This window comes from Pinus tabuliformis, chromosome 1_2, assembly GCF_031772625.1.
Source record: "Pinus tabuliformis cultivar Carrire ecotype Pingquan chromosome 1_2, CPIR1, whole genome shotgun sequence".
In the NCBI taxonomy this organism is placed as follows: Eukaryota; Viridiplantae; Streptophyta; class Pinopsida; order Pinales; family Pinaceae; genus Pinus; species Pinus tabuliformis.
In genome coordinates this window covers 10293524-10365612 of record NC_142298.1, presented here as the reverse complement: position 1 = coordinate 10365612, position 72089 = coordinate 10293524, and positions in this window count along the sequence as shown.

Below are 72089 nucleotides of genomic sequence, written 5' to 3'. Positions count from 1 at the left end.
TATGATTTCAACAGGGCAGTTAGGCGGTGAAGGTTGTGTGACAACTTTCACAGATAAAGCTTGGAAGGTCACTAAAGGAGCCCTGGTAATAGCAAAAGGCGAAAAGGTTGGTACATTGTATTTATGCAATGGTATTTCTAACTCTGTTAATGCTTTAACTTCCAGAGGAGCAGATGCAGCATTATGGCATCATAGGCTCGGACACATGAGTGAAAAGGGGATGAAGATTCTTCACTCAAGGAACTTGTTGCCGGGTTTGAAGAACGTTGATTTGGACTTCTGTGAGAACTGCATTTATGGAAAACAGAAGAGAGTCAAATTTCTCAGAGTTGGGAAAGAAAAGAAGAACGAAAAATTAGAGCTTGTGCATACAGATGTATGGGGACCTGCTCAGGTATCATCTCTCGGTGGCTCTCGTTATTATGTTACTTTTATTGATGATGCAACTAGAAAAACTTGGATTTATTGTATTAAGAATAAATCTGATGTATTTGATACTTTCAAGAAATGGAAAGCTTTGGTTGAGATTGAGACAGGAAAGAAATTGAAGTGTCTTAGATCAGACAATGGAGGTGAATATTGCAGCAAAGAGTTTGATAGGTACTGTTCAGAGCATGGAATTCGCAGAGAGAAGACAGTTCCAAGAACACCACAAGAAAATGGTGTGTCAGAAAGGATGAACAGAACAATCATGGAGCGTGCAAGGTGCATGAGATTGCATGCAGGATTGCCTTTACAGTTTTGGGCAGACGCTGTAGATACTGCTGTTTATCTAATAAACAGAGGGCCTTCAAGTTCCTTGGATGGTGGTGTTCCAGAGGAAGCATGGACAGGTAAAAAGGTAAACTACTCTATTTTAAAGCCTTTTGGTTGTGAGGTCTTTGTCCATATTGATAAAGAAAATAGAACAAAGCTTGAGGCAAAGTCAAAGAAATGTACCTTTATTGGATATGGTGTTAATGATTTTGGTTATCGCTTATATGATTACGAAAATCGCAAAATCATTAGGAGCAGAGATGTAATATTCAATGAAAAGGTCTTGTATAAGAATCAGTTGCAGGAAAAGAAACAGGAAAGGAAAACAAGGAATACGCAGTTCTTGATGAAATCACTGAAAAAGTAAAGGTGCCTGAAAATAATAATAATCAACAACCACAACAACAGCAACCACCACAACAGCAACAGGCACCCCAAACACCTGAAAGTGGTGTTAGAAGATCTACCAGGATAGGTAGACCCCCTGAACGATACTCTCCTTCATTATATTATTTATTGCTGACTGATTCCGGTGAACCCGAATGTTATGAAGAAGCAATGCAGGTTGAAAGCAGGAAGAAGTGGGAGGTAGCCATGGAAGAAGAGATGGACTCCTTAATGCATAACCAGACTTGGGATTTAGTCAGGTTGCCTGTAGGAAAAACTACATTGAGGAATAAATGGGTTTACAGGCTGAAGGAAGAAGATGGAGGAAAACAAAGGTATAAAGCTAGACTTGTGGTGAAGGGGTTTGCACAGAAGAAAGGTATTGATTTTGATGAAATATTTTCTCCTGTTGTTAAAATGACTTCAATCAGAACTATTTTAAGTCTTGTACCAGCTGAAGATTTGCATCTTGAGCAGTTAGATGTAAAGACAGCCTTTCTCCATGGGGATTTGGAGGAAGAGATATATATGCAGCAGCCACAAGGATATGAGGTGAAAGGGAAGGAGAAACTAGTGTGCAGGTTGAAGAAGAGCTTGTATGGCTTAAAACAGGCTCCAAGGCAGTGGTATCTAAAATTTGACAAGTTTATGTCTGAACAAGGTTATACTAGATGTCACTCTGATCATTGTGTTTATTTGAAAAAGAAAAATGATGGCAGCTATATTATATTGTTACTGTATGTAGATGACATGCTTGTTGCAGGATCTAACATGCAAGAAATAAATGTGCTCAAAAGGAAATTGGCAAATTCATTTGCAATGAAGGATTTGGGAGCTGCGAAACAAATCCTTGGTATGAGAATAACGTGAGACAGGAAAAATCGTAAATTAACATTGTCTCAGAATGAGTACATACAAAAGGTGTTGAAAAGATTTAACATGCACAATGCAAAACCAGTTAGTACACCTTTTGCTAGCCATTTCAAACTTAGCAAGGAAATGTGCCCAAAGACCCAAGAAGACATGGGTTATATGTCTAAAGTTCCATATGTGTTATAGACATTTTTGTGCCTTACAGCATGAAGCATGAAATGTCCATAATCTAAGGGATCCAAAGTCCCTAAACATGTTGTTCCTACCCCTAGAGGAACAAGGCCAGCAAACCACAGCACTCAACAAAAGTTCTCCACCTGAAAACACTCAAAAACAAGGCAATTTTGGATCATGTCAACTGCTCCACTGAGCATCTGCGCTGAATGTCAACTGCTCCACTGTCTACCTGCGTTGAATGTCAACTGCAAAGAAGGCTACCTGCGCTGGGCGAGTTTGGACATGTGGCAGAGTCATTCCTCAAGGTGTCAATGCCCAGGAAGCTTCCAAAATGACACTTGGATCAGGGAATTCGACTGGTGATGAGTAAGAGGTTCCAAATCTCCAAGTGGAAGCAAGAACCTCCAAGTGGACTTAAGAATTGAAGTGGGAGAGGACACTAGTCAGCTTCATGCCAGCCTCAAGCTGACTCATCCTTTCTCCAAAACTCCTATATATAGATCTCTCTCATGAGGTCTAAGGAGCTGGGGGCTGGAATCTTGTGAATGTAAAGAATTGCTGTTGGTTTGAGTTTAGAACTATTGGGTGATTTGCTTTGAAGGAAGTGAAGAGGAGATTTCTTTCTGCTGGGAAGGTGATGTTGGATTGGGCCTCTTATGGTTGTATCACTTCCTGAATCTTACTTCTTCCATTAATAAAGCATTTGAGGTTCTTCTATATGCATGTGTCTCAATGGTGTATTGTTATACTTGTGTATTTGATTTATTCTAATCCTTGAATCAATTATGAATGTATGCTTCTTGTAGTTTCCCTCTCTTGCCATTTTGCAGGATCTTGGTGTAGCTGGGCCAGTGAAAGAGCAAGGAGCTGGGGGCAAGCAGCAAGGAGAGAAGATTGGATCAATCATTAGCGAAAGACATCGGTTAGTGGATCTCTTTCTCCCCTCTTTTACATCTCATAAAGAAGTAATCTTAGATAGCTTTGCTTTGATTGTTTCTAAGGAACTATCACCCTTAGAGTGGGATAGGGTCATTCCGTATTGGATACTTTTCCCAACAACAATATGCATCAGCAGTTGGAAGCTTAATGTATGCAATGGTCTGCACAAGGCCTGATATTGCACATGCAGTGGGAGTTGTAAGCAGGTACATGAACAATCCAGGAAAGGAACATTGGATGGCAGTGAAATGGATTCTCAGATATTTGAAAGGTACCACAAATCAAGCATTATGCTTTGGTGGTTCAAACATCTCCCTACAAGGATATGCTGATGCAGATATGGCAGGTGATAGAGATAACAGGAGGAGCACTACAGGATATGTATTTATTGTTGGAGGAACAGCTGTCAGTTGGGTTTCAAAAATCCAAAGTGTTGTTGCACTTTCAACAACAGAAGCAGAGTATGTTGCTGCTACAAAGGCTAGTAAAGAAATGATTTGGTTACAAAGGTTTATGGGTGAATTGGGTAAGGAGCATGATATGGGCACGTTATACAGTGATAGCCAAAGTGCCATTCATCTTGCAAAGAACTCAGCATTTCATTCCAGGACTAAACACATACAGCTCAAGTACCATTTCATACGATCAGTGTTGGAAGATGGAGAGTTGAAGCTGGAAAAGATACACACTAGCCAGAATCCTGCAGATATGCTAACAAAAGTTGTAACCAGGGAGAAACTGAGAATATGCTCAGTTTCAGTTGGTCTTCAAGGATGACGATGAAGATGAGAAACAGCCAAGTCCAAAGAGAAGTCATTGTCCAGCAAATGGAGCAGCGGTGGAGTTGCTACAATCAGTCTCCAAGTGGGAGATTGTTGGGTGTGGAGCCTGATTATCTTCTATATTCAAAGGTATCGCCACATAGGACCCCAGTTCGAAATGGGGGCGGCAATGCCGCCCGTAAAATATTCGCTGCAGGGGGGGTCCAGGGGGGGCGCCCCCGAAGCTAAAAACAGCTGTAAAATTGCCTTGTAAAAGTATAGTAATTTCTAGTCAATCTGGGCCGTTCATTAGGCGGATGATCTGACGGTAGAACTTATGTTTAGTTTAGGGTTTTTTGCCCTAGAAGGCAACCCCTCTCTTTGTATGAGGGTATTGTATTTGAGGCTGTGAGATAGATGTGTATTCTGTGTGCGAGAAACAGAGAGGTGAGACTGTGAGAGAAAACAGAGGATATTACAGCGGATTTGTTGTAGGTTGTGTCTCTTCATTTTGCTGGATAATAAAAAGGAAGGACTGGCTGTTCGGGGTGGACGTAGCCCAAACTGGGTGAACCACATATATCTGTGTCTCTCTTGTTTTGTGCGTTTTCTGTGTTTATATTTCTGCAATATTTTATGTGTTCCATTGCTCCGTAATATATAATTTTCTAACAAAGAGGACATTGGGATCAATAGCTACAGAAGTTTTTCTTGCAGGTACCGAGTTGCATGTGTGTGTTCCTCACTAGTTTTTGGCAAGCATGGCACATGCATGTAGTTTATTGGTCATTATTTGTCATTAGCATGGAGGATGGCCAAGATTGACAGTGGATTTGCCTAGCCTTTCCATTTCCTAGATAGTTATGGTGTTGTGCGTTCATTTCTTTGTTTTTCTGGTTGGATTTCATATTTCCTTAGCTTGGGTTGAGTTATTAGTCCTAAAAGCCCTGGTTGGAAAAATTCTCTAAATGACCTATAACAGCTTCGGTTGAGTTACTAGTGCTGGAATACTTGGTTGGACAAACGCTCTAGAAGCGCTTGGTGGGTTGAGTTACTAGTCGTAGAAGCCTTGGTTGGAAAAATTCTCTGGAAGCCTGGTAAAAGTTGTGGGTTGAGTTACTAGTCCTGGAATCCTTGGTTGGACAAATGCTCGGGAAGCCCTGGAAATCTTAGATAGAGACCAATAGGATGATGGTTTTGTGATTTCCAACCATGAAGTGGAATCATTGTTTGATGGATTGAGGTGGATGGCCTCTCAAAGCCCTTGATGGTTTTGGATTGATGTGTTCTATGAGATCCCACATTCATGCTTTCAATATAGCACGGGGGGTGAATGGTTGCAGAGATATTTAGCTTATCCATTCTACGGTTGGGTGGAACGTGGTAGTCCCATACTAGATTGGTTTTTTCATTGTTAGTATGAGGTTAGTTTGCCTTGTTATCTCATGAGTATTATACTAGTTTATATATGGATTATAAGGTTGTTGCTTCCTTGGTACTTTTGTTGTTATTATGCTAGTTATGAAAGTGTATTATGATAGTGGTTATGAATGGCTCCCATAATTTGTTTACTTTTATATGAATGAACAATGTATCTATGGCCTAATGGATGAAATTTCAACTAATGTGATAAGGAAACAATTCTTCATAGTGAATCTCGGATAAGTATGAAACCCCTATGCTTAGATATGTTCTTTATACCTGTAGATTGCATTGATGCCAAGTGTTTGACATAATGTTAGTTCCAATTGGGGATGTTTAGGCCTATTCCTAGAGTTATCTTTTGGTTTATTAGTCTTTTCATCATGTGTTTAATGGATTCCAGAAGTTACAGCAAGTTCTGGGCATTGGCTAGAATTCTAGGCTTGAAAAGTGCCTTAAATTCCCTGAACTCTACCACAAGTCTGTTGGAAATAATCCCTTGATATAGGCATGTAGTATTGTGGGAGAATCTAGAGCTCTCTAGATGCTAGCATGCCCATAACATGGGAGCGTCCATAGGTCAAGAGGTCTAAAACCTCAGTGGGAACCAGGGGTTGGTTAGCAGAATGGTTGGGATAGTTCCAAGGGATCTTATTGTTGATGTTGAAGGTTTGTATGGTGTGTTTCTCTTGGTTCCACTTCCATAACATGACTTACGAGGTCAAATCATATCATAGTAACTTCTCGTCACATGTTTACCCCAGTTGGTTAGTTACTTCGGTAGACGTGGGAGGAGGATGTTACATAATCCTTCATAGTTTATCAGATTTGTAGAGACAGGAACCACTTCGGATCGACCATGGATAGGAGGACATAAATAATGTGACATATGGTACTAGGTCTTCTGGCGGGCACAGGTCATATAGAGAAAAATAGTTGGAGATTGTAGGTCCTTGGACACTCTAGATAGGAGAGGTGATAAACACAAGTACTATTCTAGTTCCGGTTCTGACAGGTATCATGATCATCATTGTTATCATCCCTACAAGAGGATTGACAAGGGGTATTTTTCGAATGAGTTTAAGAATAAAGAGCCACCTACATTTTATGGAGAGATGAGGAAGTCACAGGAATGAATAAGTTCTTCATCATTTGCACGATTACTCAGAGAACATGAAGGCTAAAATAGCTACATTCAGTATTAAAGGTAAAGTATATATCTCGTGGAAAGATGTAAAGAATGTCTGAGATATTTATGAGGAGGATTTGACTTGGAGTTAGTCAAAGAGGTTATTCTAGAAGAAGTATCTATTGGAGAGATACTATGACGACAAGGAAAATTAATTTTATGAGTTGAATATGGGTTCTATGATCGATGAGGAGTACACTAGCAGATTCTTGGAGTTGTTGAGGTATTTCCCTTACCTCAAGGAGGAGAAGACCAAGATTCATAGATTCATTAGTGGGTTTCTGATAGCATTCAAAGAGAGGATTAATTTTGATGGGCCTATATCATTGGAGGAGGTGTCCTGGAAGCTAAAGCATTGTTACAAGCAATCAAAGCATGAATCTAAGACTAAACTAGACTGGAAAGGTAATGCAAAGAAAAAAGGAAAATGGGACAAGAAGCGAGAAAGACCTCAAGGTACAGGTAATAATAGAGAATGCAACACCATGTAAGACGTTCAATGCATCTGACAGAGGACAGGGACTTTGATTTGAGGAGAATAATAAGCATGAAGGTTAGAACCCTTTGCAATTTTGGACTTGTGGAGGAGAGCACCGCAGGAGAGATTGTCAACAACATCGGGGTGGTAGATCGTAGATATGTAGTGCTCAAGAAGCATAGATAGTGGAAGATGTTGGACAGAGTATTCCTAGGATCTATGAAGTGTTGGATAACATGGAGGAAGATCACCAGGCATCTATTATTGAGATGGACAGTAAGCTTTGTGATCAAGTTGTTTCTATTTTGAATTACCCTCGATCTAATTATAGTTATGTTAATCCTGACCTAGTTGATAAGTGTGGTTTCAATAAAGAAGTGCATGCAGATACTTGGTTAGTGAAATTGGATACAGGTACAAAGAAGTGAGTTCATCATTGGGTAAGAGCTTGTGCATTTGAGTTGAATGGTATTTCTACATCATCACATTTGAATGTATTGTCGTTGGGATCATACAATATGTTGTTGGGTATGGGCTAGTTGTATCTTCATAGGACCAAGGTGGATTATTATGACAATGCTATTGAGTGCCTAGATGACATTGGGGAACAAAGAATCTTGCAGGGTAAGAAGAAATAAACATCGGTGAGAATGGTGACAGCTATACAAGCTAAGCATAGTTGCGAGAAAGGGTGTTTTTTATGTGCAGTGAATATATATAGTGAAAAAGGTAAGGAAATTTAGGATGCAGATGTTTTGAGTAGGTACCCAGTTCTACGACAATTTCATGATGTATTTCCCACAAAGATTTCAGAGTTTCCACCTCACAGAGAAAAAGAATTTTCTATTGAGTTGGTACCAGGGGAAGCACCAACATCTAAGGCACCTTATAGGATGAGAACTTTAGAGTTAGTAGATTTGAAGCTGCATTTGAAGGAAATGTTGGACAAGTGATACAATAGGCCAAGTGTATCACCATGGGGGTGCACTGGTATAGTTTTTAAAGAAGAAGGATGGTACTCTCAGGCTGTGCATTCATTATAGGAACTTGAAAAAATTGACCATAAAGAATAGGTATATGTTGCCTAGGATTGATGATTTTTTCGATCAACTGAATGGAGTAGCAATGTTCTCGAATATTGATCTGAGATCTGGATATCATCAAGTACACATTAAAGAAGATGACATTCACAAGACAAATTTCTAGACCAGGTATGGACATTATGAGTTTGTTGTAGTTCCATTTGGTTTAACTAATTCTCCAGCTAATTTTATGTGCTTGATGAATAATGGGTTGCATCCTTATTTGGAAAAGTTTGTTATTGTGTTCATTGATGATATATTGGTATATTCTAAAAATGAAGAAGAGCATGTCGAACATTTAGCAGTAGTATTGAGACTATTGAGAGAGCATCAGTTGTATGCTAAGCTTAGTAAATGAAGTTTCTTTTAGACTGAGGTACATTACTTGGGACATGTGCTTTACAAGGAAGGCATAGAAGTGGACCTAGAATAGGTAAGAGCTGTCATGGAGCAGGCAGCTCCTAGGAATGTGGATGAGGTGAGATCCTTCATGGGGTTAGCAGGGTATTACAGGAGGTTCATTAGGAACTTCTCATAGATTTATTATCATATCACATCAGTGCAAAGGAAAGGAAATAGTTTTGATTGGATAGAGTAATGTGTAGCTAGTTTTGAGAAGTTAAAGCAGTTGTTAACACACTCTCCAGTGTTAAAGATAAAAGATCCGGAAAAATGGTTTGTGGTATGTACAGATTCTTGCAAGAGAGGGCTTGGTGCAGTCCTTATGCAAGAAGGACAGGTAGTGTTCTATAAGTCATGGAAAGTAAATGAGCACAATAAAAACTATCTAACACATTATCTTGAGTTGGTGGCAATCATTCATGCATTGAATATGTGGAGGCACTATCTTCTTAGCAGACAATTTGTATTGATGAGTGATCAAAGTGGATTCTGATATATATTTTACCAACTGATTCTGAATGCCAGGAAAGTTATATGGTTGGCCACAATCAATGAGTTTGAATTTGAGATCAGGAATATTAAAGGTAAAGAGAACAGGGTTACATATTCTCTTAGCAGGGGGATACAAGTGAACCACATAGCAGTTATGAGCCATGACAGATTTACAGGCTCGGATCCTGCAGGCAGGTCGGTAGGATAATAGGTATATGGAGCTCAGGCATAGGTTACAACAAAGTACAGGTATAGGTACAAGTGTAGGTATAGGTGCACGAGATGTGGACTGTTGTCTGATGGAAAATGGATTGGTCAGGTTTAGAGATAGGATATATGTGCTAGACAACAGTGAGCTCAAGAAGGTGATCTTGAGGGAGTTTCATACGAAACCATATTCAAGTCGCCCAGGATATCAGAAGACACTGACAGTAGTGAAGGAGTTTTACTATTAGCTGAATTTGAAGAGATATGTGGTAGAGTTCCTGGCTAGGTTCTTGGATTGTCAACAGGTGAAGGCAGAGTGTAAGAATCCATGTGGACTACTGCAACCAATTCCAGTTCTAGAATGGAAATGGGGGGTCATTTCCATGGACTTCCTCACAGATTTTCCGAGGAAATACAGGTAGCATGATTCCATCATGGTTATGGTGGACAGGTTGACGAAGGTAGTGCACTTCATTCTAATGATGTCTACACACTCAGGGAATGATGTAGAATAGGTCTTCATCAAAGATGTGGTGATATTTCTTAGTGTTCTACATAAGGTTGTGTCAGGCAAGGATGTGAAGTTCACCTCCAAGTTTCTGAAGGAGTTGTCTACAGGTTTAGGTATATATTTGGCCCTCAACATGGCTTATCATATGAATATAGATCGACAGAGAGATAGTGTCAACAGAATATTAGAGGACATGTTGAGGATGTATGTGATGCATCAACAGCAGAAGTGGGAAAGTATCTTCCACTGGTATAGTTTGATTACAACAATGGGTATTAGGAATCTTTGAGGATGAGTATACTTGAGGCATTGTATGGGCATAGTTATAATACTCCGATCAGTTGGAGTGATCCAGTTAATAGGGTATTGATTTGACTAGACATGTTAGCAGAAATGGAATAAGAAATGCAAGTAATCAAGAAGAATTGAAAAGCAGCATAGGATAGGCAAAAGATGTGTCCAGATCAGAATAGGTTGTTTAATGAGTTTCAAGTTGGGGATAAAGTGTACTTGTGCATCAAGCCAAATAACATCTCCTTGCAAATTGGATCATGTGCCAAGCTGGCACCCTGGTTTTGTGGACCTTTCAGGCTTCCTGAAAGGATTGGGCCAGTAGCCTATAAACTTGCATTGCCTCTGAAAGTGAAAATCCATGATGTTTTCCATGTGTCATTGCTTAAGAAGTATGTTAAATATGTTGATCATGTTAATGACTAGTCTGTATTGTAGGTGGAGCCAAAAGGAGGATTCTAGCCAGAACCTCAATGCATTTTGCAAAGAAATACACTCATGATCCGGAATCAAGAAATCGAGAAGGTTAAAGTGTAGTGGAAGCATTATGGGCCCGATGAAGATACATGGGAGATGGTGGGTCAAATGTGAGCTATGTATCCTTCTCTATTCGATGGTTGAGCGAATGTTTTGGTATATGTCTTTGGTATATTTTTCGTTATATGTTTTGATATATGTACATATGTATATGGATGTAAATACCGCGATGAGCTATGTTATAAAGCTCCAATAAGTGGTACAGGTGTCATGTCATTATGGTTGTTATGTTGTCATGTTGGTTTGCTTCTCATCAGGTTGATCAATATAAACACTCCAACGAGCTAAGTTATACAGCTCCATGGGAAATATGTTTTCCTTACAGAAATTTTGTGGTTTCAAGTGTCATTGAACACTCAGGACGATGTTCCCCCAAGGGGGCGGGTTCTGTAACATCCCTGGTCAAAAAATCCATGTAAAAAATAATAAAGTTAAAATAAGACCTTGGTGATGGGAACGTATTCCAAGCTAAATTTTGGGAAAAAACATAGTGATGGGGATCACTTGTGATTAATTAATCTAAGGAAATTGGCAATAGCAATGGAAAAGGATTTGGAAAGGCATGAGGCATTTATTGGCATTTTATTTATGAAAATAATGGAAATTAGGAGAAAAGGGAGGTGAAAGGTCACTCGTTGCATGTGAGGAGGAAAATGAAGTAAAATAATGGAAAATGAAGAAAATAGAGGCCTCATTAATGAAAAGACTTTTGAGGATCAGTTCACAGACTTTTATCAATTCAGTTTTGGAGCTCTCTCTCTCTATTCTCTCTCTCTCTCATACTCTTTGAAACTTAGAGTTTTCTTGGAGCACTCTTGGAGGAGTGTGGCATACTTGGATTTTTGGAGAAAGAAGGCAAAGGATGAGTAGTAAAGTGCAAGAGGGAATCGAGATCAACAGCTCCAGTGGGTTTTTCTTACAGCTACTCAGTTGCATGTATGTTTTCCTCACTAGTTTTGGCATGTATGGTATATGCATGTGGTTTCTTGCTTATGCTCTATCATTGGCATGGAGGAGTACTTAGATTAACAGTGGATTTGCCTAGCGTTTCCATTTCATAGATAGCCATGGTGTTGTGGGTTTTACTTTTTTTTTCTAGCTGGTTCTCTTGTGCCTTTTGTTGTGGGTTGGGTTACTAGTTCTTGGAAGCCTTAGTTGGACAAACACTCTAGAAGCCCTGTAACACCTTGGGTTGAGTTACTAGTCCTGGAAGACTTAGTTGGACAAACACTATGGATGCCCTTAGTGGGTTTTGGTCCTGAAAACCCTGGTTGAATAAACGTTTTAGAATACCAGCATCAGTTGTGGGTTGAGTTACTAATCCTGGAATCCCTGGTTGGAACAAACGCTCTGAAGCCCTGGAAAACTTGGTTAGAGACCAATCTGGTGATGCCTAGTGATGTCAAACCATGAGGTGGAATCATTGGTTGAGGGTTGAGGTGGTTTTTCTTCTAGAAACCATAGATGGTTTGATTGATGTGTTTTATGAGATCCCACATTCGTGCTTGGAATATGGCACGAGGGTGACTGGATGAAGGAAAGATTTGGTTCATCCTAGTCTATGGTTGGGTGGTTCGTGGAAGTCCCATACCTGGTCATCTTATGTAATCATCAATAACATCTCCCTTTATCCTTGGTATTTTGCGGATAAATATACTTCTTTATATGTGGCTTATATGGTTGTTATATCCCTTATATTTATATTGGTTATATGCTAGTTATGAATGACTTTTATGATAGCGAAAATGTATGGCTCTCATCACGTTTTGCTTAATCACTGAATGAACAATGAATATGTGACTTAATAGATGGTAATGCAGTTATTGTGATGAGGCAACAATAATTCTTAGTGATTCTCAAATAAGTATGAGACCCCTATGCTCATATATGTTGTTTAAAACTGCAGAACGCATATTTGTGACATATATGACGAAATTCTTGTTATGGCTAGTAGGGGTCTAGTCAAGTCCCTGTTCAAGTAATTGCAATTTCATTATTTTTTTGATGTTATCTTTTATTTCTAGAAATTTCATGGAGTTCTAGGTAGTGACCTGAGCCCTCGCCCTGAAAAGTGGCAAATAATACGAAGTCAAAGGCACAAAACTACCTGGGAAAGTCCCCAATCACATGCATGCCCATGCTGTGAGAGAGACTATAGGGTTCCAGTCACACTCATGACCATGTTATGGGAGTGACTAAGGGTTTAATGCAGAACAAGGTCAGTTTTTCTCAGGAGCGAATCACCTGAAAGGTTTGGATGGCTCTTGGGGGTTATGTAGTATGTCTAGAAGGCATGTGTAGTGTGTTTCGTCAGTTCCACTTCCTTAACTGACACATGGGGAGTTGAATCATATCATAGTAACTCTTCATCACATGTTTATCCCGGTTGGCCACTTACTTAGGTAGATGTGGGAGGAGGGTGTTACAATGACTATGCTTTCCTTTTATTTATGATATGTATATTTTGTCCTAATATGATATTTGATTTGATGTACTGTATGAACAGAAGAAAACTGTTATTGAGACATTATGACTATCATATATGAGCACAATGATATGTTTTTTATCTACAAAGAGCATCCATAATCGAGGAAACTAAGTCATCTCTTCCTCCCCTGTTTGAGCTCACAAGGTATCGAATTGAGATAAAGGGTTCCTCGGGTTAAGGTATCTCTAGACAATATTGTATCACCCTTGTTTTTCACCTGCGGGGATGTGTTTGACCCTTTTCTAATTTGAAAACTCTGGTATCTTCCCCACCTTGTTCGTTATAGAGTATACCCCAGTTGGCATCATACCCACAAGTAGGGATTGTTGGGTTTGTCCATCCCCATCTGGAGAACTGGTTGAGGAGGCTCGAAGGTGTGTGATCCTTACCCATTGTTAAGTTGGGTATCTCTTCTAAGATTGTATTATGATGAATTTTTTCTACCACATGAATTCTTAGAGTCATCCAACGTAAGATTGACAGGAAATAGGAATGGGTTGATATTTTCTCCCCTATGCAGTTTTGGGTTGAGAATGGGCTCCCCAATGTAATTCCAGGGTTGAGATGTGGTCCCCTATATATCTTATTACTTGACGTGGGGTTTTATATGTGTATCTCCCCCATGAGATTATGGTTCGAGATGTGCTCCCCGATGTGGTTCCAGGTTGAGATGTTCTCCCTAATGATATATTCTTCGATGATGATGCAGTTCATAGAATTGACTCCCCACTGAAGTGATTCCTAGTGGTAGCAGTGGCTTCCCGATGAATAGAGGGTTATAGAATAATCTCTCCTCTAGTAATAAATTATTCTTCTTGTAGATTCGATAATATTCAGCATATGAGCAGGGACAATCAAGAGATAAGAAGGAATAAGCAAGATGAATCAAAATTAATAGTGATGATGTAATATGATGAGAAACTTGATATCGGATATGATTTGATGATAAGATAAACATAACATGATGAAGGTGGGATTCTCCCTAGTTGAGAGGGAGTGTTAAAATATGAAACTGCGGTCAAATTCTACTTTGGATAGCTCACTTGATGGAGATAATGATTTCATATAATTCCTCTTTTTGAGAGGACCACAATCGACCTAAAGATCACTCAAAATGGATAAGGGTAAGTTTACTTATGAAGAAAATCCCACATGTGCATATTTGATAAGGTTGGCCCTAGAGAAAAGTGGATACCCTTGGAAGGCTATAAATACAAGTGACCTCTACTTCATGTGTACATCATTATGAGGCACTCATCTATATTGGTTTTTGGCTCACAGAACTCTAAATCTCATCCGAGGAATAAATTCACTCAAAGATGAAATTGCAGGGTCTTAAGCTCGCATTTTTTATTTACTGTTTGGGCCCTTAATCACAGGCAGAAGAAAGAGATATCTCGATTGTATTCACTCACTATCAGCTGTGCAACCAAAGACTCTGAGTCGCACGTATAGATTGTTCTTCGTGTGACTAACATCTAAGGTTTCATAATCTCAGTTTCATACTACAATCACTTGCTTGCAGGCTCCAGAGAGATATTGGAACTTTACTAGTCACACACATGACTCCTCCTTAGTGCAACCGAGACCTAAATGAAGGAATTTCAGTTATCTGAATATTTTTCTCAGTGATCCTAGTGTTCGACAGTTGATTGCCGACAATGGCAGTTCATTGCAGGCTTCAGAATCAGGATTTTGAGTACAAGTATTGTTGGGTTCATTTCATGGATGTTGTACTTGTTTCTGTTGTATAATTTCATAGATTGACATAAGGATCATTGTACTCTTTTTTGTTGAATCATTCAATGATAATCTAATAAGAAGAAGAAATTGAAATGATTTCCCCATAGTGGGTTTTTCCCTGGTCTCTGACCAATCCTAGTGTCTCTATGTGTGAATTTTTTTATTCTATTGTTCCTTCATGTTTCCTTGCATTGATGATGATATTTTTCATTTTGTATAGTTGCATATGTTGTTGAATAATGAAGTAAATCTGAATAATGTTATGATGTCATGGGGTGAAATTGATAAGGAAATGATAAAATGTAATTATCAAAGAGAAGAACAATATAGCCCTAAGAAAAATTAACAAATAAGTGGCCTACATTAGTATTATAAGGACCTAACATGCCCCTATCCTTCAAGAAATTGTTGTCCTCAGTGCTTGAGTAGTTATGGATGCTTCTATATAACATTATCATCCTCCCATGTGGAATCTTCAGCGGGTAAGTTCTTCTAGTTAATGAGATACTTTGAAATTAATCGATTCTCTAACTGTCGAATTCTTGTTTCTATGATTGATTCAAGTGAAAATATGAATTTCCTTCTTCGTCAAGTTTTGGTAATACTTTTTGAACTCAGAGCTTGTCACTGATAACCTTCTCTAAGAATGAAACATGGAAAAATGGGTGTATTTGGGAAGATGCAGGCAGCTCCAATTTGTATGCCATAGTAAATCTTTTGCAAGACCTTGTAAGGACCATAGTACTAAGGTGATAATTTATTATCCTTCTTAGTTTTATTGAGAGGCATTTGTTTCTATGGTTGTAGCCCTAAAATACTCAGTTTCCTACATTAAATTTCTTTCACTACGATGCTTATATGCCGTTTGTTTCATTTGATTCTTCTCCAGAGTGAGGTTATCCTTTAAGAGTTAGAGAACTTGTTTTTGATGCTTGATGTGATCCTCCACTACTTGAACCTTACAATTTTCTCTTAAATATGATGTGATGGATGGTGGATCATATCCATAAAGTGCCATAAATGGGGTCATTTTTTCTACAATATGGAAGGAAGTGTTATACCACCATTCAGCCATAGGTAACCACTTGACCCATTGTTTGTTTATTAGATATAAAGCAACAAATATATCCTTCCAAATATTTTTTCACTGTCTTAGTTTGCCCATCAAATTGAGGATGATAAAATGAGCTATGAGCTAATTGAGTACCAAGACAAGAAAATAATTTTTTCCAAAATTTTCCAATGAAAATGGGATCTCTGTCACTTAAAATAATATTTGGGTTTCCATGTATCTTTTTAATTGTTTCCATAAATGCAGTAGCAATTGCACTGGCTTTAAAAGGATGATATAATGCACAAAAGTGTGCATACTTGGTAATTCTATAAACTACCACCATGATGACACTCTTTCCTTTAGACTTGGGTAAACTTGTGATAAAATACATTAAGACCTCCTCCCAACATTGACTTGGAATGCCTAAAGGTTGTAATAGACCTGGGGTCTTAATTGTCTCAACTTTACTTTGTTGGAAAACTAAACATTCTGCCACAAACTTTTGATATTAGATTTAAGGCCATCCAAAAAAATCCTTCTTGACCATGTGGTAAGTTATATCAAAAAAAAAGTCGAAAGAAATCACATTGAAGTTTTTGATCAACGCGTTTCGAACCAACAAGTGTGGTTCATCTTGAGTTTCATCTTTAGTTCCATGTGGTAAGTTTTCCAAATCTTGAGTTCCATCCTAAAGGGGTGGTATGCAATTCCATAAGAATTTTTTGTTTGAGTTGGAAATTATTACAAATATAAAAGCGATAGTTCCACCATAATGAATCATTTTTCCAGCTAAATGTATCAGATGTACTGGGATCTTGCTGCAAATTTTGAATGAATGTCCACACCTCTTCGTTATTCTACTATTCATCCCTTACTTCAGTTATCCAATCAAGTTAGATAATAAAAATGGCATGAAGCAATGCTTCCACATCCTCATCCTTTCTTGAGAGTGCATCTGAAATAACATTTTGCTTCCCTTTTTTGTAGATTATTTAAATTCATAACCCAACATCTTTGTGACCCATTTTTGTTTCTCTTTTGAAGATAATATTTGTTCCAAAAAGTATTTAAGACTATCATGATTTTTTTTACCTTGAAGTGCCTTTGCATTAGGTAATATCGTCATTGCTTTAGTGCATGTAGTATTGCCAATATTTCCTTCTCTTTTGTAAATAATTTCCCTTAATTGGATGACTTCCAAAAGTAATGGATCTTCCTTCTTACATTAAAACAACACCAATTCCATTTCCTATGGCATCACATTCTACAATAAAGGCTTTTGTGAAGTTTGGCGTAGCTAATACGAGTGCTTGGAATGTTTCCTCTTTAATATGTTCAAAGTCCTTAGTTGCTTTTGGAGTCCAAGAAAATGCATCTTTCATCAGTAATGTTGTTAGAGGTTTTTCTATTCCCCCATAATTCTTAACAAACTTGCAATAATACCCCATCAAATTGATAAATCCTCGCAGATGCTTTATGGTTATGGGGATTTTCCATTCCTTAATGGATTTAAATTTGTTAGGGTATACCTTAACACCCTCATGAGATACAACATGACCCAAATATTCCACCTCATGTACTCAAAAGAAACATTTGGAGGTTTTCTCATAATATTGTTTCTCCTCCAATAGTTTGAGTACCCTGTCAACATGTTGAACATGATCCTTCCAAGACTTGTTGTAGATTAGTATATCATCAAAAAATAATAACACATGTTTTCTAAGGAAGGGTTTTAAAATGGAATTAATCAAACCTTGAAATTTGGAAGGTGCAATAGTAAGGCCAAAATGCATGACCAAAAATTCATAATGACCTTCATGAGTTATGAATGTTGTTTTTGGAATGTCTCTTGTCTTCATTCTAATTTGATGATATCATGAGCAAAGATCCAGCTTGGTGAAGTAAATTTCTCCATGTAATTCATCCAACATGTTATCACTCAGAATTCATCTCAGCTATGAAAGGAAAATCTTGAGGTAACCTTTTCAACCAAAATTTCAGGCTGAAGGCTAGCCCCTCCAACCTAGAGAGGGCTCTCTCTGACAACTTAATCACTAAATGTTTAGCAACTAGATGTGTATTTAAATGTAGTGACTATATATTGGGTTCAGTAGGGTTTTGGAAACAATGGTAAGTCAAAGAAAGTGTATCCTTAGGCATGGATTCATAGAAATTGGTGTGAAATTTTCAAAATTGAAATCTTATTGTAGCAACTAGAAATTATTCTTCTAATTGTTAACTAATTTTAACAATTTATTTGCTACGGAAAATACTGAATAAATTATACTGCAACCTTCACAAATAAAATACTATGAAAACAATAACGTTAGAAACTAAGAAAATACTAGCACACACAAAATAAAAATGAAATTGTTATTTTTGGACAAATGTCCTAGAAAAACCCAACTTGAGAAAACCGGTGTAGTAGATGAGGGTTTTATTATTATGTAGTGGTCAAAAATTCTAAGTACATATATGGATGTCAACTAGAAATCTAAACAACAAGAAAATATAGGCAAAATTATTTGAGGGAATTACCCTTCTTCCACAAGTAATCCTGACATAACTTCTCTTCAGAAACGTGTCCTCCTAGACTATGTATGTCATCCTCTATGCTGCTCTGCATAGAACCTATGATGTCTAGCCTTTAAACTACCCCTAATGAATTTTGTTTCCTGTCTTTTCTTAGGAAATTGCTTCTTTGACACTCTTGACCCTCTGCCTGGCCTCTAGAACTAAAAATGATTTTTTCTCCAACTAAATTGAATTGCTTCTCTGAAGCAATTGTGCAGTACTTTGTGTTTCCTAACAGGGAATAAATCGGCCCCTTGCTACTGCCTCTCTGGATCTGGAAAAAATTCCTCCTGACATTATTTATGCCCCTCACTATCTCTACTTTGATCTTTGGTTCTTTGGAAATAACTGCTGCTCTATGGAAATCAATATGCCAAGAAAATTGAATTGTTGGTGTTCTGGCATGTATTCTCCAAGTTCCCATTGACTTCCTATTATAATCCATTGTCGGGGCACCAACAGCCAATATTAAATATTAATCAATGGCTAGGATCATATTGGATTCGATCTGTGTGAGTTTCTAGATGATTCACATCTTGACTTAATTAATTCTGATTAATTAACCATATTCCCTAAGTTTAGACTTAGGAAATATTTAAAAAATGGTTAACAATCTAATTAATCCGTCTATAGGTGGAATTTCTAGAAACGATTTTTGAATTTTTGAGATCTCATGTATTCTAGTCTCTCCGCCAAATTCCATGGCTACAACACATCCGACGTTGCAGAAACTAATAATGGGAAATTAATCAACAGACGCTAAGATGTTGGTTGTAGTCATAGAGGCTAAGAGCAGAGTAATTGACATGTCTTTAGACAAAATCTCTATCAAGAGAGGTGGCAGAGAGGAACAATATTTTTTTTAATAGAGCATCTAATAAATGAATTATTTTCATTTTAGATGGGAAAGTGATATTTGAATGGAGAATATAGAGCATGAATGTAAATCATGAATTCTACTTCTTATACCTTCATCTAAGCATAAATAACAAAAACATTTAATGAAAATAACTGAGGAACAAAATATTCACCATGAAACATACTGGGTCACATCAATACATGAATTCTTAGCCTTAAAATACTACTTTTTTTATCATTAGTCAATTATGATTAATAAAAAAAAACAGAGCATATACACCAATTACAATTCTTTTCTCCAAATCCCAACCTTGTACATTACAAAAATGATACTCTTTATAGACTACTTACAAATTGTTCAAGATCCAAAAATAATGGATCTCAAACCTCTTCATCTATCTATAGCTTATTAAATCTAAAAAATCGAGGAGATAGTATATGCTCCCCAAGTTGAATTTGATGAGGTGGCCTTCATTTGTTGACTTGGTATTTTTATAGGAAACAGAATTTCGAAAAATATGGAAAACTAGGCCTCAAATATACATTCCAATAACTCAAACCATGATATATATTATAAAAATGAGAATGGTTTTTGTAAATGATCCCATTCACTCCAAAAAGCTCTTTTTGTTTTCAAAAATGTATTTCCATCTATTTGGACTCTATGCCTAATGTTATTGGAATTTATAGGAAAAAATAGAGCACAACATAGTGTTTCCATTTGATTTGTTAGCGCCACCTATCAGATGATAATAGTCTATGCTACCAAATGTTTTGATAGTGTCATTTGTCACTGGATGAAAGGTTGCGTTGATCATTAATTTGGCAACGCCTTAGTTTTAGCGTATGGACCATATCATTGTCATTTTATTTGCCAACGAATCTCTTATTTTGTTTTTAAACTAGCGCTAACAAATTAATTGTAAGCGTTTTGAAAACATTTTAAAAAAAAACTTTAAACAACTATTTCAAGATCCTGAAGCTTTAATATGTAATCTCAAGTTGTGATAATAATGACGAGCGTTGCTATCAAATCTTCTAACGATTTCATTTAAAATGTTTGAACCAGCGCTGACAAATTATCTATTAGCACACCATTTTTTGACAATCCAACTGCCAATGCCTTTATTTGACATTTTTGAGTTAGCGCTGACAATTGAATTTTCATAACACCTGGATTTTTTTAATAAAAAATTCAAAATTGTTTATCCTTATACTCTGAAGCTAGACTAAGATAACACAACAATTCATCGATGATAGGAATAGGAAATTTATCTTTAATAGTGAGCTTGTTGAGCTCCATATAATCTGGACACATATGCCATGATCCATCCTTCTTATGCACCAATACTACTAGAACAGAGAAAGAACTTGACTAGGTTGAATTATACCAGCCTCTAGAATTTCTTGAACCATACATTCAATTTCACTCTTTTGGGCATAGGGATATATGTAAGACCTGATGTTTGGAGGAACACTTCCATGGAATCAAATTAATAGCATGATCATGATCAGGAATAGGTGGGAGGAATTTGGAAGTCTCAAATACCTTGGAATGATTGTCCAAAACTTTTTGGATATCTGGATAAATAAATGATTTCGATGTTTGAACCTCTAGTGAGCATAATTGTGCAATTACACCCCATGGTTCTTTATTCAGAAGCTTTATCATGCCATTAGAGTTGATTTTCTTTCCTATTTTCCCTATGATACCCCTTAATTCAACTTCCTTTCCTTCCCAAAAAAATTAAAAGCTATCATCCCCAAAGATTATAACCATTGGACTCCTACAACAACATTAGCACCACCCGTTGGAATGGAAAACATTGGAATATTAAAGACATATTACCCCATGATTAGCTTGATATTATGGATATTTCCAAAGCAATTTATAGTTCCTCCATTTGTAATCATCACTTGACACTCTAGTGTTGGATATAGAAAGCAATTCAATTCCTCGGTTATCTTACAATGAATAAAATTATGGGTACTACCTGAATCAGTCATCATTATTACCTTTTCATTCCTGATATATCATTGTATATTGAGAGTTTGAGGAATGTCATTCCCACCAATTCATTACAAAATATGGTTGAATTCCTTTATTATTTCTCTAGGGTTGGTTCCTGGTGTATATCCTCTTATTTTGATGTTTCTTGTTTATTTTCTTCCTCCACTTCACAATTTATGTAAAATAATTTCTTCTTAACACACTTATGACCTTTAGTGTATTTTCTATCACAACTTTCACAAAGCCCTTTTGCTATTTTTTCCCACAATTTTTGAGGTGTCAACCTTGTTTCAATAATTTTGCTTTCAACTTTTATTGCCACCCTAAATGCCTTCTCCAATGAATCATGTTCCCAAAGGCGAACATCATGTTGGATTTTATCCTTTAAATTCCCTATGAATAAATAAATCATATGCTCTTGTGTAATATCAGCTACCCTGATATTCAATTTTTTGAAGTCCTCAATGTGCTCCTCCATTGAACCCTTTTGTTTGAGATTTATCATTTGGCTAAAGAATGTGTTTCTCTTTATATCCTCATAATGTGCTATCATTTCCTCCATAAAAATTGACCAAGTGACAAGTGGTTTACGATAACAAATCCATCGATACCATACAAACTGATTGGATTCTAAATATAAAGATCAAATGTGTACCTTTTGTGTGTGTTAAACAACATGGAGATCAAAATATTATTCCATCTATAATATCCATGTTACCAAATCCTTGCCATCAAACTTACTCATATCGATATTTGGAATGTGGTGGGTATCAAACCCAACATTGGAGTCACTAAAATCATAATTCATTCCTTTTGTCCTCATCATGCTTTTCATGGTGTTGGGCAATTTAATTGCTTAAATTGCTTTCATTAAATTATCAACCAGGGATACTCGAAAGCTTGTGATGATGCTATCAAAATATATGCAGGAGTAGGCAACTAACTCTATGTCTAACTAAATGATTTATGATTCAATATAATATGCAAGGGAAGAGGCTCCTAATTGAGGAGGTCCTGGTTGTCCTTCCCTACAGTATTATAGATTGAAAAGAAATCATTGATTACGTAAAACCATAAACTTGAAATAAACACAAGAGAATGAATTTTGATTGTTGTTTAGATTCAAATAGAGAGAGTGACTAACTTAGTCCCTTGATTGTCCCCTCGTATACTGATCCAAACTAAACTAAGATTCATTCATAAGCATAAGAAATGAAATAACTTGAATCTTAAAAGAAAAATAATGAATTTCAATTATCATGAAAATCAAATAGAGAGAGAGCCTAACTTAGACCCTTGGTTGTCCCCTCATATGCTGATAAGATTTTAATTTAAAACTCATTCATCAATCACAAACAAATCCTCAAACATCTAAGCAATTAAATGAAATAAGATCTATTATGAAATAAAAATTTTCTTTGATCCTTTTAGAGTGAGCTCAATTCTCATAAGAACAAAGTGACAAATTATTCCATATACTACATTAAGACAACTTATATCTAAAACTATATAATGGAAATTTATGTAAAATTAAGCTTTATTCTATTCCATCATAAGTTGGATACATGCTCCAAGAGTCCTTCCTCTTGGAATGGAGGAGGTACTCCTATTTATACAATGGGATGAGATAACAAACTCATAATGATGATCCACTAATCTCTCTTTAGTTCCATACATCTCTCAACCATCTAGACACATAACCCCCTTTTGTCCTTGATCTTCTCCATGAGATCATGATCTTTTCCATGAGGCTTATCTTATCAAATTCGAATTTGATCATTCAAGGCCACATAAAGATGCCTTGGAAGCTTCCTTTGTACCTAAACATGTCAACAAACTCATTCTAATTGTTAGATATAAGTATAAGCATATTATTTTCTAAAGTTTAACCATAAATCCACTTTAAAATGTTAAGAATTAATGAACTTTGGAAAAGCATAGTTATAACCCAATGATGAGGTAAATGTAATGATGTGGAGGTGGAATGGAGGTGACATGAAGGTAATATGGAAGTAATGTGAAGGTATTGGTGAATAATGGAGCGAGAATAAGGACTATTTTGAGGCCCAACATACCCCCAAACTGAAGGTATTGTATGTCCTCATGCAATCTATTACATTACTTTTTAATAGTTGAGCTTTGGCTTAAACTCTGCATGATATCATTTATTTAGCTTTTACAAAGTGTTTTTAATGAACTGCAACTTGGTTGGTTCTTGTGTTTCAACCATATTTTGTTTGTTGCATTCAATTTTAATGTATGATCTTTGTATATAATGTGATTTTTATTGCGGAGTATTTTTGTTGGTATGCATCATGGTTGGTTCTTGTGTAACAACCATGATTGTGTTGGCATCCAATTAACTTTTAAATACTTTTGACAAAGCCATTTGTATGCTCATGTAATAGTGAATATATTTTGAAGGTAAGTGGGTTTTAGAATGTGATATATGAATATGGATGTTATATGAATGTGACAAAGTATGTATGTAAATGTATCCCTCCCCTTAAACAGATGGTTTTGGCAGTTATGTGAAATGAGGAAAGGAAGTGAAGTTTTTCCAAAAATTATTATTCTAACTTTTCAAGGAATTAAATGGTTAAAAGTTAGAAAATATCATACCTTAACTTACCCTTCCAAAAATGGATGAGAGTTGTGCACGTGTGGCTGCAAAAATGTTGTTCATAGTCTTCTTTACTTGGTTGTGAAAATGGTGGATGAAATCGAAAAAGTGAATCTTTTATTGTTGTTGCATCTGCTGCTAAATCTGCTGTTGGATCTTCTGTTGAATGTTCGGAATCTGCTGCTAAATGCGGCTGAAAATGTATAAGGCTTGGAAGGTATACAAAATATAGAAGTTACAGTCCCCCCCCCCAACCTTATTTATTGACTTGTCCTCAATTCATGACAAACAGAAAAAAAAATAAAAGGAAATCGACTTCATCTGCTACAAAATATGGATCTTCAAGTCTTCAACACTTGATGCCACAAATCTTACCATCTGATTAAACGTGCCGATGTCTAACATAGCAAGAAGTTGTTGACTTAGCGGTCGTTAATGAATTCCCCTAGCCAACACAAGATCCCCCACCATTGATTCCAATGGGAGTTAGGATGCCTAACACATCTTTGTAGGTACGAATAGATTTGTCGTGGTCGAGTCACCTACAAGATTCAACGAACAAAGGATATTAATGTACTCCCATTGTGCATGGGAAAGAGTACTTGCCATTAAGGCATCCAAGCCTCTAGGTGTTTTTTCAAATATAATTAGACTCTAGGACTTTGACTCAATGATATACATAGAAGCAGGGTTTTATTGGTGGAAATGACAAGGAAAATCAGAATGGCAATAAGCTTGTAAGTGAGCTTCTTGGTTTTATTTTGTGGGTTAAGAATGGATGAAAGGAAATGCTTGGTGAAGGAATAAGAACTCTTGCTGTGAAAAATGGATATGGAAATGTCATGCTTTATGGATTTACAATTGGTGGAATTCAAAATCTTTTTCAAAAAGGGAGGTGCAAGGTAGTGGTTGTCGACATGGATTTGTCTTCAGAATTTTTCATGAATTTAGTCTTTGGAAGACTAATTGTCATCACAATGCAATCTCCTTAATGATCACTTTATTATCTTATAACCTATAAAAAAAACTTGGTAGAAAGAAAACATAAGTGTGTTCAAGAAGAATTGCGCATTTCCTTCATGATTCTTACGCAAAAATTTCATACCAAATAAAACAGATTAAGGACAATCAAAGTGTTGCAGTTGACTCAGTCATGATATTAATATCAATCCATTCGTAAAGAAATAACCATGAAAAGTAAATTTACTCCCTGTTTTTGTCAGCTAACTTTTGTGCATGGAGAAAAGCTTGGCATTATAGATTTGTTGTGTCCTGCAGATTAGTATGTTATAAAAGCATACAACAATATGAAATTGCCAACTCTAAGCAAGTAAATCAACATTTAAATAATCCACCAAATGTTCCTTAAATCAATCTTCCAAATGTTCCATTGCATTGAACATTTCCTAGGAAGACTTCGAAGTATCTTTCAAATGAAGGAGTATGAAAGATCTGCAATGAAAGTGCATTTTGAGAATGAATGATTTTCAAAAAAAAATGCTATAGTGTCTGTTTTTAAAATTTTCTTTTGTGTGTGTTTTTTTTAAATAACAAAAATATAAAAACAAATTTATTTTTATTTATTTTTATTTTTTTTAATAAGAAATACATAAACTCAACAAAAATATATATTTACTTATTTTCTAAAAAAAAAATTAAAACTAACACTAAAATGAAATTTTTTATTTTCTTGCAAACTCATCAGCGTTTTAAAAAAAAATGAATTTGGCTTGAGCAGTGTCGACCACTGATTTATGCAATTTGAGCAATTCTGATTTATGCAGTCTCAATTTGGTGGATGACGCAGAATTTATGAATTGAACAGCGATAAGTCCCCGTAACTCTGGACTCCATCCACACATTTAATGCATCAACTACTTTGACCAGCCTTTCCAATTCCGTGAGAAATATCCTATCTACCTAAATTTAGAAACATCTCTAATATACAAGTTGTGTCGTTTGAGAATTTCTAAATTTAGAAGGTAAAATAACGCCAATAATAAATTGCTTAAAAAAGGAAAAAAAAACTCTTTGGTTTTAGTAGACCCTGTTTTCAATCACCATCCTTATCTGTGAGTAGTCACCAGGGTTTCGATAAAGCGTAGCCCGTCGAACCTTGGTACGAAAGCCTCCTCGACGCTTTTAGAAGTCGAATTCTGAGAAACAGACATGTCATCATTCTTTGATTTGGTCGCCGTAGAGGATGCCATGACTCTGATCTCATGGTCGCTGAGAGCAGTGAGTGCAGCAGATGCGACCTCTGCAGTTGATTCCCTCCATTCACTCTGTTTCTTTGTTGTAAATGAACTCTGATTCCCTCCATACACTGATATAGAATCTATAGGTGTGCTGGAAGAGCTGGGGCCTGCGCTCGACACAAATCTTGGACAATCTAAGTCAAAGCAATCGGTGTCTTCATTTCTATCCCTCGTCCCACTTGTTAGCGGCGTGGGGCTTGACCCATGTTGGGGGCGAGGCTAGCACTAAGGCGAACATAATCCGCGGTGCCTTCGATCAGCCCCACCCACGCAGCACCTTGGTCATTCCACTGCCACACGTGCATTTCCTTGTGGTAGAAAAGGCCAATGATCTCACTCTTCACATCGTCGGCCACGTATTTGGCAACGTAGTTACTGTTCAAGTAGATATCGTTGGCGAATTCATAGGCAATCTCGTTCAAGTTTTGCACGTACAGAGAAAAAAAATAAATTCCAACAGTGGATATTATTTGAATTAGCACATAAAATCCCTTGTTTGCATGGTATCTTGATTTCACAATCAACTGGTTGTTTTGCATTGAATTGATGTGGACCAAAAATGGCAAAAGAGGGTAGCGAACCGCCCTCAAACCCCACCAACTTCACCGATATGTTTGGAAATATATGGCAAGGAGGAAGAATCTAATCTTCATCCTTGATTGAGCCAGCAACAAAATTCTAATTTCTCAAATCTCTCAAAATCCGCTTCACTGCCAGCAAAACCCATAATTCTCTGCACATTAATTGTAAAAACCGTTTTTATTCACGCAGTTACCAAAATAGGGTCCCGAAGAACCACAATTTCCTGTTAGACCGTTAGGAATTTAAGCAAACTATTTCTAGGTTATTTAATTCATTATATTATGGAAAAAACCCATGTCTTCATTTTTCCAAATTTGTCCTGGTTCGACCACAAACCGCTTTTTAAAACTGACGTTTTTAAGGGGTTGCGTTCTGAGGATGTTGGCATCCACTATGAGGCTTCTTAACAAAGACTTGCGCAAAAGAATGACAGCTGCACAGGCCCTTACACATCCATGGCTTCGAGGTCAGCATGCAATCCCGTTGGATATTTTGATTTTCAGATTAGTCAAAGCATATATTCGGGCTTCTCCTTTGAAACGGGCAGCTTTGAAGGCACTGTCAAAATCATTGACAGAAAATGAATTATTTTACCTCAGATCACAGTTTAAACTTCTTGAACCCAACAAAGATGGAAGGATTTAATGAAGAATGCATGCGATGAAGGAATCTAAGGTTCCTGATATTCTCAATTCAATGGAACATCTTGCTTCAAGAAGAATGGACTTCGAAGAGTTCTGCGCTTCTGCAATAAGTATATATCAGCTGGAAGCCCTAGAGCAGTGGGAGTAATTGGGAATTTGGTTCATTCATAGTCATCCAAACTTAATTTGCCCAGTTTTCATGTTGGTGAGATGAATTTAGCAGGTTTTTTGTGATAGGCATCGTGGCAAAGATCCAACAAATTGGTGACAAATCCATATTGCGCATGGCCAAAAACTACAAGCATTTCTTATACATTTACTATCAGAAGTATCCAATTGCTAGCCCTATGACAGAAGATGGTATTGGGTTATTCAATTAATGAAGACGAACTGATCAAGATCTCAGAAGGCAAAGAATTTAGTTTGAATTGTTATTTTTCATTATTTTTTTATTTTAATTTTTTTTTTAAATAAAATAATGAAATTGAACCTATCTCTAAAAAAAATAGCTAGTTTTCAAAAGTAATTTTTTTTTATAATATATATCTATATATATATATATTATGTGGGAATTTTTTATTTTCGTTATTTTTTTTTTGTTATTTTTTTTTTAAGCTAAGATTCAAAGAAAAAAAACTAGATTTTATTTAAATTATTTTAGGATGATCTTTTTCTCATTCACAAATTTTTTTTATTATCATATCACAGATCAATTTTTCAGTGAGAGTATTTTTATTTGAAATGAATCAATAGATTTTCTGATCTTCCTGATCGCATGAAGCGCAGGAAGAGAACATACTAGTCGCTTGATTTGTTTTTATTTATGTAGGGTGGTTTTAAAAATACTGAATTTAAAACTAGCTAAATACTAAAACATCAGAAAACTCAAACTTGAACTCCTTTATGAAGATCTTGCTGTCACCAAGTTTCACAAGTTAGTTTTTCCAAAGAAAAAATTACTGGTACTGAATTAAATTCCTAATGCCTGATTCCTTAGCACCATCCCCGGAAACGGCGCCAAAATGTTGGGCAATTTAATTGCTTAAGTTGCTTTCATTAAATTATCAACCAGGGATACTCGTAAGCTTGTGATGATGCCAACAAAATATATGCAGGAGTAGGCAACTAACTCTATGTCTAACTAAATGATTTATGATTCAATATAATATGCAAGGGAAGAGGCTCCTAATTGAGGAGGTCCTGGTTGTCCTTCCCTACAATATTATAGATTGAAAAGAAATCATTGATTACATAAAACCATAAAATCGAAATAAACACAAGAGAATGAATTTTGATTGTTTTTTAGATTCAAATAGAAAGAGAGACTAACTTAATCCCTTGATTGTCCCCTCGTATAATGATCCAAACTAAACTAAGATTCATTCATAAGCATAAGAAATGAAATAACTTGAATCTTAAAAGCAAAAGAATGAATTTCAATTATCATGCAAATCAAATAGAGAGAGAGCCTAACTTAGACCCTTGGTTGTCCCCTCGTATGCTGATGAGATTTTAATTTAAAACTCATTCATCAATCAGAAAAAAAATTCTCAAACATCTAAGAAATTAAATGAAATAAGATCTATTATGAAATAAAATGTTTCTTTGATCCTTTTAGAGTGAGCTCAATTCTCATAAGAACAAAGCGACAAATTATTCCATATACTACATTAAGACAACTTATATCTAAAACTATATAATGGAAATTTATGTAAAATGAAGCTTTATTCTATTCCATCATAAGTTGGATACATGCTCCAAGAGTCCTTCCTCTTGGAATGGAGGAGGTACTCCTATTTATACAATGGGATGAGATAACAAACTCATAATGATGATCCACTAAACTCTCTTTAGTTCCATACATCTCTCAACCATCTAGACACATAACCCCCTTTTGTCATTGATCTTCTCCATGAGATCATGATCTTTTCAATGAGGCTTATCTTATCAAATTCGAATTTGATCATTCGAGGCCACATAAAGATGCATTGGAAGCTTCCTTTGTACCTACACATGTCAACAAACTCATTCTAATTGTTAGGTATAAGTATAAGCATATTATTTTCTAAAGTTTAACCATAAATCCACTTTAAAATGTTAAGAATTAATAAACTTTGGAAAAGTATAGTTATAACCCAATGATGAGGTAAATGTAATGATGTGGAGGTGGAATGGAGGTGACATGAAGGTAATATGGAAGTAATGTGAAGGTATTGGTGAATAATGGAGTGAGAATAAGGACTATTTTGAGGCCCAACACATGGATTACCTTGTCACCATTGGAAGCCTTTCTTGCAGCAACTCTGTCAACCCTTCCATCTTGGCATTCATCATTGCTTCCACATCTTCTTTTAAACCATCCTTCAAGCATTCCATGTCTTTTTTTATTTTTACTTCTAAACCATCCATATTAACATTCATCATCACTTCCAATTCTTTTTTGGTTACTCTTTGTGAGAGCAAAATTTGTTGCACTTCGTCTCGTAATTTTGATATATCCTCTTGAATTTCTTCCTCTTCTTCATGTTTCATAGTAGATATTTCTGGTTGCCTACTAAGTGTGTCAATTTTTTTTATTCGAGGCATTTTGAAACCAAACAATGATATATGCACTTCACTATGCCCTTTGAATCACTTCAAACTAATTTTTTCAAACAAAAGTTATGCAAAAATAAAAATAAAAATACACACCTTTTTCTTTCTTTTTAGGAGCTTGATATTGGAATTGTTGTATCTCTATAATTTTGGCTCTCCAAGATCTAAGTCTTGTGGTGGTGTTCTGAGTATTGTTTCCAACTCTACAATTCATACTGAGATTAGATTCTTCAAAATAAATTTATTCCCAATCTCCCACAAGTACTTGTTATGGACTAGTTCAGTAGAGTGAACTTCTAGGGAATTCCATGTGTCATTGTTTCAACCTTCAGCCTTGAAAATGATATAAAAATATTATAATATGTACACTTTCATTCACTTTTTACAAAATTCAAATCTGATGCTCTTAGAGAAAGTTGTGATGAATTTCCCCAAGTCTCCTATTTGATACTGAATTTTGGAGCTTGCAAAAACCCTAACTTCCTCATGTCATATCTCACAAAATATAGTGAAACAAGATCTAAAAGTCGTAAAAAAAATCATCAATATTTCCTCTACACATGGTTGAAACTTTAGCTTCTGAATCCTCATATAAAAAAAATAATAGCAAAAATTCCAAGATGGCCTTTTTGAACAAGTGAAACCCTAGAATGGAATGCTTTGATACCAAATGTTATGCAACCAAATCACAAAATAGAATAAAAGATAGTTCAACAACTTTAAAATTAGCATGTTCGAAGGGGAATTCTACTTTACATCACATAAATGAATAATTATTGGATGATACAAATGATAAGACCTCCTTGGTATATATAGGAGTCTAAGGGGTCACAATATAATCAAAGCCTACATAACAATAATAATGTAAGATCACAACAATAACAATAGTGGGCTTCTACGAGGCACAACAATAACAATTGGTGCATATACTAACAATAACAATAAGGGGGCTAGACTAGTATTATAGGGACCTAACAAAGAGGTCCTCTGGAATTCTCTGTTTCAGTGGGTAGCTAGTGTTCCATCCCATTGAGCAAGTAGCCCCCTCAAACTCTAGAATCTGGCTCAGGGGTGATAGCTGCAAGTAATTGTGGCTAAATATATCTATGGTTGTGTGGACATTCCTTGTTCCTAACTTAGTTTCCTTGCAACTTTAAAGATAAGTAGTCTTCTACACTCATTTTAAGTATTAATGAATTTATGTTGCATGTTGGTTAAACTGGAAAGGTAGCTTTGGAGAAAAAGCGAGACTATCAATGTATGAACATGTGGTTGCAACCTTGTGGTGAAGATGACACTAATGGATATGCTAAATAAACATGTGTGTGTGTTTCTTCCTTGAAGATGAAATATGTTGTTAAACAAACTAAGTCATTTTGTGCTTCTGAACTGGAAATGAAGTACTCTGTGATATTCTTGTTGGTGTTGATTATAGGACATTTGATGCACTGAATATTTAATAAATATATTATACAAAGATTTTGTCATAACCCTAGACTGGAGTCTCTTTTTTAGGTAAATACTCATTCATATATATATATATATATATATCATACAAAGACGCCATGAGTTCCATAAATAATGAAAGGATCCATAAGGATCTAGAATAACACTTGGAAACCTTGGGCATATAGACCACCTTTTATTATTATGAAGCAATTACAAGGAGACCTCTTGCTTGGCAAGGTCCATGGTTGTATGCATGTAATTAATTGTATATCTAAAAGCCTATGATTTTTACACAAGAAGCATTTCTCAAACGTAGGATGAATTACCCTATATTTTAAGTATAAGGATAGTTGAATCTCTTGCATCCAAGATTAGTCAGCTTCGCATTATGACCAGCTTGGATGTCTTCTGCTATCTTCTTAGTGTCGTTGATAGGGTACCGAATGGTTTCGCATAACGCCATAAATTTTCTTGCAATATTGCGTTGAATTTAGATACCCTTGGCATGTGGTAGAAGAGGTGAATCCCTTTAGGGATTCGTTATAGTCCCATGGCAGATCGCGGCCGCAAGAGTGCCTACACTGACATGTCTGGGATTTCCCCACTTTAGTATGGGGAATATCTAATGGCCATGAACTCATTGGAGCGGCCTTCTCCCAATATTAGGAGGGGTAGCACTATGGGGTGTGGTAGCAAGCCACTTTTTCCGTCGTCGTTGCTAACAATGCCATTCATAATGGTTATTGAAACCTTGTAGCATAGCATTAACTAGATCAACCAGTGACAAGTTATCGATGAGGATTTAGGAAATATTCTGTAATGTCGGTTGAAAACCAGATCGGACTCATATCTCAAAGGTTTACGGGGTTGCCCTAATTGCTCCATGGGAAAAGCTCGAAGCAGCATAGGAGGGAAATCTTTAACCTTATAACAAAATTTGGGTGAACTTTATCGTTGCATCAATCAAAACCATAGTCGTGGTAGTCTCATATTGGCACACTCGATATTCCCTAATGTGATTGGTCATGAGTGTACTGACATGACTGGAGGTGGAACCCAAAATTTTCAACCTAGAATATCATGTTGAGCACTAGAGGGATGAGGTGTAAGGTTGATATGGCAAGATGACATGCACAGATGGTTATGCCATTAGCTGGAGGGGTGGCTCACTATCCATATAAGTCGGGAATCTTAGCCTGGAGGGATGAAAGGAAGGTGTAGCAGAAGCGATTGGATATAAAGGCGAGACAGTGTCACCTAATGTCACCCAAAAAGTTCCACCCCAAAGGAACGTTGGTGTGGAAGAATTTAATGCATAAGGAAAGGCCATGTAGGATGACATAAGGCAGGCGTGTGGTTGTTCTCACACTATGTGTAGTAGTGCCATTGGGTGGGAACTAGCCCACATTACCAGTCAACCATATGGGTCTAACCTGAAAGTTAAAAGGAGGAGTCAATTGTAAGCACTGGAACACCAAGGAGTGGGGCGATGTGTCCATGAAGGACCCACCCAGAAGAATAAATGGCACGCAACGAGATGATGACATGAGCATTAGGAAGGAGAACCGGGATGACGCGGTACCTTAGCCACATGGGCCCATTAAACAAATGGCAGGTGAGAAGGGGGATGCCTACAGATTCCACACAGATCTCTAGGTTTCACCCAAGAGGTGTAAAGGGCTCTTAAAACATATGCCTCAGTAAATGGTTACGAGCTAACGAGATCCAACCACGTCGTTGAGTGTGCATCTGATTGGTGGAGAGGGGGTCCCACCTATCAAGTCATCTACAAAGATTGACTCTAGCAGTATCAAAAGGTGTAGTAGACAAAGGCATCAAGGTAACATGGATAGGATGATGTGACCAGGTAGTGGAAACAATTGGAAGGCAGGCTTCAAGCTAATGAGGAGGCAGTAGAACGGCCCATGGTCCTCAAAATCACAGTATAGAGGCCTCGACAGTAACTAAAGTGTGCACTTAGGAACTACCAGGGGAGGTTAAGCAGGGTGTCATGTCCAATAGGTCCCACCCAGGAGGCATGAGGGTGTTATAATTGATGACATTAGGTTGATGTGTAAAAAGGAGGTTGTTACATTCAACAGAAGTCCAATATATATATATATATATATATATATATATATATATATATATATATATATATATATATATATATATATATATATATAATTATTTATTTATGTATATGTATGTGTGTGTAAGGCACGCATAGAAAAATATTTAGTTTTGAGGCTCTGATGTTGAGTCACGAAGCCTATGTAAAGCTCAGTTTCCTAATTAGAAAAAAAAAAAGAGGCTACTCCATTCCTCTAAAGGTAACTGAGGGGTTGGGTGTTACACATTTTTATTAGTAATTCTAATTTTATTTAAAAAAACAAGAACCTGCATTTACAAACCCACCAAATATTGAATAGTACGTAGAGAAAATTGATATTGAAACATATAGGTGTAATGTATTCATTTGTGCCCTGTAGTGTGTTTCATATGTGCTTACACACAAACGTATTTAAATTATTATTATGCACCAATTTGTGTTTTAACTAACTAATTCACCTTTATGATTGTTACGTAGCAGGGAATTCTGTAAGTTTAAATAAACACAGCAATTGTTAGGTCCAACACTACTAGTGTAACCCCTTATTGTTATTAGTGCCCCCTTATTGTATTATTGTGCCCATATAGTCCCCATCTTGTTATTATTATGCCCCATAGAAGCCCACTATTGTTATTGTTGTGCCCCTACAATATTATTGTTATGTAGGCTCTGATTGTATTGGGACCCCTTAGACTCCTATATATAGAAAGGAGGTGTTGTCATTTGTATCATCCAATAATTGTTCATTTGTGTAATGTAATGGAGGTTTTCCCCTTGAAGAGGCTAATTTTTAAGTCGTTGATCTATTTTTTCTATCTTTTTGTGAGTTGGTTTCATAGCATTTGGTATTAGAGCTTTGGATTCTAGGATTTCGCTACTCCAAACAAGTCATCGTGGAATTTTCAATATATTTTTTTCTGTACAAAGTTTCAGAAGCTAAAACAAAAATCCATTTGAGCTAAAATCGTGTTGAACCTCGGGTCCAAATTTCGGATCTTGTCTCGCTATATTTTCGGAGATATGATCTCAGAAATTTAGGATTTTTCCAAGCTCTAGAATTCCATTGCAAACATCTCATCATGGTGCAGACTCTAAAATTAAAACCAATTTGAGCGGAATTATTGATGAAGCTCGGTCCCTAATTTCGGGTCTTGTTTCACTATATTTTCGAAGATGTGGTCCAAGAAATTTAGGGGGTTTGAAGGCTCACGAATTACATCTCAAATAGGTGACCTAGGGAAAATCGTCATAACTTTCTCTCTGAGTCTCATATTGAAATTTTGTTAGAATTTATAGAAATTGTAGTTTTTTGTATATCAGTTTCAAGCTATAAGGTTGAAATAGTGATGTGTGGAACTTCGTACAAGTTTGCTCTATTGAACCAGTCTATAATCAGGTAATCATGGGAGATTTAGCATAAGTCTTCCTTGGAGAATCCAATCTTGATCAGACTTACGGGGTTGGAAAGAGGACTCAAAGGGCTACCATACGACACAATTTTAGACCTCGGAGATCCAAAATTACAGAGATACAACAAATTCAATATCAAGCTCCTACAAAGTAAAAAAAGATGTGTAGTTTTTTTTTAAGTTTTGCATAAGTTTGGTTGAAAAATTAATTTGAAGGAATTCAAAGTGCGTGGAAGCTAAGATGCATGGTATAGAAGAAAATCTTAAAGGCAACATTGAAGATTTGAAGACATATTTGACAAATTTTCTACAAGAAATGCTTACTAATGGTGAAAGGGTAGTAAAGGAAATTCATGATGAGAACAAAAGAAATGTTAATCATGATTTCATAGACTCTAACGCTGGATTGAAGACCCACCATGTTCCAAAGATCGATATGAGGAATTTTGATGGCAAGGATCCCGTAACATGGATACTACAGATGGAGCAACATTTCGATCTCCATAATGTGAAGAACACACAAAAGGTAGGCATTGCAACTTTATATTTGGAACCAAATTAGTTTGTAGGGTATCAATGGCTTTGCTCTCGTAAACAATTTGTCACTTGCGAAATTTTTATGGAAGAAATGATAGCACATTATGAGGATACAAAAAGAAACACCTTTTTTAGCCAATTGATAAATCTCAAATAAAAGGGTTCAATGATGGAGCACATTGAGGAATTCCAAAAATTGAATATAAGGGTAAAAGATATTCCAAAAGAGCATAGGATTAATGTGTTCATAGGGACTTTAAACGATAACATCCAACATGAGGTTCTCCTTTGGGAACCTGATTCATTGGAGAAGGCATTCAGTTTGGAAAGAAAAATGGAAAGCAAAATTATGGCAATAAGGAAGCCTACCACTCACAACTATAAATATGGAAGTGTTGTTTCTCCTAACCTTTCACCACCTACAAGGTTGAAACCACAACAATTGGAAGAAAAAATATCAAAAGGGCTTTATTACAATTGTGATAGAAAATACACTAAAGGTCATAAGTGTGCTGAGAAGAAATTAATTTACATAGATGAGGAAGAGGAGCAAGAAAAGGAACAAGAAATGTCAAAAGAAGAGGATATACACCAGGAACCAATCCCAAAGAAAGAATAAATGAATCTGGCCATATCTTGTAATGCATGACAGGAATTACCACTCCTCAAACTCTTAAGATAGAAGGGCATATCAAGAAGAAAAAGGTAATAGTGTTGATTGATTTGGGTAGTACCCATAATTTTATTCATTGTAAGATAGCTGACGAATTCAATTACATCCTATATTTAGAACCATAGTTTCAAATAGTGGTTGTAAATAAAGGAACCATAAATTTCTCTGGAAAGTGCCATAATATCAAGCTATCCATGGGAGAATATGTCTTGAATAGTCCAATGCTTTCCATTCCAATGGGTGGTGCAGATGTTGTACTAGGAATCCAATGGCTACAATCTTTGGGTACGATAGCTTTTAATTTTCAAGAACTTTTCTTGAAATTTTTTTGGGAAGGAAAGGAAGTTGAATTAAGGGGTATTGAAGGGAAACCGAGAAAGATAATCAGCTCTAACAACATGACAAAGCTTCTAAAGAAAGAACGGTGTGTAATTGCACAATTATGTTCACTAGAGGTTCCCACATCGAAATCATCTATTTCTCCAGATCTCCAAAACATTTTGGACAATCATTCCAAGGTATTTGAGACTCCCAAGGCCTCCCACCTATTCGTGATCATGATCATGCTATTCATTTGATTCTAGGAAGTGTTCCCCCAAACATCAGGCCTTACAGATATCCATATGCCCAAAAGAGTGAAATTGAACGTATGGTTGCAAAAATGTTAGAGGTTGGTATAATTCAACCTAGTCAAACTTCTTTCTCTACTCTAGTGGTGTTGGTACACAATGTTAACACCCAGGTTGTTCCCTTTGACTCCCAAGGGAATACGGTCGGGGTAACCACTAACCAATCTTTGGATTACAGCGTCTAGCCAAACTGTAATCAGAGAGGGCTCTCTCTTTAAGGTTTGTCTCTGTTTTGTGAAGATTTTAGGCTAGTTATGAGTTCAGGGTTTGTTTTATGTTTTGGTTGAGGGATATCTTTCTGTACCTAAGGTGGAAATCTTCAGATAGTTCTAATCCATTTGGCTATGGAGTCTGTGGCTACAGGTTGTTTGAAATATTGAGTTGAGTTGCTGAAACTACAGGGCCTTTTAAATACTTCATGAAAAAAAATTTAAAGTGTGATTATGAGCTGTGATCAACCAGTGAAAAGCAATTAAGAATTCTCCACTAAGCTGGGGTGTAAGAATGAGATATATTGCACAGGAGCATACTTGAATTCCTAAAACAACAATCACTGTGAAAGATATAGTTTGGGGGTGCAGCAGTTAAGAATTACACCTTATGACTATAACTGAAGAAAAACATTTGTAATAGCATAGATTGAGTTCAGGGTAATCTGTGATTAAATCCTAGAACTACTCTTTTTCCTTGCCATTAACTGTGAAACACAGAACATGAATGAGCTATGAAAAGATGACAAAAACACATAACAAAGAGTTTTAAGAAAACTTATTGAACCATGAAATACGCAGGAATCCTGTAACATTCAGCAAAAACACCACAATGCCTCAGGTAACGTAGAGCTTTGGAAATTCCATCAGCTTTGTATTAATTCTCTGAAAATTTACAGCATAAGAACTCTAGAAGAGAAATCAACAACAACCCCGGCAAACTTATGCGAGGGGGGAATATATACAAGCGGTCATACAAAATATCTGAGGTGTTGAGTCATCTGAGAAATAAATGTGTTCACCAATTTGTACAGAATAACAGATAAGAAGTTATTACAGCTTTGAATACAACATAAATGCTCTTTAATGCTGTCAGAAAACTTTTTGACCTTTGGAGGCCATTGAGTCGATTGAACGCTCTGTTATAAATGATGAATGACGTGTCTTTGTAGCTCTGTCCTCCTGTAGCTTTTCGGCCCTGTCACCTGTGACTGTCACTGCTGCCTTGGTGGCCAAATAGTTTTGCTGAGTTGGCTCAACCCATTCTTCTCCATGCATGCTGATTTTATCAAAATTTTCCTGTGCATGATAACTTATATTTTTTGATGAAAAACTTAGTGAATGGATTCTTGTCTATAATATCATCTGTATCGCCTTAGTCCACCATTCCTATGTGGGCAATTGATGTCTCAGAATTGCCTCTAAAGTCTCATCTGCCTCTGTGTATTTGTAGAAGTTTGGAGGCACTTCAAACAGATGTTTAATTTCATTCATTATAAAGAATAAGTTCTCTACCCTGTTGTAGAGACTTTGTCCTGTTGCTGGTCCTGTTTCTTCTGAGGTACTGGGCCTTTCAGTGATCTGATTAGTAGCGAATGTATTGACCCTCTTGGCATAATTCTCATGTGAAAGTAGTCTCCCTGCGCTGTTCAGTAAGCTAGGAAGACCTTTGCCCTGTAGTGTTGTGAACTTGTCCATGAACTTATTTACCTCTGTCTGCATGTCCTGGCTTCTTCTTTCCAGCGTTTGTACCAGGCTTCTCAATGTAAGGACCCTCTTTATCAGCTGGATGGTCTCAGTTCTGCTTGTGATTCCCATTGTTGCCAGCTGAGCACTTGTTCTGTTATTAAGCACATTGATCATTCTGTTGGCAACCTCAGGCATATTGCCTAGAGATGCCCTTGCTCTCTGGATTTCCCTCTGTGCTTTCCCTATGAGCTCTATCTGCTCATGAATGGTTTCAATGTATTGCCATTGATCAGTGATTGATTGGCCAATGTTGGCCCATAAAACTGTCTTAAGCTCAGTTGTCACTTTGTCAAGTGTGAGCTCCTTCTCCAGCTCCTTTATCTTATCCTTAAGGGCATTTATTTCCCTTCCTTTTTCTGCTACAGTCTGCTTGGATTTATCATATCTTCCATTGAGCTTGGATAGACTCTCCCTGGCCTCATTTAGCTCTGCCATTTGGGCTTCCAGGGCTTGGATTTCATTCTTGAGCATCTGCATATCCAGGCTCGGAGCCTGCTCTGTTGTTGGTGCAGTTGCTGATGTAGATGGTGCTGTCTATTCAGTAGGAGGAGCCGTAGTCTGAGGAGGTTCCTCCAGGTTAATTATTTCTGGAGGAGGCTGAGATGTTTGTCCTCCTTCTTTTTGTTGTAATGCTGCCTGCAGTGCAGCCTGTGCAGCCTCTGATTCTCCCAATTTTTCTTGTGTTTGGATCAGCTGTTTGTATAGGGACACCAGCATAGCTGATGCATCTTGGTCATGTCTCAGCTGGGCAACTTCTCCAGTTTGTGGGTGAATGGTTGCTGGGACTTTCACCATTTTTCTTAATGCTGCCATATCTGCATCTCTCAATTTCAACAATGCCTGCATAGCCTTGATGTCCTTGGGATCATGCCCAAGTTCTATGATTATCTCCTCCAAGGCTTTGATTCTGTTGTCCTTTGCTTGAGAGGATGCTCTCTCGAACTCAAGTTGGGCAGCTGTATTATTTAGGCTATTTTCTAGCCTGTATTTCTCCAAGGTCTTATCTGCCAAGGAGGCATACACCATCTCACCCGTTTGCTTATGCAATTCGATTTTGTCCATTGGGTGGATGTCCTTGGCAAGGACCTCAAGGTTGGTCCTTATGTAATCTGCAGCTGACTGCGGCTGCAACACGGCTGGCATAAAGTGGCTCATGATCATCTTGCCCTCCTGGACATCAAATGCAGACATTAGTCTTTGCTGGTTAGTGGGAGCCATTTTCAACAAATGATTATATAGCTGTACTCTTATGGGCTCATTCCTCTTCTTTATGTCAATGAACTGCTGCTTGATGCCCACCTCAGCTCCTCTTTGCTGGCTTGAGGAGTTGACTTCTCCTCCCACTGTCCTCTCTTGTTCCTGCTGGAAGGAACTTGCAGATGCCTCCATACTAGGTGGGCCCATACCCAAAGACTGCCCTATTGGCATTTCCTCCTCAGAAAGGGGATTCATTCTATGTCTTTTCTCCCCATGACTTGTTGATGTTGTGAGGGGAGTCTCTATGTCCCTCTTTCTGCTTATGTCTTCTTTTTGTGGAGTTTGGAGGACTGAGGCCTCCACTATTGTCTCTTGCCTAGGAGGCAGGGTGTCCTGAGCTTGTTGCCCGGTTGTTTCTGGGGCCTGTGATGTATTTTCTTGTTGTCCTGGTTTCTCCTTTTCTTGCTGCCCCTCTTGTTGCTGCTGTACCTGTTGTTGTTGCTGCATTTCCTGCTGCTGTACCTCTTCATGCTGCATTTCTTCATGAGGTGGCTGCTCTGGCTCCATCTCTTTCTCTTTGCCTTTGCTAGAGGTTTGATCAGTAGCTTTGGCTGTTTGCTGCTGTGCTGTGGAGGATGAGGCAGCTGCTCCCACTTGAGTGCCTGGAAGAGCAAATACCTGTGCACAAAGCTCTAAGTCAGCCATCTTTTGGATATTTTTAACTGCCCTTTGATTTAAATCTTCTTGTGTGGCAGCCTCCTCTAAGGTTCCTCTCCTCCATTTAATTTGATTGGCATACTTTTCTATGTGAGGCAACCTTACATGGTCATAACCGGACAACCTATATTTGACCCTTCTTAAAGTTATGAAGTGATTAGGGTCATAAGGTTTCCAAAGGAAATTGGTCTGTAGGCCAAGGGACTCTAGCTAGCATTCTGTCTGCTTCTTGCCAACCTTCCTCCCTTTTGTTGTAGATGAAGTGGCCTAATTGGTTTCTTACTTTGAGTTGTGCTTTCTTGCCTTTGCCTGAAAAATGTAGCACATCAGCATTCCCAAACTGCCTGAAGTATTCAAGGGCAAACAGTCTCATGGGCACATATCTGGGCAATCTGTATGGGGGCAACTCACACCCATATATTCTGATGACTGTGTGGTGTTGGTAATAGTACCAATCCCCAATGCTGTATGCCTTGGACAGCTGAAGAATCCTCTGCATCTCATCAGTTAGTCTAGGAGGAGGTGAGCTCATAAGCAGAGACATGGCTGGGTGGATGAAGAGGTCTATAAATTCACAATAAGTATATGGAGAACAAGATCTACAGTGGAAGGTAGAGGACCAATAAACCACTGACCTTGGATTTCCTTGTGCATCCACTCTCTTCATAGCAAAGTGGAACTTCTCATGTTGATAATACAAAATCAAGTGGTAGATGTAAGAGGTGTATCTGAACACCCTTTCTCTTGCCAAGTTCATTAATTGCTCATGTATTTTGTCAGATATGTAGGTGGCATAGTCATAGTAGATTGGAGACTTGCCAGGGGAAAACATGAGCATCATCACCAGCATAGTTTCATCAACAAATTCAATTGAATTATAGCCCAGAATGGGACTGATCGTGTCTACAAGGTCCCTGCCCAATTGGTTAAGGCAAACATGAGAAATGGGAGGGTACTTCACAGTGTCAGAGTCAATGAATAATTGATTTATTTTGGTGACCTGAGCATCTGTCAATTTAGCTCCTTGCTTTATCAGATCAGCCAGTGATAAAGGGACTAATTTCTTCTCAGTTTTGAAGTGCAGCATCTCTCTGATGGCTTCAGGGGTGACATAGAAAACAACTGATCTTGAAGGGTCAATCACAGCACTCTGAGTGGTGTCGTAGCATTCAGCACATAGGTGGATTAGGTCAGGAAACTGGTTGACCTGAGGGAGCTTGAAGAGAGGGAGGAAAGAATCCCAAATGCCCAACACATCTGTTCCAGCCTCATGTTTAATCTTTAATTCGTTTAACAAGTGGATGTGGTACTTGCTGTGCATTAGCATTTCTTCTGATATCTGATAATCCAGGTCTGCTAATGGTTGCCATTCCAATTGTCTCTGAGGAGCATTTAAAGGAGCAATGTTCAAGGCTACAGGAGCTACTGGAGCATCCATGGTTACTTTAAAGCTCTGTTTGTATGTAAACTGGTGTTACTGTGCAGAGCAACACAAAAGAGTAATTCTTGAAAAGAGAGGTGATTTACTGAGGAACAGAGGATAAAATGGTGATGGCAGCAATTGAAATACTGCACAAGCGCTGATAGGGTGAATGCTTGGCCTTAAAAAACTCTTTTTCACAGCAAATTGGTGCAGTTTGGGTTCCCCGTTCACGATTGCGCGAACAGAATGCAGGTTTGTGAAAACTCGGGTAAACAAGGCTTAGCAGGTGAATTTCGACCTTACAGTTGCAAATGGAGACTAGGCACAGAGGATTTGCCGGTAAATTATGTGTTTTTTCAGTGTTTTACGTTATCCTTGGAGAATTATGGACAAACTTAGGCGCAGGGAGGATAATTCGGATAAATACCTGGTACACTGCGGCAATGGTGACAAATGCAGGTGGGTTTGGCGCGCCAACGGTCTCCAGGTCGAATTCAGCAGATTGGTGAGAGCTTGGACGTAAAACGCATGCAGAAGAAACAACAGCCGTTTTTGCAAAAAGTGCAAAAAACACTGTTTTTTGGCCAAAATATGGATTTTTTTGGAACATTGGCGCTTTTTTTTGGATGACATCAGCATGACATCATCAGGTGGGGTCAAGGTCGGATGACGTCAGCATGACGTCATCAGGTGACGTGGCGGCTTAAGAGTGGTCCACAAGGATGGTGAGGTGGCGGACAGGTCGGAGCAATGGCAGACGGGGGCGCTGATGCGGCGATGACGTAGCAGTGACGCTGGCATAGCGGGTTAACGGAAACCGGAAGCGGTAAGCGGTTTGATATCGCACTGCCCTCTATATGGAAGCTGAATTGTCAGAGGGGGCTCTGATACGATGTGGGGGTGACGCGTGGCAGAGCCCTGACGTCACCCTCTGACAAATATCGGAAGCTATCCTTCGGACGTCGGAGCCGCTCCGATATGCATGTGGGCCGTCGGATGAAAAAGGCCAGATCCGACGGTCGACGGATCGTTAATGTGCCAGGTCAATACGGAAGGGGGCGGGAATAAAATAATATATTCTTTGGAAATTGCGCCCGGCGGGGACTTTAGAATTTTGGCGGATTTGTATTGTTTTTCAATGTATTTTATGAAAACGCGCTTTTGCGCCAAACTTTGGGTAAAACGGGAAAAAGTGGGTTTTTTCATGTAATTTTGCAAATGAGCGGGTTAGGGGTGAAAATGGGTTTATTTACAAGGTTCTTTTGCAAATGAAGGATTTAATGGTTTAGAAAACTTCTGAAGGGGGAAAAGGGGTAGGGTTTGGGTTCTTAAACTGACCAGATGTCAATTTAATCCCTGATTGTGAACATATGGCTATAATGCCAGGGGGAAGGGATATTTATAGAATGCTTGGGGTTTATACACCATAGTGTTTATAATAATAGGGAAAGGGTAACATAGGGGATTTATATAATAAGAAGTTAGGGGTTAATATGAATGGAAGAGGTGAATGAGGAGTGATATCACTAAGTTTATAAAAAAACAACTTAGCTTAGGGAGTAGATCAAAATGAAAAGAATTCTAGACAAGAAATGTGGCTTTTAAAGGAATAAGAACCAACATAAAACCTTAAACTCTTTCATGAATACAACTGATGAAGGGGTGTTAGTGATGAATGTGAAAGGGGAGAAAAGGGAGTTAGTCATGCTCCTTTGCTTTGCTGCAACATGATGGAGAAAAGGAGCTTCTCTATCCACTGATGTTCCTTTCTGCTAGACCAACAGAACTCATTTGAGAGTAACAACATTTCTGCAACCCCATCTGCCTACCCATCTACTTGCCTAGCATTTTTTGTTTCTTCAAGGAGGGTGCACTTAGACTTGCAGACCCTTATGTGCCTTTTTCTTTTCTTTTGGCTTTTCTTTTGACTTTCTATCTAAGGCTACCCTTATTGCTTCCAAGGTCCCAGATTAAGCAGTTGGGAACCTTACTTTCTCTACCTAGCTACTGGTCTGCCAGGATTAAACAGTTTGGACAGACTTCTTTCTCTATTCTACAACAAAAATTGAAACATGGCATGATCCAGATTAGGCTGTTGGACCATCCATCCAGAATTGAGTCAACATCAAGCTTTTGTACACACCTTGTCTTCTCATGGAAATATGGGATCTTTGAATTACCAAAGCAGAGCATATTTGGAACTTTTATTTGCCAATCATGAAATATGAAACCTATTGGTATAGGTAGCTAACAGTGGCTCCACATGGGGATGGTTTTTCCATTTGAAAGACCAAGAACAGCAGGTCAGAATGCCTTGGCCCTTGATTTTCTTTTACCAAAACTTGGAGTACTTCTCTTTGAAATCTCAAAACTGTGCTCTTCCCCTCTTGGTGCATCTCTGAAATTATTTGCCTTTTGCTGATAACTAATAAAACTTGAAAAACTGCCATTTTTACATTTTTAACAGAAAATAATATATACACCTGGATATGTACAAGGGAAACTCAGGTTGCACTTATGGATGGTAGTCAAAATAGTGCTTCAGCATCTTGCCATTTACAGGACCTTCATCCAAATCAGTTTCATCAAGATTCCTAAGGAAGTAAGTATTGTTTCCTTGCACTGCTTGAACAGCAAATGGTCCTCTGCAAAGGGAATCAAATTTTCCATGTTTTCCTTTATCTTCCCTTCTTGAATCCCACTTGAGGACTTTATCACCTATTTTGAAATCTTCAGCCTTTGTCCTTCTGTCAAAGGCTTTCTTTAACTTTTCTTGTAAAACTTGAACTCTGTGATAGACTTGGTCTCTAGTTTGCTGCAAACATATAATTTGATTTACCCTTCTTTGCACATCATTTGGTTCTGCCTGACTTTCTTGAAGAAGTTTCATGACAAGGATCCCTAGTGATGAAGGGAATTTGGCTTCTAATCCATAAACTAACTCATATGGGCTGATCCCAATTGATCTTTTGGTTGTTAGTCTATCTGCCCATAGGGCATTGACAAGTTTCTTATGCCAGTTCTTCTTATTTTCTTCCAACACCTTCTTTATGATGTTCACAAGGCTTTTATTTGATGATTCAGCAAGGCCATTTCCTTGGGGATAGTATGCAGTAGAATGGCCCAAAGTAATGTGAAATTTGTGGCAGAAATTCACCATCTTCTTAGATCTGAAGGCAGCAGCATTGTCTGTTATTATTTTATCAGGACAGCCAAATCTAGAAAGAATATTGGTTTCAAGGAACTGAATGATTGTGGAATCATTTGCTTGTCTGCATGGAACAACTTCAATCCATTTAGTAAAGTAGTTTGTAGCTGTTAGAATCCATCTGTGTTGGCCTGAAGATGAGGGGTGAATTTCCCCAATGAAATCCAAGCCCCATTGTTGAAAAGGTCTCTCTGTTGCAATAGGCCTCAAAGGAAGTGGCAATAACTTTCTCTTTCCCTCAAACACTTGACATTTATGACATGAGGTGGTAAATTTCTTGACATCAAAAAAAACAGTGGGCCAATAGTAACCAGCCCTCAGTATCTTATCCACAGTGGACTTCCAATACAAATGTCCACCACAGTCACCTGCATGAAATTCTTTGGTGACATTGTTAGTCTCATTCTCAATCAGGCAGTTTAACAATATACCCTCATGGTTTTTCCAAAGCAAATTGCCATCCATAACACAAAATCTTGAAGCTTTCATTTTTAGGAACCTACATTTAGTTCTGGACAATCCTGGGGGAGCACCCAGGTTTTGTAACACATAACATATATCAGAATACCAAGGGGATTGTTCAAAGGCTACATTGATCTTTGGAGTCGCCAGCTCCAGTTCATTGTCCAGCTGGTTTATGTCTAAGGCTTGGAAGTTTGCTTCTGTCATTATTTTGGCCAAACCTTGCCCTTTTATTAGTTTTGTAGGTTTTATTTCGATATCAAATTCCAAAATGTTGGCAATCCATTTTCCTCTTCTGCCCTCTAAGTTTTCTTGAGTGAGTATGTCTTTCACAATGGGACTTGGCACATAAGCTATAACATGGGAATAAATGATATAAATCCTGAAGTCTTTAATGGCTTTGACCAAAGCATAAGCTTGTTTCTCCATGATCTGATATTTCAGAGGTGCATCTCTCAGAGCTCTACTAAAGAAAGCAATGGGTTTCTCATTTCCTTGGTCATCTTTCTGTAATAAAACAGCAGCAATAGTATGCTGGGAGGCAAATGAGAAAATGATAAATTCTCTATCAAATTGGGGATTTGTTAAGACTGGGGTTTGGGTAAGGGCCAATTTTATACCTTCAAAGGCTTGATTTGCTTCTACGGTCCATTTTACTTTTGAATCCTTTTTTAGCATGTTGTTCAATAATCTGATGAGTTCTGCTAAGTTTGGGATAAACCTTCTTAAGAAATTGATCTTCCCTAAGAAAGCTTGCAATTCTTTGATGTTTCTTGGGTGGGGCATTTGCAAGATAGCTTGTATCCTGTCTGGGTCAATTCTTATGCCATCCTTTGAAATGATATGTCCTAAGAGCTTACCTTCTTCCAAACCAAATAGAGACTTCTTGGGATTCAAGGAAATTCCATATTTCCTACATGTTAAGAAGATCTGTCTTAAATGCTTCAAGTGTTCCTGGTCAGATTTTGAGAAAGGTGTGAGGTCATCCAAATAAATGACAAGAAAGTCATGAATCTCTTTGGCAAAAGCAATATCCATTGCCCTTTGAAATGTTGCCCCTGCATTTTTCAATCCAAAAGGCATTTTTACATATTTGAAAGTTCCCCATGGGGTTGTGAATGCAGTTTTGTCTTGATCATCAGGGTGCACTAGGATTTGATTAAAGCCTGAGAATCCATCAAGTAATGAGATCCTTGAGGCCCCTACCACTCTTTGGAGAATGTGATCCATCTTGGGTAAGGGATAGTTGTCTTTGAGGGACACTTGATTTAGATTTCTAAGATCAACACAAAGTCATATCTCACCAGTTTTCTTTCTTGTAGGTACCAAATTAGAAATCCAATCAGAAAACCTGATGGGTGCTATGATGCCAGCTTTAAACATTTTTTGCAGTTCTTTTTCGATTGAAGGGAGAAGCATGGGATTGATCCTTCTCAATTTCTGCTTGAATGGCTTTTGATTAGGCTTGAGAGGGATGGTATGCTGGATAACAGAGGTGTCATAGGATTTTAAATCCTCATAACCCCATGCAAAGACATCTTGAAACTCTTTGAAGAGGTCAATGTATTTGGGTTTTTGATCAGGAGGCAAGGACGCAGACAGTTTTATTATTTTGGGCTTCTCAATAGTTCCAATGTTGCATTCCTCAATAGCAGCATTAAGGGGCTGCATTTTTGGTTTTCTAGGGATATCATTTGAGTCAAAGATGTCCTCTAATGGAGTTAGGCCTGTTGGAAGAAAATTATCTTTCAGCTCTATGATCTCAGCCTCTGTAGCAGCTATTTCTTCATAACTGGTTTGTTGAATTTCTTGTATGTTGTTTTTGTTAAAAATTGTTGGATGTAGGATTTGGTGAGCTGTCTTGGGTGATATTGGCTTGTTATTCTATTCACTCTGTATTTGTGATTGACTTGCTCCTTCAGTGTCAATGTTTAATCCCACAAATTCTTGTTGCAAGGTCAAGAAATTATTTATTTGTGTATCATCTTCAAATACTTGCCAATCTTTAACATTGTTTGGGACAGAAGGTCTGTGTTTTACCTCAGCTGTAAAGCAATGGCTAGGTTCAAAGGGTAGTTTACAGGTGCTTGCAAATGTGGCCAAACTATGGGCATGCAGGTTATGGGTTCTAGGAATTTTGGTAATTTGAAATTCAGTGAAGGACTTTAGCAGTTCAGCAGCAGCAGATCTATAAGATCTCAGTCTTTTTTCATTGGTGACAAAATTACCCTTTACTTGTTGGACAACTAGGTCTGAATCTCCTAGTATTGAAACCTTTGTGGCTTGTAAGAATTTTACTAGTTTGAGGCCTAGTAAAAGAGATTCATATTCTGCCATGTTATTAGTGCATCTGAAATTTAGCCTATAGGCTCGACCTTCTGCATGATTGTTCTGCTTTTTATGTATCCAAACTCCAGCTCTTGCCCCTAATTTGTTGACTGACCCATCAAATTCAAGAAACCATAGGATCTCTTTTTCTAGGGGAGACTTAATAACTTCTCTGTGATCTGGGATTGTGAGTTGCAGTTCTGGTTTCTCATTTAGTTTGTGTGGAGCTGTAACAAGGGCCTATTTCACCTCTAGTTATCTCACACTACAAGTCAATCCGGGAGCGTTTTGTTATTGTAAAGGGTATCTCAATTTGAGGCTATTTGTCAGAGTAATGTTTAGTAGTATAGGTCTAAGAAATACAAGAGTAAATGGATGCTAAGATATGGCTAAATTACTTTTGCAGAAAGAAATCACACACAGCAACTTTACCAGTCAAGGGTACGGAAATAGTAACCCATCCCTCTAGAAACTGATAAAGGAAAAGGAATTAGAGTATGGATCATGGATCTGGGAGCATAATAGCGTCTGCTGTGTCTCACGACAGCCTTGATCCTCCTCCCACACCAAACCAATGAATGCAAGTAAAAAGGAACAGCAAGAAAGCAGAATGGAACGGCAATTCAGAAATGGAACAGCAGTAAAAGGAACGGCAGTAAAGAAACTAAATCTCGCGAGTTCAACACTCTCAATTCTTGGCATCAACTTACATACAAAGAAAGAGCAATCTTTTGTACAAGTAGATAGCTTAATCAAATGGAACAGCAAACCACCATAAACAGGAAACGTCAATCATATACAAAAGTAGACAGCTGAATCAAATAAACAGGAAACGTCAATCATATGTACACATAATCTGAAATGATCACCAGTAGTCCACACACAGCGTTAATTCCATCTTCTTATGATCGTCACTCCAACCATATGTAGCTAAAACATTCCACTTATAAACTCTGTAACAGAAGTGAACAACTCAGAACAATGTTATGTGAACAATTCTGGAAATCTGATGTAAACTTGTTACAAAGATTTATAAAAGGAAAACTACTGATGAACGAATATGGAACAGCATGTAAGTATATCAGATTATTAAGAGCAATAAACAAACCACACAAAGCCAAACTGTAATGATACAATCAGCCAGTGTCCATTGGAGCCGGGCCCTTAGCTTCCAATGGCACACTGCCGTAGCTTACTTCAGATGCAGAGAGAAAGTAATACCAAATATATTATATTAACGCATCAATGATAGTACAGCAAAACTAAGTCTCAAAGAGACTCGATAGTCTGAGTTTAACTGACTGTGAAGTCTGTAAACAGAAAGTAAAGATACAAGATAATCAAAAAGTCCCTTAAGTCTTCGATGCTGCGCCTTTTTATACAAGTAATGGCGGAGTTAACTATACAACAAAATAATTGAAAGTAACGATCCCTCAGGATCAAAGATCCTGAGGGATCTGTTAAACTGTTAACTCCTCTCTTTTCTTTGCCTAGCCTTCCGAACTGACAGTCCTTCATCTCGTCCTGGATTGATCTGCCGTGATTTACTCGCCCTGGTCTGGATTTTATTTGTTTCTGGAGAGACAGCCGTTATCTCCTCATGGAACTCTCGTTTTGCACCGCGCCTTCCTCCTTTTGTCTTTTCCTGCATAGAGAAGATAACTATTAGTGATTGGGTCATTCGTGCTCATTCTCATTACATTCTCCTTACTTTATAACAAAGAAAAGGTTACAACTATTGCTTGAAACACAACTAAGTTACTCGTTAAAACATACCTTTCCAATGCTCTACACACCCCCCGGCTTACTCTGTTTCATGGCCTCATGAAAACGTTATAATTAACATGGAGAGCGGTAAGAGAATAGGCGGGAGAGGGTATCTCGTGAGGAGGTCTGCAACCATGGTGAGCAACCAGATTATCAAAGAAGTGATTCAATTGATCCGCAGGCATATTATACAAGGCCTGATACCCAGGTGCAGGGTGCCAAATAATTGGGCTACGGAACCGGTATCCTAACCAAGATGGCCCAGCTTGCAAAATGCGCTGGCCATAAAGGCTCAACCGTTCAGCAGCCAGCTCAAAATTCTCGTTTTTGAATGGTTCCCTGAGCTGGATGCTTGGGGTAGAAATCCGATAGCGGAATTTGGCAGCAACCAGGGCAGTATCCTTAATAGCCAGAAAGAATTCCACGCTATTTCGGATCAAATCCTCATGCATGGGTCCTAACAGTGCCATGACGCCCTGGGTTCTCATAAGGCTTTTGTGTGATTGCCATAGGTGAACTGGGTCTCTAGGCTCGGCCCTAACCCATAGATCTAGGCTGTGCTCCTGCCTCTGAAAGGCATTGTAAGCCCTGAGCCACTTTAACTGATTGACCCCAAATGAAACAAAGGCTTGTAGCTGTATATCTCCCACGAAAGGGCCAGGGTTTAAATCAGTTTCCTGCTCAAGCACCATATTGTGCAAATAGAATTCACATAGCAACCGTTGGACTTTAACCCCATAATGTTTGCAACAATCAATAAAATCATTAACAGTATTAATCTGAATAGGGGCACCTGCCCTGACAGCTTTTATTTTCAATCTTAAGTATCTTTCAAGGAGAAATAAAGCATAATTCTTTGCAGGGGCCCTGCAAGTCAAAACATCATTATACAGCGAACAGACATTGTCCAATTGTTTAATAACGGCATCTAGTCAACGTGTTACCTTGGCAGCCTTTTCCTGTTCCTTCTGCCATCCTTCAAAGGCCTGACTCTCTGATTGACTCATGTTCCGCAGTTGCTGCTGCAGTTCTTCATATTTTTCCCGAGGGATCATTTGTTCTTTTAACTGCTCAGCTTCCTGCTGCAACTCCTCGTATTTCTCCCGAGGGATCATCTGTTCCCTTAGCTGGTCAGCCTCCTGTCGGGCTTGCTTCTTCTTGCAGTGCAAGGCCTTGGTTTTTGGATCCTTTTTCCATGATTCCTCAGAGGTAGGGAGGTTTGCCTGGACCTTCACGTTTCACTGCCTGGAATTCGTATCCCGAATTATCCCTAAAGGTGATGCCTCAGTTTGGACTGCTTTGTTTTCCCTTTCTTTCTTCACATGAATAAAGGGGTGCGATGGCCCCTCTGTGAATGGAATGTCGTCTTGCGGCTCGGTTCTGATTGGAACGGCAGTTGGTCCCAATGGGCTATTTGGAACAGCAGTCTGTTCCGGAACGGCATTCTGTTGTTCCATATCAGATGGAACGGCATTTTGTTCCTCAGTGCTGGTTGGAGCAGTCGTAGGTCTATCAGCAGAGTATTGACCTACGGGACGCCTATAAGCCCTTTGCCTTCTTATCTGACAGGACCCTGCTGCATTTGTCCTTCTTTTTCTCCTTATGGTCCTTCTTATTCTTAGACTGGCTTTCAAACTTCGAATTTTCTGCCGAAGCTGGGCTATAATATTCAGCAGTCTCTGTTGTTTCTTTCTCAATTTCTTAATTTCTCTTGCCTCGGCAGTGGGCGCATGAGTGGCCCTCCGCTCTGCTCCTCCTTCATCAAGGGTTTCTTCTGGCATTCTGGGAACGAACTGTTCCCGACAAGCATTTTCATTTTCCTCGTCATCAGCAGGTGGGTTTTCTTCTGGTGTCTTGGGAACGGATTGTTCCCGGTCGGTATTTACATTTTCTCTGTCAACAACAGGGAGGTTTTCTCCTCCCGCCATTTCCTCATGCAATTCTTCATGCGTCTCTTCATGCAATTCTTCCCCAGAGGGTCCTTCAGGAGGGTCTGCTGGACTGGAAGGTGAAGCATAATCCCCCAGGCTGGCCAAGATGGTGGCCAGCTCTTCTTCCCCCATGGGGACCTGTGGAGGGATGTCCCCCAATTGTTCCATCTCCTCCTCCTGAATTGGCTGCTCAGTGGCTGCCTCCGGATAATCGGCCTCGGCCTTAGAGTCAGAATGTTCATTTCCTTCCTCGGCTTCTGCTTCGTTCTCAATTTGTTCCACATTCTCCCTCAAAGGTTCCTATTCTGGCACTGGTGGCTCATCTATTATTTCGATCGGCTGGTCAATGCTTGGCTGGATTTTCTCCAGCCTGCCTTTTATTCTTGCCAACCGAGCTGACTTCCTAGGCCTCTCGGGCCGTTCAGGTGTGCTGGCCACCTGTTCTTCCACCACCACCTTTCTGCGTTTTTCAGATTGTTCTGGCGTGCCAGAGGAATGCCTACGTTTCGAGGTAGCACGCTCTTCTGTGGCCAGTTCCTTATGTTTTTCTGCATGTCCAGATGCTCCAGAGGAACGTTTTCGTTTTACTGACTCCGTGCGTTTCTTGGGTTGCTCGGGTACTTCAGAGGTACTAGCAGGGTGCTTAGCCTTTGGGGATGGTGATGCTCTGGGCTCCTTGGGCGCTTCAGAGGTACTAGCAGGATGCTTAGCCTTTGGGGATGGTGATGCCACTCCCCCTCCAATTGCTGTAATAAGCTCCCCCCAGCTACTCTGCTGCTGAGTGAGACTGTAGCTCACTATCAGGCGGATCAACCCATGGTGGCTAACTACTGCGTCTTCATGGTGTGCCTTTTTCAGGCTCCGAGAGGCATCATGCAGTAATGAATTTAACAATGCAGGGAGATGCACAGAACATTTTCCTTTTAACACAGCCAGGAGCTTAAGGTGACGCGGTCTTACCACATCTTTTCGCCCCTCGCAGGTGATGTAGCTCTGCACCACCTTTGCCAATTCGCTCCAGGGTTCTCCTAGCGTTGCCGGCAGCACTCCTTTTCCCTTCACTGTTAGATTCTGTCCTTCGTCTTGGAAAATCTCTATGATCTTCTGCAACCTCTCTTTCTTTGTCGTCCATATTGGTCCTGAGGCTGGTAATCCTGTTACTTCCGCGATTATTTCCTCCGTGACCATTATCTGCTTCCCACCCACTACGGAGTGTTCTTCCTGCAAATTCTGCAGGAATTCCATGGCCACAGTTTCATTTGATTCACGCAGGCGGCTAAAATACGTTAGCCACCCCGCCCTTTCTAGGATTTCTCGAGCAGCTTCGGAGACTACTAGCTCACTAGGCTCGCTTCTGATAGCCTTGCCTCCCATGGTTCTGTTTCGAGATCCTGATTGGAACAGCAATTACCTGTCGCAAAGAACGTAATCGTAGCAGGAAAAAAACACAGAGCATGCATGAAAATTGATTGTAAATAACAACTTATTGCAAAAATAGCATTGTCATGCCGTTAACCCATATCGTACCTTCGTACCATATCATCTCCAAATGGTGTGCTAACATGTGGCCGGCGAAGTAATGAGGTCGCCTCCCCCTCACAATATGATAGGCTGTCCCAGCCGTCAAATGGAGGAGGAGCCGCCATCCCGTCACCAAGTCATAAAGGAACAGCATATAGAGTTTTGCCATGATTCAGATTAGACAAAGAAATATCGAGATCGAGGCGAAAGGTAGATCGCGTTTTGCATAAGCCTGCGTGATGTGATGCAAAACAGGAGTATAGGACATCTGGCACTCATATAAGGTCTGAGGTAGTCATAGTCAATACCTTTGCCATGATTGGTGGTGATAGATATTCATGCGACGTATCCATCAAAGTGTAAGATATAATTATTACAAGGATAGAAAGAAATATTTGATATGATCCAAATTGGTGTATATATTACGACTCCGATACCATTAACAGAGCTCTGCTGCCGACAGGTGTTCATAACCTTGGCAGAGTTGTTTATTTCACCCTGGAACCATGGTCCTTTGTGTATTTTTGAAGAGCAATTCTTTGTCAAGATGCAGGCCATCATGCTGGCTTGGTAACCAGATAACCATGATGCCATTCACCAGAGACGCGCGAAACGTGGGCAGGCCGGCTCGTAATGAGACCCCCTGTTCCAAGGTTTGTAGTGAACCCGTTGGACCATATCCCTGGTGTGGTGGCCATGATGGGAATGCCACTTCGCTTCCAATCTTATGATCATAGTAGGCTGGTTCTTTAATGAAACCCCCTATCCTGCATTTGACAAATAATTTCTTTTTATTTTGCTTTTGCCTCTTTTTTTTTTTTTTTTTTTTAAAAAAAACAGACTTTGCTCTTGTATAATTACACATAAGGGTGGTTCAGCCCTCCTTAAGAGTGGGAATGGCGGAAGAAGTCTTGTCATCCCAATAGGAAGATATAAATCTTCCGTTCTTATTTCCAGGTAATAATAGAGAAAATTGTAGGAACTCAACATGACAAAATTTTCCAACAAGGCAGAGGAGGTGAGACTATGACAGCAAAAATGATGAGTGTGTGAATCCTTCCTTTGTTGTTGCATCAATACTAGGGCTGTTAAAGATAGCAATTTATGATATGCTGATCTCGATATATCCTGACTTTTATATTTATTGCATAAATGTATAGCTGCTACTTATGGCCTTGGAAAGAGGATGGACAACACATCCTTTATATGAAAGGTCCAAGAGCATACTATTCTTTTTGAAGGGGAGGGTGAGGAGGAGTTCATCTGATGCACTGCCTTAAAAAAAAGGCAGTAAAAGCACACAAATGCTGTTTCCTTTGAAAAAGGAACAGCCAAAAAACGCACAAGTGCTGTTCCTTTTGAAAAGGAACAGCAAAAACCCAAAAGTGTTGTTCCTTTTGAAAAGGAACAGCAAAAACACTTCCTTTTGAAAAGGAACAGCAAAAACACACAAGTGTTGTTCCTTTTGAAAAGGAACAGCAAAAACACTCAAGTGCTGTTCCTTTTGAAAAGGAACAGCAAAAACACTCAAGTGCTGTTCCTTTTGAAAAGGAACAGCAAAAACACACAAGTGATGTTCCTTTTGAAAAGGAACAGCACGCACACATATGATGTTCCTTTTGAAAGGAACAGCAAAAACACTCAAGTGTTGTTCCTTTTGAAAAGGAACAGCACGCACACATATATATACAAAATATACGATCTTATATACAAGATGTGGTAAAAAAAAATGAATTTCTCACTGATCTATAGGTGAGGAAGTTTTTGCTTCCTCGCCCATAATCTCAATGTTAGTATCCTGGCGTAGCTGCTGACAAAAAGATTCCCGAGTGAGTGGTTTGCGATACAGACGAACTCGGTGGTCGTTTACCTTAAATGTATACCCAGACCCATCGATTGTGATCAGAGTAAGGGTCCCATTGTCATGGACTTTTTGAATCTCGTATGGTCCCAACCAACGAGTCTGAAGCTTCCCCGGGAAATCCTAAAATCTAGAATCATATAATAGAGCCCAGTCTCCTTCATGAAATATCTTGTTTTTGATAAGCGCATCATGCCATTTGGCTCGCTGCTGTTGAATGAGTGCTGTATTCTGTAATGCAGAGAGCCTTATTTCATCTAATTCATTAATTTGCTGTAATCGATTTTTCTGTGCTTCAGTTAAATCTAATCCGACTTCTTGGGCCGTTCGCAGCGTTTGGATCTCGAATTCTATAGGAAAAATGGGCTGCTTTCCAAACACTAAGTGATATGGTGAATAGCCGGTGGTGCTTCTCCATGTGGTTCGATAGGCCCACAGTGCCTCGGGTAGTCGGGCGGACCAATCACGCCGATGTGAGGCAACAGTTTTTGTCAAAATAGACTCTATTACCTTATTGCTGCTCTCCACTTGCCCATTTGCCTGAGGATGGTATGGGGTAGTAATTTTATGTTGGACATGATAGTTATTGAGTGTTGCAGCTAATTGATGCCCCACAAATTGTGGTCCTCCGTCTGTAATTACTTCCCTCGGAAGACCGTAACGTACAAACAAATGGAACAAGAACTGTATTACTGAATTTTCTGTGGCTCTAGGCAATGCCTCCGCTTCAACCCATTTGGTAACATATTCAGTTGCCACCAAAATGTAGGTTCTTTGGTTTGATGGCGGGCTGATGGGTCCGACGAAGTCCAGAGCCCAGCGTTCGAAAGGTTCGATCACTAATTGAGGCCGCAAAGGCATTTCATCGGCTGGACCAGGTCGTCCTGCACGCTGACAGCTATCACAGGCCTGGACAAATTTTTTCGCATCCTTGAAAATTGTAGGCCAGTAATATCCCGTTTGTAATACTTTATGTGTTGTTCTTCGATCAGCAAAATGTCCTCCACATGGCCCGTCATGGCAGGCTTTCAAGATATCAAAGATTTCGTCCTCTCGAATACATCTTCTGATTTCCATATCTGCTCCTGTGTGAAACAAATAGCCCCCATCCCACGAAAATCGATTACTTCTCTGAACAATCTGCTTCCGTTCATTGGGGGTTAAATGTTTTGGAAGCTTACCTACTGCAAGATAGTTAGCAACATCAGCGTACCAGGGAGTCTGAACAGCGACAGCGAATAAGTGTTCGTCTGGAAATTGGTCCTCGACTGCTGCTGCTTCAACTGATTTTGGTATTTGTGAGAGGAAATTCGCTACAGGGTTCTCCTTCCCTGGTCGATCTCTGATTGTAATATCAAACTCCTGCAACAGGATCAACCACCTGGTTATTCTTCCATTTGTAACAGGCTTATTTGCTAAATATTTAATAGCAGAATGGTCTGTATACAAAATAACGGGATAGCCTGTAATATAGTGTCTAAATTTATTAACAGCGTGTATCACAGCTAAAAATTCTTTTTCAGTGACAGTGTAATTTAATTCAGCCGGAGCCAAATTTTTGCTGATGTAATAGATGGCGTATGGTCTTTTATCCTCTTCTTGACCCAGAACTGCACCGATTGCTGTGTCTGAGGCGTCAGTTGAAATTTGGAATGGTAGATTCCAATTAGGTCCTCGGAGAACTGGAGCTGTAGATACCAGCTTCTTTAATTATTTGAAGGCTCGATCACATTTCTCTGTCCATAAGAAGTCAAAATTTCCAGTTAATGCATGTAAAGGTGCGGCAATATGTGAATAATGTTGTATGAATCGTCTATAATACCCGGAAAAACCAAGAAAACTGCGTACCTCTGTTTGATTAGTGGGGGTCGGAATAAGCAAAAGTATTTGAATTTTAGCCAGGTCTGCCTGAATACCAGCTGCTGAAATATAGTGTCCCAGAATGAGTCCTTCGGTCATCATCATGTAACACTTTTCGTGACTCAAGCAAAGTCTGGTAGCGATGCAGCGCTGTAGGACTTTTTCGAGAGTATCTAGAGCTGGATCGAAGTCATCTCCATATGGTGTGAAGTCATCCATGTAGACTTCCAATCCATCATTAATTAGATCTGCAAAGATGCTAAGAACAGCCCTTTGGAATGTGGCTGGAGCATTACATAAACCAAAAGGTAAGACTCGATAAGCGAACGTTCCACAGGGACAAGTAAAGGTAGTCTTATCCTGGTCTTCAGGGGCAATCTGAATCTGATTGTATCCGCTGAAGCCATCCAAGAAAGAAAAGAATTTCTTGCCTGCTAAGGTGTCCAGTACCTGATCTATGAATGGAAAAGGGAAGTGATCTTTTTGTGTGGCTTTGTTTAATTCTCTATAATCCACACAGATCCTCCATTTCCCGTTCTTTTTAGGTACTACCACAAGTGGAGAGACCCATTTGCTGTCAGAAATAGGATAAATAAAATCAACATCTAAAAGTTTCTGAAGCTCAGCTTTTACAACATCTTTTAAATGGGTGTTGAGTCTTCTTTGCGGTTGTCGAACAGGTCTTGCATCTTTGTCGATATAAATATGATGTGTGCATAGCTGGGGATCAATCCCTTTCATATCGGGATAGTCCCATGCAAATGCCTCCTGATACTTTCGTAACAGCTGGATGAGTTTTGTCTCTTGATCTAGTGTCAGATTGGCGTTAATGTTTAAAGTTTTCCCCGGTTCAATTTGCACTACTTTGCTATTAACGACAGAAGTCACAGGTATAATTTGGTCATGTTCATATTTTAGAGGATCCTCCTCTAATTCGTTATAAAATGCCGCTTTTATCATAAAACATTGCGTATACGATGTGGATTCTGTTTGATTAATGAATTTATTGATGGCATCGCCTTCCGTTTGATCTTTGAAATCTAGCACTTCCTGGACTGTTAATGGGGGTCTAATATTGTCAGTGATATATGAGGCAGGGCGCAGGTTGGTTCTCATCATCGTGATGCTTGGCTGCGCTGGAGGGTACAAGATTAAATTTTTGATATCCGGCCCTCTGGTTATGGTCATGTTTCCCTGCCGGCAACCAATGTAGGCGTCAGCAGTAGCGAGCCATGGTCTACCTAGAATTAGCGGATGTCCGTCTAGTCGGGTTCTTGGATTAATTATCAGGAAATCGGTCGGGTATTCCCAGGAATCCACTGAAACCATGACATCATACAAGGTGCCTTCTGGTCTAATTACTGATCGGTCAGCTAGTTCTAACAAAGTGGAAGTAGGTTCTACCGATGTAATTCCGAGTTTCTGGCAAGTCGATGTTGTCAGGATGTTAATTGCAGCCCCTAGATCAACTAAGACGTTGGTCAAGGTCTGCCCATAGATTTGAACGGTGACAATTGGGTTTCCAGGGTCCTCGTATTTGACTGGTGTTTCTTTTCCTGATAGCAGGTCGGATAAGGTGCCGACTACCTGGACTCTTGGGTTAGAGGTTTGATTTCTTTTTGATTTTCTGCTACACAGGTCTTTTATGGTTTTCGCATATATGGGGATATCCTGTATAGCTTGAAGGAATGGAATTCTTATATACAAGTTTTGTAGTTCTCCCAGAATATCAAAGTCTGGATATTGTGTTGGTCGTGGAATGGCCAATCGTTCTGGGAAAGGTGGAGGAGATGTAATTACTTGCTGATGAGCCTGGTCTTTATTTACATCTTCCTGTTGTGATGGTTGTTCTATAGGTAACTGATCTTCGATGTGAGTTGTTCTATGTCCCTCAGTTTCTATTATTCGTCCAGATCTTAACTGAAGATCATTGCACTCCCGCAGATCAGATTCAATCTCTGAGGATTCTATAATTTGAAGAGATTGAACTGGTCTATTATTTGGATTAGGGTTGGGCTGGGCTGGGAGTTGCGGTCTCAGATTAGGGTGGGGATTTTGTTGTAAGGCTGGCAGAGTTGGTTGAGGGAGTGGAATTGATCCTGCTAGCTGATATGTCGATCTTGGCCAGCTTGTCTGCCAGGGTGAAACTTGTGAAGTAGAAGGGGTCCACTGCGGAGGATATGAATTATTCGGCCAATATGGTGGGGGGTAAGGGAAGTTTGGCCAACCAAATTGGGTCATCCAAGGATTCGGAGTAGGAAACATTTGAGGTGACCAATTCGAAAACGGGGGCTGAGACTGGTTTTGCCACATATTCTGTTGCTGAGCATTGAACTGCGGGGGCTGAAAAGAAGAGGAGGGGTCAGAAAACATACCAGGTTGCCTAGGCTGCCATTGACGACGCTGGTTAATAAAATATGCTGATTCTGGCTCCTCTTCTGCTTCTCTGTATACTGCCTTCAAACCAGGAAGTGAGGGGCAGCTTTCAGTCAGGTGGTCCTTGGTACAGATAGCACATATTTGGACTGTATCCAGCGGGCATTCCTTGTGGCTATGTTTCTTCCTGCATCGAGGGCAGAAAACCGCTAGATTCTGTTCCGCCTCTGCTTGCTTCTGTTTAGCCTGCACAATATCAAGCTGTGTAGTTAATGTCCCAAGGATATCAGTTTTAAAATTTTCTAGCAAATTCCCAAGTTCCACACGTGTTACTCCCTCTGTTGATGTTCTGTTATCTCTGGTAAAGCGATCATATTCTGCTGGTTTTATCCTCGTGCTGCCTCTTGAGCTCCTGATGCACAGATCAATGATATCAGCAAAATTTTCCTGATAAATGTCTCCTTTCCCCATAATATTCAACGTTTCAATCCATTGTTCTTTCATACCTCTAATTAATGCGGTTTTCAACACGTTATCAGGCAGAGGTAACGATGCATAGGGAGATCTTTGCAAGTTATATTGAAAACGTTCCACATATTCTTCTAGAGTTTCGTTTGGTCTGGCTGACATTTGAAAGATTTCATCTTTTAGTTCTCTTGACCTACAGTAATCCTGATATTTCTTTAAAAAGGCTTCTTTCATTTGATCCCAATTGTTAATAACCCCACCACCTAAGCCCATAAACCATCTTAACGTAGCCCCCTTTAATGTGGAGGGGAACAATTTTAGTTTCTGGGGATCGGTGGTGTAATCGTATCCTCTACATAATACATCAAATTCGAACAAGAATGCATCCGGATCTTCTGATGTAAGGCCATGAAATGTGGGGATATGCTGAAGAGGGATAGCTTTCATAGGTGCATTTGCTGTAGAATCTACTATAGGATATTGCAATGTGGAGGTCTGGGCGTTTGGCTGATTCTGCGCCATGGGATCGAATATATGCCAGTAATCTTCAGGAATTTCCAAGAGAGTGTTCCTTGGTTGAGAAGGGGTAGTCTTAACAAGGATTGTTTTAACAACACTCCCTTTATCAGGGATAATGATGGTCCCAACTTTCTGAGGTGAATGAATTCCTTCAACGAAGATTTTTGCAGCGCTTCCTTTATCCGGGGTATTTAAAGGCTGGTTTGGTTCAATAGGAGATCTAGGTTCCCCGATTTCCCCTGTTTCTCCTCCTCCTTCGCAAAGGTTATTAAGATTCCCTTCGTGCAATGGTCAAGGAGTCAAATTTTCAATTTCTTGAAAGTCCTGCTCCTCTGTTTGACTGTGCACTTCAGCAAAGGCTTCAGATGGTGATCCCGAGGCCTGAAGGGAACTAGTAGGCTGTTTAGAAGTGATTTTCCTATAACCTACTGATGGCTGAGAGTCGGCTTTCTTATAGATTTCGTCTATGAAGGTCATTCGTCCAAGGGTCACCGGCCCCTTGGCTTTGGGTGGAGGCTTTTGGTCTTTCTTTGGCTTTTTCTGCTTAGTCATGCACTCCAATTAAACTGCTAAATCCTATTTAACCAATCAATTCTGCTAGGAAAGCGGACGGTGGAGCAGGGCTTTTACATGCTCCGCACGCAGGTTCTTACCTTTCATTTTTAAAATCCAACTCTCCCCTAGCAGATTCGTACACTACCCTGTTTAAAAGACAAATGGCTATACCCTTTCCCCGGCAACGACGCCAAAATGTGGAGCTGTAACAAGGGCCTATTTCACCTCTAGTTATCTCACATTACAAGTCAATCCGGGAGCGTTTTGTTATTGTAAAGGGTATCTCAATTTGAGGCTATTTGTCAGAGTAATGTTTAGTAGTATAGGTCTAAGAAATACAAGAGTAAATGGATGCTAAGATATGGCTAAATTACTTTTGCATAAAGAAATCACACACAGCAACTTTACCAGTCAAGGGTACGGAAATAGTAACCCATCCCTCTAGAAACTGATAAAGGAAAAAGAATTAGAGTATGGATCATGGATCTGGGAGCATAATAGCGTCTGCTGTGTCTCACGACAGCCTTGATCCTCCTCCCACACCAAACCAATGAATGCAAGTAAAAAGGAATAGCAAGAAAGCAGAATGGAACGACAATTCAGAAATGGAACAGCAGTAAAAGGAACGGCAATAAAGAAACTAAATCTCGCAAGTTCAACACTCTCAATTCTTGGCATCAACTTACATACAAAGAAAGAGCAATCTTTTGTACAAGTAGATATCTTAATCAAATGGAACAGCAAACCACCATAAACAGGAAACGTCAATCATATACAAAAGTAGACAGCTGAATCAAATAAACAGGAAACATCAATCATATGTACACATAATCTGAAATGATCACCAGTAGTCCACACACAGCGTTAATTCCATCTTCTTATGATCGTCACTCCAACCATATGTAGCTAAAACATTCCACTTATAAACTCTGTAACAGAAGTGAACAACTCAGAACAATGTTATGTGAACAATTCTGGAAATCTGATGTAAACTTGTTACAAAGATTTATAAAAGGAAAACTACTGATGAACGAATATGGAACAGCATGTAAGTATATCAGATTATTAAGAGCAATAAACAAACCACACAAAGCCAAACTGTAATGATACAATCAGCCAGTGTCCGTTGGAGCCGGGCCCTTAGCTTCCAATGGCACACCGCCGTAGCTTACTTCAGATGCAGAGAGAAAGTAATACCAAATATATTATATTAACGCATCAATGATAGTACAGCAAAACTAAGTCTCAAAGAGACTCGATAGTCTGAATTTAACTGACTGTGAAGTCTGTAAACAGAAAGTAAAGATACAAGATAATCAAAAAGTCCCTTAAGTCTTCGATGCTGCGCCTTTTTATACAAGTAATGGCGGAGTTAACTATACAACAAAATAATTGAAAGTAACGATCCCTCAGGATCAAAGATCCTGAGGGATCTGTTAAACTGTTAACTCCTCTCTTTTCTTTGCCTAGCCTTCCGAACTGACAGTCCTTCATCTCGTCCTGGATTGATCTGCCGTGATTTACTCGCCCTGGTCTGGATTTTATTTGTTTCTGGAGAGACAGCCGTTATCTCCTCATGGAACTCTCGTTTTGCACCGCGCCTTCCTCCTTTTGTCTTTTCCTGCATAGAGAAGATAACTATTAGTGATTGGGTCATTCGTGCTCATTCTCATTACATTCTCCTTACTTTATAACAAAGAAAAGGTTACAACTATTGCTTGAAACACAACTAAGTTACTCGTTAAAACATACCTTTCCAATGCTCTACAGTTTGTTTTTTAGGACAGTCTCATCACTTGATTGGATCAGCTTTATTTCTAGAGCAGCAGCTTGTTCATTAATGTTCTGATCTTGTTTGAGTGTCTTGGTTTCATCATCATTTATAAGGCCTGAATTATCATTGAAGAGAATATATGAATCTATATCAGAATGGACAGCATATATGGGAAACTTTTGAGGTTTTTCTTCACTGCTGACCATGTATTTCATAAGTGACTCTCTATATAACCTCTTGGGTTGACCAAAGACTGAGATGGTTGCATACGACATGTCTAATTGTAGGGAACCTTGGAGTTTAGCCCCCCATGATCTTGATAACAGCATCCCATATTTGGGTGGGATATCAGCAACTACAACGTCCATTAGAATTGTTTTATTTGGGTACTGAACTAGGGACACACAAAGATCTTTTATCAGACCTAAACACTTAACTTGGCTGGAGTCAAATGAGAATAAGTCCTTATATGGTCTGGTAATATCTAGATTCAATCTTTCCATGACTGATTTAGGCATCAAGTTGTGAGAGGCACCTGAGTCAAACATTGCATTGTGTAGTATCTTATCATGAACATGCAGGCTGACATAGAAAGGTAAGATCCCTGTAACTGCTATCTTTCCATCAACCTCTGGACCGAATAGCAATTCTGGGGTGTCATCCAACACATTGACATTATCTTTATTATAAGTAATTTGAAGGGATTTCTTGATTTGTTGTCTATAAATGTCATGCTTGGCTAGTTCTGAAAGAAGAATAGCTACCTTCAATTTGCCAATTTTAGCTTCTAAGTCAAAGGGTCTTTCAGATAGGGTCTTGGTATTTTGGTTAATAGCCCTTTCCTTTTCAATGGAATCCTTGATGCCCTCCTCTTGATTCTCTTTCTGATCCTGAGGCTTATCCCTCTTACTTGTCTTTTGAGAAATGTTGCTTGGGTTGTGTTGGAAGGGTGTTGTATCTACTGGTTGCTGTTTTGAGGGGGATGTTTGAGTTACTTCTTCAACTGTTACCTCATCTGTGATTGGACCAGTTTTGTCACTTGGTTCTGTGACAATAGCTTCCTTAGGCTGTGGAGTGTCCTTTGTCTTGTCAGGCTGTGTCACATTTATAGTTCTGCTTCTTAGCTTGTATTGCTTATGGACTTCATAAACAACTGTGTCATATCCTTGTTTAAAGTCAAATGACTCACCTGACCTGGTTTGGAATTGCTGAATGTCATCATCCTTATGATCTTCTTGACTCAAAAAAACTTGCTGCTCATCATTTAGGCCCATCAGGTTAATGTGGGTATCATCTGTTTGCTCATTTGAAGTGGATGCCTCAGTATAGTTTTCCTGGAAAGGAGGCCTTATGTCTGGATCAGAACCAGTTTTGCCAATGTTTGGGCTTTGATTTCTCCTAAAATTTGGATTCCTGATAGGGTTATTTTGTGGTGCTTCCCATGATGACTTTCTCTCAACTGATTCTACCCTGTCACCCAATCTCTTCATACCAGTGAGTATTGCATCCAATTTTTGATCAAAGGCTGAGGGTTCTTCTTTGAAGGTGGTTCTCTTTTCCAATCTTGCCCTGTTTCTTTTGGCAATCAGGTTAGCCTCTACTGTGACAGCAACCTTTTGGGCATCTTCAAGGGTTTCAGGGGCTCTTTCCTTCAACTGATATGCCATATCAGGGTCAAAACCGTCAGGAAATTTGTACAGGGCTAAATCAGGAGGAGGTCTTAAATTCTGTGGTATTGCGTTATACACATTGTTGAATCTTGCACAATACTCCAAAACGGTCTCTTGAGGACCTCATTTGATTGTATCATATTCACCAAGTATGTGCAGGGGGTCTTTCTTTTTCTCCCATCTGTTAGTAAAGGCTTGATAAAGCTCATCAGGGGTTGTGATGGTATTTACAGCCAGTGATCTAAACCAAGTTCTTACATCCCCTGTGAGACTCTGAACAAAGATTCTCATTCTCACACTGTCATCATCTATTTCATAGTTCTCAAAATGGTCTTGCATCCTTCTGGCATGTTGAATTGCTGTGAAAGGGCCATTGGAGTCAAAATATGAGATCTTGGATTGGTAGTCCTGGGGTAGAGCTGCAGCATTAGCGGGCAACTGCAGGGGTGCATATGTATTAGCCATATTTACAGGATTTATAGGATTGACAGGGATAACTGGGATATCATGAACGACTGGTACAACAGGGGTATTGGGAACGGTAGAAACTAGAGTGTTGGTCAAGGGAATATGTGCAGTGGATGGAGGTGTGAAAGGAGGGCTTTGAGATGTGGATGGTGAACTGGGGGAATCAAGGGTAGACCGAAATAGAACCTTGATTGGAGTTGGAACAGGGCTTGGATGAGCTGTCTCAGAACTTGAATCAGCAAGAGTTTCATGTCCCTGCTGTTTCCTAATGATCTTAGGGATTGTATTAGGATTTTCAAAAACAGTTGGAGGATTGGGGTCAGGATTTGACCTTGTATATCGCGGATTCTTCTTGGGAGCCAGCTTCTGAACTTGTTTTTGAGTATGTTTTTTGGAATATTTTTGTGTTTACAACGGCCAGACAAGATTCTGGAGTGACTGTGTATATCTTAAAGCTAGCATGAAAATTGACTGCATCAGCTTTAAAGAAATATACAGAAATTAGAAAATCCTGAGGAATTCCCCAGTGGAGTCGCCAATTATGTTAACACCCAAGTTGTTCCCTTTGACTCCCAAGGGAATACGGCTGGGGTAACCACTAACCAATCTTTGGATTACAGCTTCTAGCCAAATTGTAATCAGAGAGGGCTCTCTCTTTAAGGTTTGTCTCTGTTTTGTGAAGATTTTAGGCTAGTTATGAGTTCAGGGTTTGGTTTATGTTTTGGTTGATGGATATCTTTCTGTACCTAAGGTGGAAATCTTCAGATAGTTCTAATCCATTGGGCTATGGAGTCTGTGGCTACAGGTTGTTTGAAATATTGAGTAGAGTTGCTGAAACTACACGGCCTTTTAAATACTTCATGAAACAAAATTTAAAGTGTGATTATGAGCTGTGATCAACCAGTGAAAAGCAATTAAGAATTCTCCACTAAGGTGGGGTGTAAGAATGAGATATATTGCACAGGAGCATACTTGAATTCTTGAAACAACAATCACTGTGAAAGATATAGTTTGGGGGTGCAGCAGTTAAGAATTACACCTTATGACTATAACTGAAGAAAAACATTTGTAATAGCATAGATTGAGTTCAGGGTAATCTGTGATTAAATCCTAGAACTATTCTTTTTCCTTGCCATTAACTGTGAAACACAGAACATGAATGAGCTATGAAAAGATGACAAAAACACATAACAAAGAGTTTTAAGAAAACTTATTGAACCATGAAATACGCAGGAATCCTGTAACATTCAGCAAAAACACCACAATGCCTCAGGTAACGCAGAGCTTTGGAAATTCCATCAGCTTTGTATTAATTCTCTGAAAATTTACAGCATAAGAACTCTAGAAGAGAAATCAACAACAACCCCTGCAAACTTATGCGAGGGGGGAATATATACAAGTGGTCATACAAAATATCTGAGGTGTTGAGTCATCTGAGAAATAAATGTGTTCACCAACTTGTACAGAATAACAGATAAGAAGTTATTACAGCTTTGAATACAACATAAATGCTCTTTAATGCTGTCAGAAAACTTTTTGACCTTTGGAGGCCATTGAGTCAGTTGAACGCTCTGTTATAAATGATGAATGACGTGTCTTTGTAGCTCTGTCCTCCTGTAGCTTTTCAGCCCTGTCACCTGTGACTGTCACTGCTGCCTTGGTGGCCAAATAGTTTTGCTGAGTTGGCTCAGCCCATTCTTCTCCATGCATGCTGATTTTATCAAAATTTTCCTGTGCATGATAACTTATATTTTTTGATGAAAAACTTAGTGAATGGCTTCTTGTCTATAATATCATCTGTATCGCCTTAGTCCACCATTCCTGTGTGGGAAATTGATGTCTCAGAATTGCCTCTAAAGTCTCATCTGCCTCTGTGTATTTGTAGAAGTTTGGAGGCACTTCAAACAGATGTTTAATTTCATTCATTATAAAGAATAAGTTCTCTACCCTGTTTTAGAGACTTTGTCCTGTTGCTGGTCCTGTTTCTTCTGAGGTACTGGGCCTTTCAGTGATCTGATTAGTAGCGAATGTATTGACCCTCTTGGCATAATGCTCATGTGAAAGTAGTCTCCCTGCGCAGTTCAGTAAGCTAGGAAGACCTTTGCCCTGTAGTGCTGTGAACTTGTCCATGAACTTATTTACCTCTGTCTGCATGTCCTGGCTTCTTCTTTCCAGCGTTTGTACTAGGCTTCTCAGTGTAAGGACCCTCTTTATCAGCTGGATGGTCTCAGTTCTGCTTGTGATTCCCATTGTCGCCAGCTGAGCACTTGTTCTGTTATTAAGCACATTGATCATTCTGTTGGCAACCTCAGGCATATTGCCTAGAGATGCCCTTGCTCTCTAGATTTCCCTCTGTGCTTTCCCTATGAGCTCTATCTGCTCATGAATGGTTTCAATGTATTGTCATTGATCAGTGATTGATTGGCCAATGTTGGCCCATAAAACTGTCTTAAGCTCAATTGTCACTTTGTCAAGTGTGAGCTCCTTCTCCAGCTCCTTTATCTTATCCTTAAGGGCATTTATTTCCCTTCCTTTTTCTGCTACAGTCTGCTTGGATTTATCATATCTTTCATTGAGCTTGGCTAGACTCTCCCTGGCCTCATTTAGCTCTGCCATTTGGGCTTCCAAGGCTTGGATTTCATTCTTGAGCTTCTGCATATCCAGGCTTGGAGCCTGCTCTGTTGTTGGTGCAGTTGCTGATGTAGATGGTGCTGTCTGTTCAGTAGGAGGAGCCGTAGTCTGAGGAGGTTCCTCGAGGTTAATTATTTCTGGAGGAGGCTGAGATGTTTGTCCTCCTTCTTTTTGTTGTAATGCTGCCTGCAGTGCAGCCTGTGCAGCCTCTGATTCTCCCAATTTTTCTTGTGTTTGGATCAGCTGTTTGTATAGGGACACCAGCATAGCTGATGCATCTTGGTCATGTATCAGCTGGGCAACTTCTCCAGTTTGTGGGTGAATGGTTGCTGGGACTTTCACCATTTTTCTTAATGCTGCCATATCTGCATCTCTCAATTTCAACAATGCCTACACAGCCTTGATGTCCTTGGGATCATGCCCAAGTTCTATGATTATCTCCTCCAAGGCTTTGATTATGTTGTCCTTTGCTTGAGAGGATGCTCTCTCCAACTCAAGTTGGGCAGCTGTATTATTTAAGCTATTTTCTAGCCTGTAGTTCTCCAAGGTCTTGTCTGCCAAGGAGGCATACACCATCTCACCCGTTTGCTTATGCAATTCGATTTTGTCCATTGGGTGGATGTCCTTGGCAAGGACCTCAAGGTTGGTCCTTATGTAATCTGCAGCTGACTGCGGCTGCAACACGGCTGGCATAAAGTGGCTCATGATCATCTTGCCCTCCTGGACATCAAATGCAGACATTAGTCTTTGCTGGTTAGTGGGAGCCATTTTCAACAAATGATTATATAGTTGTACTCTTATGGGCTCATTCCTCTTCTTTATGTCAATGAACTGCTGCTTGATTCCCACCTCAGCTCCTTTTTGCTGGCTTGAGGAGCTGACTTCTCCTCCCATTGTCCTCTCTTGTTCCTGCTGGAAGGTACTTGCAGATGCCTCCATACTAGGTGGGCCCATGCCCAAAGACTTCCCTATTGGCATTTCCTCCTCAGAAAGGGGATTCATTCTATGTCTTTTCTCCCCATGACTTGTTGATGTTGTGAGGGGAGTCTCTCTGTCCCTCTTTCTGCTTATGTCTTCTTTTTGTGGGGTTTGGAGGACTGAGGCCTCCACTGTTGTCTCCTGCCTAGGAGGCAGGGTGTCCTGAGCTTGTTGCCCGGTGGATTCTGGGGCCTGTGATGTATTTTCTTGCTGTCCTGGTTTCTCCTTTTCTTGCTGCCCCTCTTGTTGTTGTTGTACCTGTTGTTGTTGCTGCATTTCCTGCTGCTGTACCTCTTCATGCTGCATTTCTTCATGAGGTGGCTGCTCTGGCTCCATCTCTTTCTCTTTTCCTTTGCTAGAGGTTTGATCAGTAGCTTTGGTTGTTTGCTGTTGTGCTGTGGAGGATGAGGCAGCTGCTCCCACTTGAGTGCCTCGAAGAGCAAATACCTGTGCACAAAGCTCTAAGTCAGCCATCTTTTGGATATTTTTAACTGCCCTTTGATTTAAATCTTCTTGTGTGGCATCCTCCTCTAAGGTTCCTCTCCTCCACTTAATTTGATTGGCATACTTTTCTATGTGAGGCAACCTTACATGGTCATAACCGGACAGCCTATATTTGACCCTTCTTAAAGTTATGAAGTGATTGGGGTCATAAGGTTTCCAAAGGAAACTGGTCTGTAGGCCAAGGGACTCTAGCATTCTGTCTGCTTCTTGCCAACCTTCCTCCCTTTTGTTGTAGATGAAGTGGCCTAATTGGTTTCTTACTTTGAGTTGTGCTTTCTTGCCTTTGCCTGAAAAATGTAGCACATCAGCATTCCCAAACTGCCTGAAGTATTCAAGGGCAAACAGTCTCATGGGCACATATCTGGGCAATCTGTATGGGGGCAACTCACACCCATATATTCTGATGACTGTGTGGTGTTGGTAATAGTACCAATCCCCAATGCTGTATGCCTTGGACAGCTGAAGAATCCTCTGCATCTCATCAGTTAGTCTAGGAGGAGGTGAGCTCATAAGCAAAGACATGGCTAGGTGGATGAAGAGGTCTATAAATTCACAATAAGTATATGGAGAACAAGATCTGCAGTGGAAGGCAGAGGACCAATAAACCACTGACCTTGGATTTCCTTGTGCATCCACTCTCTTCATAGCAAAGTGGAACTTCTCATGTTGATAATACAAAATCAAGTGGTAGATGTAAGAGGTGTATCTGAACACCCTTTCTCTTGCCAAGTTGGAGACTTGCCAGGGGAAAACATGAGCATCATCACCAGCACAGTTTCATCAACAAATTCAATTGAATTATAGCCCAGAATGGGACTGATCATGTCTACAAGGTCCCTGCCCAATTGGTTAAGGTAAACATGAGAAATGGGAGGGTACTTCACAGTGTCAGAGTCAATGAATAATTGATTTAGTTTGGTGACCTGAGCATCTGTCAATTTAGCTCCTTGTTTTATCAGATCAGCCAGTGATAAAGGGACTAATTTCTTCTCAGTTTTGAAGTGCAGCATCTCTCTGATGGCTTCAGGGGTGACATAGAAAACAACTGAGCCTGAAGGGTCAATCACAGCCCTCTGAGTGGCGTCGTAGCATTCATCACATAGGTGGATTAGGTCAGGAAACTGGTTGACCTGAGGGAGCTTGAAGAGAGGGAGGAAAGAATCCCAAATGCCCAACACATCTGTTCCAGCCTCATGTTTAATCTTTAATTCGTTTAACAAGTGGATGTGGTACTTGCTGTGCATTAGCATTTCTTCTGATATCTGATAATCTAGGCCTACTAACGGTTGCCATTCCAATTGTCTCTGAGGAGCATTTAAAGGAGCAATGTTCAAGGCTACAGGAGCTACTGGATCATCCATGGTTACTTTAAAGCTCTGTTTGTATGTAAACTGGTGTTACTGTGCAGAGCAACACAAAAGAGTAATTCTTGAAAAGAGAAGTGATTTACTAAGGAACAGAGGATAAAATGGTGGTGGCAGCAATTGAAACACTGCACAAGCGTTGATAGGGCGAATGCTTGGCCTTAAAAAACTCTTTTTCACAGCAAATTGGTGCAGTTTGGGTTCCCCGTTCACGATTGCGCGAACAGAATGCAGGTTTGTGAAAACTCGGGTAAACAAGGCTTAGCAGGTGAATTTCGACCTTACAGTTGCAAATGGAGACTAGGCACAGAGGATTTGTCGGTAAATTATGTGTTTTTTTAGTGTTTCACGTTATCCTTGGAGAATTATGTACAAACTTAGGCGTAGGGAGGATAATTCGGATAAATACCTGGTACACTGCGGCAATGGTGACAAATGCAGGTGGGTTTGGCGCGCCAACAATCTCCAGGTCGAATTCAGCAGATTGGTGAGAGCTTGGACGTAAAATGCATGCAGAAGAAACAATAGCCGTTTTTGCAAAAAGTGCAAAAAACACGGTTTTTTGGCCAAAATATGGATTTTTTTGGAACATTGGCGCTTTTTTTGGATGGCGTCAGCATGACATCATCAGGTGGGGTCAAGGTCGGATGACGTCAGCATGACGTCATCAGGTGACGTGGCGGCTTAAGAGTGGTCCACGGGGATGGTGAGGTGGCGGACAGGTCGGAGCAATGGCGGACGGGGGCGCTGACACGGCGATGACGTAGCAGTGACGCTGGCATAGCGGGTTAACGGAAACCAGAAGCGGTAAGCGGTTTGATATCGCACCGCCCTCTATACGGAAGCTGAATTGTCAGAGGGGGCTCCGATACGATGTGGGGGTGACGCGTGGCAGAGGCCTGACGTCACCCTCTGACAAATATCGGAAGCTATCCTTCGGACGTCAGAGCCGCTCCGATATGCATGTGGGCCGTCGGATGAAAAAGGCCAGATCCGACGGTCGACGGATCGTTAATGTGCCAGGTAAATACGGAAGGGGGTGGGAATAAAATAATATATTCTTTGGAAATTGCGCCCGGCGGGGACTTTAGAATTTTGGCGGATTTGTATTGTTTTTCAATGTATTTTATGAAAACGTGCTTTTGCGCCAAACTTTGGGTAAAACGGGAAAAAGTGGGTTTTTTCATGTAATTTTGCAAATGAGCGGGTTAGGGGTGAAAATGGGTTTATTTACAAGGTTCTTTTGCAAATGAAGGATTTAATGGTTTAGAAAACTTCTGAAGGGGGAAAAGGGGTAGGGTTTGGGTTCTTAAACTAACCAGATGTCAATTTAATCCCTGATTGTGAACATATAGCTATAATGCCAGGGGGAAGGGATATTTTTAGAATGCTTGGGGTTTATACACCATAGTGTTTATAATAATAGGGAAAGGGTAACATAGGGGATTTATATAATAAGAAGTTAGGGGTTAACATGAATGGAAGAGGTGAATGAGGAGTGATATCACTAAGTTTATATAAAAACAACTTAGCTTAGGGAGTAGATCAAAATGAAAAGAATTCTAGACAAGAAATGTGGCTTTTAAAGGAATAAGAACCAACATAAAACCTTAAACTCTTTCATGAATACAACTAATGAAGGGGTGTTAGTGATGAATGTGAAAGGGGAGAAAAGGGAGTTAGTCATGCTCCTTTTGCTTTGCTGCAACATGATGGAGAAAAGGAGCTTCTCTATCCACTGATGTTCCTTTCTGCTAGACCAGCAGAACTCATTTGAGAGTAACAACATTTCTGCAACCCCATCTGCCTACCCATCTACTTGCCTAGCATTTTTTGTTTCTTCAAGGAGGGTGCACTTAGACTTGCAGACCCTTATGTGCCTTTTTCTTTTCTTTTGGCTTTTCTTTTGACTTTCTATCTAAGGCTACCCTTATTGCTTCCAAGGTCCCAGATTAAGCAGTTGGGAACCTTACTTTCTCTACCTAGCTACTGGTCTGCCAGGATTAAACAGTTTGGACGGACTT